Consider the following 72,089-nt stretch of genomic DNA (forward strand, 5'->3'; position numbering starts at 1 on the left):
ACAACTATTTTTCCCTCTTTGAAAATAATAGATGGTTTTGAATGTTCTCAACTATGGACAATGGGTGTTGAAAAGTTCCTCATGTCCATATAGAAAGAGACTCCAAAGTTTGATCCCATTAGACCTAAACCCTTAAAATCCTAGTTTGGGTTGAATTCTCAAATTAAATTCCCCTCTTAAACCTTAGAATTTTAGCTTCTTCTCTTGGAGCAATTATAGGCCAAAATCTAGTTGTAGATATCAACCCAAGATGGCATCTTCATGTCCTAGTGCAATTAGATGCAAGTGAAAAATTGGTGAAATTTCAACTATGAATTGATTCAAAAGGTAATGCCAAAGTTTGCCAAATGTATGCTTCAAATGTTTGAAGGTAGGATGTTTCAGTAGGGATTGCCATGTCCTTAAAGCCTATTGAGGCTTCTCCACCCCAATAGACTCTCAAACCAAAGGATGATGGTTTCCAGACAATAAATAAGAGTTTAACCGACCCTGACAAATTTGATGCCTCAAATGAGATAGGGAAAACTAGCAACCAACCTAATCATCAACAAGTTGTTTTGAAATCTAATGAGGATGGGGTGCTTGTTGATGAAGCTCAATCTTGAATAGAGAACCCTAATCTATATCTAGATGCCTAAGCTAATGAAATAATATCTCCCAAGCTAAGCAAGAGGAACTCCTATATGGTAATATCTAGTTGGTTGACCTCAATCAACAACTAACCCAAAAAGATAAGATATTTCCCCAAATTTCCAAAAGAAGATATTCCAAAGTAGGCTAGATGAAAGAAATCTACTTAAACAAGATAAAGATAGTCAAAAGAAAGGAAAATCACATTAAAAATTAACCATCTTGAAATCATGTAAGATTCTATTATTTAACACTATTTGAAAACCACAAGTGTATCATTACTTAAAAACCTTAATGATGCATCCAAAGAATATACTAGGCAATTTATCAACCATTCATTCCAATAAGAGCGAAATAGCTTCCATTGGGATTAGTAATAAAATACCCCCTAATCTCAAAACGATCTTTTGACTGTAACAACAAATGGGTAGTTGTGCACTTTATATATGCAATAGGCAATGCCCAAGATAGGGATAAAATATGGAATTCCTTTTTAGTGTCCCCTTATGCTTGTAGGAGATTTTAGTATGGTAGATACCATACAAGATAGATATCTCAATCAAAAAAACATTTAATAAGTCAAGGAATTATGAAACCAATGTAAATCTCTTCATTGTTTAGTTGACATTAGTTAGAACATTGGTTAAACTTAGGCCAACAACATAAAAGGCTCTAATATTAGGGAAACTACATTGAGCGAATTTTATATATCCTTTGACTTAACCTCTACATTTCTCACTATTGCATGTAAAATGCAAGAATATACTTTTGTCTTGCCACTATCCTTTTCAGTTCTTCCTATCAAATAATGATACCACAATGAAAGCAAGTTGGTAGGCCACACAAACCTAACTCTCATTAAAATCATCCTAGTATGAGAATATTAAACATATTTGGATGAGGGCATTCTTAGAAAATATAACCTTGCCCAAGTCTAGAATATAGCCATTAAAGACATTGAGGAATTTCTTACAATAAATATACATGAGTCACTTTAGGAAGAGAATATAGTTTAGGAATTCCAAGTATACTCATTGTTTTAATTCGGAAAAAAGAATTGAGCAAAGTGAGAATCCTTTCCAAGAGGAGCTTATTAGAACTAGGATGGAGCTTCAGCTACATACTAGAGCATGATGGGCAGATAAGGTTGAGAAACAAAAGAAATGTTTGGTCTACTCAAGAAAAGGAAAGAAAGGGACATCATCCCCCCCTTCTCAAGTCAGATGGTACAAGACCTCAAGACAATCAAGATAACATAAAATTGTCAAACTCTTTCATTGCCAATAAATTTAGTTTATAGACAACCACTAGTCCTAAATGTACCTAAGCTAGAGGCCTTGTATTATCAATGATATCATGGCCTTTGAAATAATTGGCACCCTTGACTTTCTAGCAAGAGACAAAAGCCGAGGACTAGATGGGATCCCTAATGAATTTTTTAAATAATTAAAAGAATACTAAATTAACCTCTTGCTACTTATAGAAAAAGAATCTATGTGATATGATGCACTCCTTACAATATCAATTGTTGCGATATCAATTGTGGGGCAATCAAGCTTATCCATAAGAGCGAAGAAAATGATAATCTATCAAACTAGAGAATAATAACTTGCCTCACTTTTGCTTACAAAATTTTTGCCAAGGCTATGGAAGAAGGCTATGATCTCACCTTAATGGGTGGATAAGGAAAAAATAAACATGCTTTATTATCTTAACTCCATCATAGCTCTATGGGAAGGAGTAGAAACTACTCAAGAAAAGAACCAAGTCTGTGTTTTTTGGAGATAAAATTTGATAAAGCATATGAGAAAAATATTCATTAGATACATGGGTATTCTATTCGGCAATGCATCAACTAGATTAACAACAAATGGTGAATTGTCTTACCCCTTTCCCTCCATTGTTTTCCATAATTGCAGACTCACTTGGATGGTTCATCTAATTAGAAGTTGAAGTTGGTTAGCTCAAAGGGATTAAGTTACCTAATAACCAATATATGGTATTGAATTACTTTGTTGACATGGCACTATTAATGATGATCCCACTTCAATGGGCTTGCTTTTGGAGCTTTGTTCAAATATTTTGCAAGGCATTTGGCAATTTAAATTGTTAGTAGATATCTTGTATGTTTTCTTATGTGTATATCTCGTGCTTGTGAGCCCCAATTTGACTTAGATGAGGATTTTGGGAGCTTTGTCAGTCTAGTATACTATGAATGTTAGTCTTCTCCATTTCGAGCACATTAACTAGAGATTAGGATTTCTTCTCCATTCCATCCATGGATTTGATTTCATCCTATCCGCATTGCACAATAATGACTTAGTGGAGTGCATTGCTATTTTAGCCACATGGGTAGTTGGGTAGATTTGTCTTTACCTTGTGTATCTTGATTTTGGTGCTGTCTTTTGATGTTTTAGTTGATTGGCCTATTTTTGGCTCTAGTGTCTATCTAGAGGCTTTCCTAGTCAATGCCTTCATACATTTTTTGATAATCCATCATTCCATCCATAATCATTCTTGTTTCTCTTCCTCAATTAGACAGTTGTTCATCATTTCCACACCCTCACTAATGCACCTTCACAATGTCTAGGGATTGATTATGTGCATTCTTGCATTGGTGTTTTTGGACCAATGTTCCTTATGTTCTTTTGCATTTCATCTTTGTTTTTGATATTCTCTTCCTATTCCTCTTTCCTTGCACACTCTCACATGGTATTATCTCTAAGCAAAGAGCCCCCTTTTTGCAATGTTGTCCCTGACCTGCTATGTTTTTATCATCTATTGTCAAATGACTTTTTTTGGACCAATCCCTTCTCTACCTTTTGATAGTGCCAAACATTAGTTTGCAACACATAAAACATACACTCTCAACATTAAGCAATTCAATTTTCACCTCATAGCAATCCCCCAAAAGCTCAGCATCTAGTAGGCTTCAATTTGCAAGCATAGTCTTTTTGCCCCTTTTAGTTGAAGTAAGCCCTCAAAGAAGGTCATCTCATATAGTTAGGTAGCCTAAAAAGGGAGCATTTGGATCAAGTAGCAAATTATGTGCACATTTTTTCATGTTATTTTGCCTTCTTGAGGCCTTTGAAGTCAAAACACAATGCCCATCGAAATGGGATATGTTTTCTTGATTTTTTATAGGTATCTAAAGGCTACACATAGGATATCGATACAATGGTAAGATTGGATGGAGAGGGTCTCCCAAAGGGATCATGAGGAACACAAAAGCGATGGTCCAGATTGTGAAGATTGGCATTTCAATGATAGTGATTGTGAGGATCATCATGAGGACTACCAAGATTGGGAGAATCAACACAAAGACATCCATGGTTGAGTGGATCCAAATGATTGCTTTGAAGACCTCATATATTGTCACATGGATCGAGATACATCCCACTATCCCTTCATAATTCCCATCTAATTTCATCATCCACATCTTCCATTCTTTGGAAGGTCATCATGGCTGCCACCCTCAATTTAGCTGCCCATTCTTGATGAACTCTTGAAGAATGACAAGCATAATAACTTGAATTGGGCCATATGGTCATTGCATGATCGAGTGTGTCTTAGACACTTATGATCTTAGGGAGTTCATCACTCTCCCTACTTGTTGTCTCTTAGTGGATTCAATGATTAGATCCACACAAGATTTGGCATCCTTATGGGAATAGCTCAATCTCAAGCCTAATCATTCCTCTTCATGAGGTACCTAATTGTACTATCATTCATGTGTGGTGCATCTATCATGTCTCATAGGTTTGGATCCAATTGTGTTCTCTTTACTAGATCAAGACATTCACCCATAGAATAACCCTCAATATGAACTTGTGACAACTTTTGTTGCAGATTCCCCAACCATGAGGGATCACATTTTAAAGAGTAAGTGATATCCGATGGGCTTGCATCATTAAGTAAACATGTCGCTTTAGAAGAGCTTGGTTTGAATTTTTTGTCACATCTCCCATCATAGAAATACTATGTGTTACCATTCATTTCACCTCTAGAGTTCGAGATACCATCTCATGGGAAGTTCGTCCCCACGATACTTGACTAGGATGTATGATATTGGCAGATAGGATTTGAAGGAGTAAGATCTATAAGCCAAGCCTTTGTAGTTGATAGATCAACGAGGAAAGGACAAAAGAAGAAGAAGAAAGGAAAGAAGGCTAAATTATATTTCATTCTCACACTCTAATTTTGACATAGAGATATAGCATAAATGATTTCCCAATTGTCCACACTATGGGAAAACTTGATATCTTAAGGAGAAGTGCTAGAATGAGTATCCTCACATTTCTCATAGTGTGAAGGACTTCTACATCCACATCTACTATTGCCATTTAAATGTATGAGTTAGTTTTCCTTGACATCCATTAGGTGGAGGACTCTACTATAGTTACATGATATCTTAAGGAGAAGTGCTAGAAGAAGTATCCTCACCTCTCCTAGTGTGAAGAATTTCTACATCCGCATCTACTATTGCCATTTTTACAAGTTACTTTTCCTTAACATCCATTTTGGTGGAGGACTCTGCTTCAATTATCTTATCTTTAGAGAGGACTTGGATTGTGGATAATAGATCTCCATTCCCAAGAGGGTACGATCATTGTAGGTGGCATTTCATGAGACCCTATTAGAGGTATTAGCACCGTGTTGATGATGCAACTCAATCATCCATCATTGAGTTCTATATATGAGAGATCTTCCATGTTCTGGATCTCAGGTTCCATCTCCTCTTAGTCTATAACCTTAGTTTCTTTGGTACATGAATCATATTTACAAAGTAGGATATCTTTCTTAGGGATGTACTTCACAATCCATATTTTTGACAAGTCTTTAGGAGTGTGGGATTTATTGGTCATGTTCTCCTTCTTATTTTCATCAGTATCTCCCCATTGCCTCACCCCTCAAGCTACCTTCCATCCCTTAGGTACCTACCCATCCTTCACCCTTTCCTTTGGTGGTTCCCTCTCAGACCCCATATCCCATTTAGAGGGGGCCACTAGTATTGGTGATGTCACATTGAATTCCTTTGGCCTTTCTATGAGCTTCATAGGGGGATTCCCAGGATCATGAGGAGCTCTTTTAGGGAGGCACATTATCTTAGGGCCTTTATCTTGTACAACAATAGCTTCTTTCCCTCTTGTCTGAGCACACTTCCTTGTCTCTAGCATGCCCATTTTGTGTCTTTGATATTTGATTCTTTGCTTTGGTAAGAGTGCTTTAAAATACCTTCGATACATCTTAAGGCTATATCTTCTTATTACAAAAATTTAATGTAGCTCATCGTTTCATAACTAGATACCTTTAGTGTGACTCATTTGAGGCCCTTGCACTTTTGTTGGCTTTTTCATGCTAGTCCTAATAACATGTTTTCATCTAGAGAGGGGATAATGCTATTTGGTTGGACATCTACATAAATGGACAACCTTGAAGTTTACTTGGCTTTATCTTTTATTGGAGTTTTTTCTTCTCTCTCCTTTAACCACACCTAGGATTTGAGAGTGGGGTGTTAGCAGAGCATGTCATTCTTTCTCTCTTTTATGTATATCCCTTTCTTGTGAGCCTTAGTTTGAGTTAAACAAGGACTTTGGGTGTTAACCTCAATTCGAGATGGCAAAAATATGAAGCAAAGAGCGGAAAAATGACAGAAAAAGAGCAAAGGCACAGAGGTGTCCCCTAAAGTTTAAGCTGAGGCAAAAAACACAATTCTAAATGGAAGGCACCTCAAAAAACTTAAAAAACTCTTCAAAAAGAGCACCAGGCTCCCTCTTGTGCCATTTGTAAAAGAATAGATGGGTGTAGGCTTAAGGAATGAGGTGAGAAGAGGGAAATGGGAAAAAGGACCTTGCTACATGGGTGCCCATGGAATTTTAGGGTTTTGTATATAAAGTTCAAAAAGTGAATGGAAGCTCATTCTTTGATGTGTGGCTAACAAGAGTCCTCTCTTCTCCTCTTCTTCTTTTCACCTTGCTTGTGTGTGTGCTCTTGAGAGAGGGAGTGAGGGAGTGTGAGGGAGTGAGTGTGTGGGAGTGAGGGATCAAGAGGGTGAAGCTATTCACCATCTTGAGGATGATTGAGCTAGCATCTAGGATCGTGGAGCTACCGATGTGTGCAATGGAGGAGGCAACTCAATTCAACATCGAGGTAAGCTCACTACACTCGTAGGTTCAAAAATGCGTCGGCTAGGTGAGAGACAGCCATTAGAGCTCGCTTGAAACACTTGAAACAATAAGCGGTCCATGGGTCTTGGCAGTTGAGCATGAGCTCCCTCTACATTTTGGTTCCATTGCTGGGATCAAAATAGATTCAAGCTTGAGCACTTGCGCGTCTCATATTGGGCATCAAAGTAAGGGATTCATCCCCTGAAACAGAGCTTGAGATAGATAGGAAGTTTGGATTTTTTGATCTTTGATACAAGTAAGTATTTTGGTTGTTTGATGATTGGAAAAGAAGGGGAAATCATTTCGGTTATTTGCTTTCAAATCTTGTTGCATTTAGCGTAGGTTAGGATTAAGAAATCAGATTGGAAAAGCGTAGGGTTTACTGCTATAAAATAGGGAAAAACAGGGCACAAATCATGGTCAATAGGGAAAGAAGAGTGTTTGAAATGATTAATGTCGGCAAGTGAGTAATTGGGGATAGCAAGACCTTGCCCCGGAAGGGTTTTAAGGCCAGGAGACCATAGAAGAACTCATTTTTCACCCTAGCATTGAGAGAGAGAGAGAGAGAGAGAGAGAGAGAGAGAGAGAGAGAGAGAGAGAGAGAGAGAGAGAGAGAGAGAGAGAGAGAGAGAGAGAGAGAGAGAGAGAGAGAGAGAGAGAGAGAGAGAGAGAGAGAGAGAGAGAGAGAGAGAGAGAGAGAGAGAGAGAGAGAGAGAGAGAGAGAGAGAGAGAGAGAGAGAGCGAGCTTTCATTGGTGATTTGAATCGATCTTGCCATCGGGGAGTTCTTTGCATGCGTTAGGTATATCAAACCCTTCCTCCTACGTTCTTGTTGTGATCTAGAAGTTTGTGTGCCTTAGGATTGCTTGGATTGTGGCATTTAACAAAATCATCCTCGGCGTTGCCGTCGTCGAGGGCACAACTCGGCTCGTTTGAGTGGCTTGCGAGTCCCAGAATCGACCCTCGTCCCTCTTGCATTTGGCCAACTCAGCCTATCCGAATGGACAACTCGGCCAACACCTTTAAATTCGGCCCTCGGCCCTTGTGCTTTAGCCCGTTTGAACATACCATTCGGCCCTGTTTGGTTTCGCGGCCCTCGGCCAACTTGATTCGGCCATTTCCACTCGGTTCGTCCAAACGATTGACTTGGCCCACTAACTTGAGTCAGCCCTCGGACACTGCCCCCTCGGCCATCCGAGCCACAAATTCGGCCACTATTCCCATTCGGCCCTCGGCCCACAGTCCAAGTCTACTACTCGGCCCTTGCAATTTGGACAAGTTGGACCAAGGCAGACTTTTGCAAATTTTTTGGAAAATTGCACCAGACCCAGCTAGATCTCAACTGCACAAACCTTGGTGAACCATCCCGACGCGCCCAGAACTTGATTCTGGAGCAAGGAATAGGTGAATTCACGAGACATAGTCGCTTAGTAGCTTGAATAGGTTGTTGAGAGAGTCAATGCCTTAATGACAGCCAGTGGAGTCATAGACCTCGAAATGAACCTAAAATGAGTAAGATGACGTAGCAAGGAACCCTAAAACCTATCAAAACGACCAGAAATTGATCGAACAAGCCTATCAGGCCTAAGACAAAATGAGAGTGTGTAAGCCGCTTAGACACTTGTTCTTCACACTCACTTTGATTTCCAACACTTGAAGTACACCCAAGAACAACTGAAAGCGTGATTGAGCACAAGTGCATGGAAAAGAACACACACACGCACACACGTTGAGTGGAGGGAAGTTGAGGATTATATGCAATAATTAAGGAACTCACTCAAATAAAAGAACTTGAAGGAACCCACCAATAGGAGAAGATCCCAAGACATAGACAGGAAATCGGAGCCCAGCATAGGACCAAGTGAATAGCGACAGAGACGTGGATATACCCGACTTGCTTAACCTTATCAACAGCTTGGTGGAGCACGAGAATGCAACCATGTTAGAAGGGAGCTCAAACCGTAGGCAAAATGAGGAATTCAACTTAGAAGTTTTCCCAGAAGCAATCCAACAGTTGGTGAACATCTATTTTTCTCATGCTCTGTATGAGCTCTGTATGAGCACCGCGGTATAGAACGACAGAAGCCATCATAGCTGACCTAGAGGAGGAAAGGAAGCTAGCCCACAAAGCATTGCAAGGCATAGTGGAATACAACCGAGACTAGCAGACTAGGAGCTTGAGGCAGAACACAGAGATGTGAGAGATACAACGAGTGCTGAACCTAGCAGGCAAGAATCGAATTGACCATGAGAGAGCGCTAGAAGGAGACTTGATGCTGAGTGAGATTCTCATAAAGCAATTGCTAGACAACACAACAACAGAGCAGAGCACTGCAGCACTAGAAACGTCACTACTAGTAGGGTTAGGGGTAAACCAAGGCTCCAAGAACCAACCTAAGATACCAGTTGTTGCTAAGTAGCTCGATAAGTACCAGCCTCATGATGATCCATATAGCTTCATAGAGCAGTTCAAGCAGGTCTGTGAGGCTAACGGTCTCATCGACTTGACTTAGTGCTCTCAAGCATTCGGGCCTTGCTTAGGCGACAAGGATCGGACTTGGTACACGAGTCTAGATGTTGCAGAGTGAGCGAACTTCAATGACCTTAAATACCTCTTTATTAAGAGATTTTTCGAGCCCGGATACTTTAACAACTTGCTAGTACGACTTATGAATGTCAAGAAGAAAGAAAAAGAGGATATTCGCGACTATGTGACCCATGTGAGGAGTCTCTTCAAGAGAATCCCGATGGGTGAATGACCAACTGAAAGAGCGGTGTCGACGGTATTCATCAGTGGAATACGAAATGAGGAGCTTTATAAAGCCTTGGCAGGCAACTCGAGCTTGCAGCGAGATACGCTAGCTAGGGTATTTGAAGAAGCCATTCGAGTAGATGAACAACTGAAGGAGAGGAGCTCCAGGAACTCGAACTAAGAAGAGACCAACTCTAGAAGTTCGGAGAGAGCTTCAACATCTAGTGAGCAATCAGGCACAAGTGTCCAAGATAAGGGAAAGGCCACGGACACCAACCAAGGATTGGTTTACATGAAAATGGAATAGCCAAGATGTAGGAGATGCTAAAGAGGACCAATGCGCCCACACATTCAATGCGTGTACTGTGGCAGAAACCACTTACCAGCCGAGTGTCAAGACCCTTGGTCACGACCTTGTGCTAATTGCGGTAGGTTTGGTCATGACACTGCGTATTGTAGATTGCTTAGAAGAATTGTGTACTCACAACCATACGGTCAGCCTTACCTAGCAAATAGGCTGTAACAATTATTTGGAAGAGGAGCCCCATTGGCCCTTCTCGCACAAAATGACGTTAAGCTGGCTCTTCGTAGAATGGACATAAATCCTACTGGAATACCTAGACCGCATGGTCCCTATGTGACCCATCTATTGAGCAACGCTCCAATCCACTACGTAGAAGAGCCAACTGAGGAAGAGACTTACGTATACCCTTATATTGTTGAGATATCGAGCTCCACTCATGATATGCCAGGGTGATCGTTGTGCATTTATGTCACTGACTTGTCAGTTTGCAGATGCGGTTGGTACACCGCCCATGAATAATAGCTAGATGACAGCTATCCTTATTTACTCTAGTTCGTGGCTCAGTTAGTATGCCACCTTAGTTAGTTGAGTTTGGTTTGAGACCCATATATAGGGTTCTTCTATTTCTATGTACTTGAGTTCTTTTTGGCTTACACAACTAAGAAGAGGAAAACTGTTTTCAGCCTCCACCTTTGTGTGTATTCCCCCATTGTGCAAGCAAGAAAGCTACAAGTGAGACTCCTTCCTTCTCTCCCATAATCTTGACATGGTATCAGAGCCTTGTTCATGGTAAGGAGCTCAAGAAAGCAAACCAAGTTCGCGGTGTTCTGGTAAGAGGACCAGTGTTGCTTTCATTTTTCTGTTTTGGGAGCAAGTCTCTGCAGGTAGCACAGCCGGAAAGTGCAAGAGTGCATTGTCTCAGATTGAGACGCCCTTCGCGGTGTGGCAAGAGGGCAGTATATGCTACGGGATAGGGCTTTAGCCATTGGTTGCTCTGTTTTTTTGATTTGAGGCCATTTCGGGGCCTGTTTTGGAGGCGGAAGTTTTCTGCACACACTCAAGAAAAGGCCTAGTTTTATGCTGTGCAACCACTGTTCTACAGGTTGGTGAAAAGTTACTGTAGAAATTGCATCGTATGCCTGTGCGCAGAGACATTGGGAGTTACAGAATCATCCTTGTTGCCTGTTGATGCAAAATCGTCACTAGGAAGTGACTGTGTGGTCAAATACCACTTTCGTCAGTTTTGCAGATTTGCCCTTGTGAGGCTGAAGCTGTGTTCTTTGCAGTGACAGAATTTTTTGCAGTGTTCTGTAATGGCGTCTGATTCTCTTTCACAGATTGTCATTGAAAAGCTTGACAAGAACACCTTCCAAGCATGGAAGTTTAGAATGACGAATTTCCTTATGGGAAAAGGATATTGGGAATTCGTTGTAGGAAATGAAGAAGAACCAGTTCTTCCTGATGTTCCCAATCAACAGCAAATGCAGGCATTTAAAGCATGGCATGAGAGAGCCAGGAAAGTTATGTACTGGCTGTCTATCAGCATTTCAGACTCTATGATTGTGCATATTCAAGATGCAAGTACGCCAAAGGAGGCGTGGGATACTTTGTCAAAAATGTATAGCACAAATACGCAAGCCAGGAAAATGCAGCTCAAGCAAGAGTTACACAATGTGCAAAGAGAAAATATGAGCATCAATGACTACCACATGAAGGTGAAGAAGATTGCAGATGCACTTGCTTCCATTGGGTCGCCAGTGGAAGATGATGATTTAGTTTCTGTGACCTTGAATGGTCTAGGAAAGGATTATGCACAGTTCCGAACATCCATTTCCGTCCGTGAAAGATTTCCTGATTTTGAGGAGTTGATTGCTCTTCTAATTTCTGAGGAGCAGAGAAATGGTGGTGCATCTTCTTCAGGAGGAACTTCAAAAGAAGCTGTCTTCTACTCAAATGCTGGAAGAGGTAGAGGCAGAGGTAGAGGAGGCCGATCTGGAGGCCGTGGTAGAAATTAGAATATGCAGCAAACTCAAGAAAACCAGTCCTATGGAGGAGGACATGGTAACTCTAGAGGCAGGGGGAGCCGAAGAGGTCGTGGTGGATGGCAAAGAGGCCAAAATGCAAACAGTAATGTTGAATGCTACTACTGTGGTAAAATGGGTCATATGGCTAAAGACTGCTATAAAAAGTAGAGTGACATCACGAATGAAAAATTGCAACAAGGGAATTATGCATCTTCTAGTAGATAGGGTGATGACCGAAATGAGCATTTGTTTATGGTGCAGCACATGAACAATTCTGTGACAAGTGCAGAAGAACGCAACGATGTATGGTATGTTGACTCAGGTGCATCAAACCACATGACAGGTCATGCAGAATGGATGGAGGATGCAAGGAAAATGGAAAAACCAGGATTTGTGGAGACTGGTGATGATACTGCACATCCTATTGTGCAGATTGGAAAAATTCCTTTGTCTATGCAAAATGGAAAAAAGAAATACTTGTTCGATGTATTTCATGTCCCAAATATCACCAAGAATCTGGTTTCTGTTGGTCAAATGGTTGAGCAGGGCTTGCAGGTCAGATTTAATCCTCATGGATGCTTTGTTGAGGATATGAAAAATAAAGGTCACTTGATAGCAAAAGGAAAGAAGAAGGGCAGAATGTTTATGTTGGATGCAGACATGCCTGAATTGAGTGCAGCACATGGGACCGGTCTAGTTGCAGATATTGATATCTGGCATAAACGCATTGGTCATGTTAATGTACAACGACTTAAATCAATGCAGGCCCAAAATATTGTTGCAGGATTGCCTAAATTCAAGGTTGCAGAAATGCATAAGGTATGTGAAGCCTGCCAATTTGGAAAATAGGCAAGGAAAACATTTCCTAGATATGTTCAAGAGAGTAAGAAGCCATTGGAATTAATCCACTCTGATGTGTGGACTACTAAAGTTGCATCTCTTGGAGGGTGTCATTATTTTGACACTTTTATTGATGACTATAGCAGAAAAGTTTGGGTGTATTTTATGAAAAAGAAAAGTGAAGTTTTTGGGCTTTTCAAAACTCTTAAAGCTATGGTTGAAAAAGAAATAGGCCTGCAAATAAAATGCCTAAGGTCAGATGGAGGGGGAGAGTACCTCTCAAATGAGTTTGCAAGGTTCCTGCAGGAGCATGGCATAAAGCAGCAATATTCATGCAATCATATCCCACAACAAAATGGAATTGCAGAAAGGAAAAACAGGCATATTGGAGAGGTATCTCATGCCATACTCAACGAAAAAGACTTGCCAGATTTTTACTGGGCTGAAGCAGTTGCTACAACAGTCTACATAATGAACAGGACTCCCACTGCAGCAATACATGGGATGACTCCAGAGGAGAGGTATACTGGTAAGAAACCAGATATTCTCATTTGAAGATTTTTGGTTGCATTGCCTATGTTCATGTGCCAGATGAGTTGAGATCCAAGTTGGATCCAAAAGCTGAGAAGTGCATCTTTATTGGTTACTCTCTGCAGGGAGAAATGGTATAGATACTATAACCCTTCTACTCGTAAGTTTACAGTGAGCAGAGATGTTGTTTTTGATGAGATGAGTAGCTGGTATAAACCAGTAAATGTGATTGATGATGTAGATGCACAAAATGGTAATGCTGCACAGAATTCACAGCAGCAGAGTCACAAAATATTAGTGGACCTGGAGTGCTCTCTAGCAGTGGTTCACATTCTTCACCATGGACAGGCAGATTGAGATTAGGAGAATCTTCTCAAAGCAATGCAGATAGTGGTATGTAGGTATCACGAAAAGGAAAAGAGAAGGTACATTAGCCCATGTTTGATGTGAATGCAGGTCACTCTTATGTGGATGGTGAATCCAGTGGCTTAGAACAGAGCATTGATGATGAGTTGGGTATTCCTTCTATTGTTACACCTAGAGTAAGGAAGACCAGGGATGTTTTGAGAGCACCTGGGAGTGAACCCACTTTGCGTAGGTCTACCAGAGTTAGGTATCCTGTGGATAGGCTGAAATATGATGGATTTACAGCCATTCACTATGCATATATGGTCAAGGTGATACAGGAACCAGAACCCACTTCTTTTGAGCAAGCCATGGGAAAAGAAAAATGGGAGAAAGCCATGGATGAAGAAATGGATGCCTTGGAAGTAAATGCTACATGGGAATTGGTACCTTTGCCTAAAGGTAAGAATGCAATTGGCTGTAAGTGGGTTTATAAGGTGAAGCACAATACAGATGGTTCTGTGAACAGATACAAGGCAAGATTAGTAGTCAAGGGGTATGCACAAACATATGGCATTGATTATGAAGAAACACTCAGTTCTGTTGCAAGGATGACAACCGTAAGAGCAATCATTGCTATGGGTGCATCAAAGGAATGGTATTTACATTAGATGGATGTAAAGAATGCCTTCTTGCATGGTGATTTGCAAGAAGAGGTATATATGGAGCAGTCACCAGGTTATGTGCATGCTGTTCATCCTGAGTTTGTTTGCAGGTTGAAGAAATCCTTGTATGGCTTGGCATGGTATGACAAGATAGGACAGTATCTTGTCACTATTCGCTTTCAGATTTCCAAGGCACATTTCTCACTTTATGTGAGAAAAACAGAGAAAGGTATTATGCTACTTGTCATTTATGTTGATAATTTGATTATGACAGGTGGCAGTGATGAAGATATCCTTCATGTGAAAATGCTATTGAAGCAGAAGTTTGAGATGAAGGATTTGGGAGAGCTGCGTTATTTCTTGGGCATTCAGGTGATTAGATCACCAAGTGGGATACGGCTCTTGCAGAGGCAGTATGGATAGGACATGCTGTGCAAATATGGGATGACAGGCTGTAAGCCTATTTCAGTTCCTTTGGAGTAGAATGTGAAGCTGAGCGCAGATGCAGGTGAGCTTCTGGAAGATCCTACTATGTACAGACGCATAGTAGGAAGTTTGATTTATATGACTATTACCAGGCCAGATTTGAGCTATGCTGTTGGATTGGTAAGTCAGTTTATGCAGGCTCCAAGGAAACCGCATTTGGATGCGGCTAGACACATACTCAGGTATGTGAAGTTCACGTTGCAGTATGGACTACTTTATGAGACTGGGGTTCAGATACAGTTGCATGGATACACTGATGCTGATTGGGCTGGTAGTATTTCTGATAGAAGATCTACCAGTGGTGGATATGTGTTCTCTTTTGGGAGTGCTGCAGTCACTTGGAGCAGCAAGAAACAGCCTACAGTTGCCTTGTCGAGCACAGAGGCTGAGTACAGGGGCGCAGTAATGGCTGCATGTGAGGTAGATTGGTTGCACAAGCTACTTTATGATATGCATCAGCCTACTTGGGCCAGTTGTCATTTATTGTGACAACATGAGTAGTATACACTTGGCAAATAACCCAATCTATCATCGCACAATGATGAGGGCAACACAGTCCTTATGGAATATTGACCAGTACTGGTGATGGCGTTAGGTAGGGGATGAGGTAGAGGCCTAGGAGGGTAGACCCAATAACCAATCATGTGTTGGAATTGCAGTTACCCAGGACACGTCTCATCACACTATCCTAAAAGCGAGCAACAAAATAGAGACAAGACTAACCTAAGGTGCCCTGAGTGCGGAATCACTCATCTCTTCATTGACTATCCAGAGCGAAGACCATCCTCGAGTTTAGCTAACATGCCATCCGTCCCATTGGGGCTGTTCGGTGTTGAGAATCATGATGGGGAGGCTACACTTATCCCATTGCATATCATGACCCGTGCACAAATGAAGCAAGACTGCATATCACTGCTAGGTCCTAGCAATCTTGATGCAACCTTGATAGGAAAGAAGAGCTGTAGGCGAAGGAAGAAGAGACCCAAAGCTAAAGTCATGCTCAAAATTGAGAGTGGCATAACTGTACTTGCTAGAAAGAAAGTCATTGATGCTGAGGCAGAGACATTAGCCCCAAAGACGGCTAAAAAGGAAAGTGTTAAGGTCGGGGAGTACCCCAACCCAAAGCGCCAAATAGAGGCCATCGAGAAGGTGAAGGAGTGGGTAAAGGAGGCCCAAGAACACCTAAAAGATACTAAGCCCATCTTAGAGGATGAGATCGAGGATCTCTCTAGCATAAGCATGCCAATCTCACCCCTCGACCAAAATCGAGAGATGCGACACAAGGCAGTACCGCTTAGGCAATGCCTTAATGCTATGGGCTAGCAAATCAGTCTCACGGCCATTGGCCAGAACAATTCAGAATAGGAGAGAGATGAGCAACCAACAACTTCCTCACCACTCTAGTGACCACCCCGGTGACAGTAAGCCTGGGAGATTTGCTTAGGCATCATTCGAACCTATGGCAAGACTTGAAGCAGTGGGTTGAAGGATCACGAGAGCAAGCTACTATAGACCTACAAGAACATGTGGAGATACCAAGTTTGACGTTGCCTAAGTCCTTACATGTTAATACTTTTTGGGAAGGCACCGAGATGCATGCGGTCTTATCAGTCTTAGCTCTAGGTGACACGACAAGGAAAGAGATTGTAGACATAGGGGTGGGAGTTAGTGTACTGAGCCACGCAATGCTCTAGACTTGGGGCAACCCATTGATTGAGAGTGCTATGTTCAATGTCACATTAGCTAATGGAATGAAAGTGAAGCCAGTCGCGGTGTTTAAAAACCGGCCAGTGAAAATTGCAGGAGTCCAATTCTCAGTTGACTTTATAGTCATGAAGGGAGTGGACTACGATATCCTATTGGGCCGACCCTGGATGCAAAATGCCAGAGTGATCGAAGATTGGGGGAATGGTCTCATTTTCCTAGGCAATAGAATAGAAGCCGCAAGGGTAGAAATGGACTCTTGGAAGAGTACACCAGTCGACCTCGATGCCATTTTCGCAATGCTTAAGGGTGATGCTCAGATCAAGAAATCCTATGGACCCTTGACTAAGTATATCCCATGTCCTGAAGATGAGCGAGATTGGATGCATGTCCTTGCTACCATCGACTTGTCGTTCTTGGACAATGAGGAGTATGAACATGCCATTAAAATGATCAGCAAGCCCAAGGGTACACCCTTGGTGCCAGTCTGCATGATGGCAGGAAATCTTCGCAAAAGACCCAACCCTGTCACTTTCAAAGTGCCAAACAACAAGAGGGAACTCCAGGAGATTTTAGATTATTTGATCGGCAAGCTAGCTAGCAATCCAACAACAAATTTCAAGCCACTCCAAGATCTCTTAGATGAACCAAGGTGGCAATGGAACAGGGTGCATGACATACACCTCATGTACAATTGGGCCTTAGTCCCTGATCAAAGACACGAGACATACCAAGACCTAGGAGACAACAAAGGTCAGACGAAAATGCTTCTGATGATGAATAAGAAGACTACTACTCCTTTAGTGCTGAGAGTGAGGGTAAGATAGATACCATAGAATACGACACTGAAGGACAAGAGATAGAACAGATACAAGTAGACTCCAAGCCACAAAGAAAGAACACCTTCAGGATAGAGAGAGGGGTCATGTGCGTGGATTATGACCGTGCTTGGTTGGAATATATAGGAGCCATAGACTTTGAACAAGTAGGCCTAACCCAACCAGGTACCATGCCAATGCTTAGAATAGAGTCACCCTCTGAGCTACCACTAAGAGAGACTACCTCTTCTAGCGAATATCGGGAGTTTGATTCTGAGTCGAAAGTGAGTTCGGAGAGTGACCCAAAAATACCTAGGCCTCCCAAGACTAGACGTACCAAGGGGGACCTACCCGTTCACCTAAGGCATGGACAGTTAAAGGAAGAAAGGGAAAAAAAACTTAAGGATGCTCAAGCAGATGAATAACAAAAACCACATGACCTCTCTAAGAGATTTACGAATTTCAAGAAGGGTGATAGGGTAGTGATCTTGTTGGGTGCCAAACGTCAAGGGCAAGCACGTGAACCCATTGAGGGACTTGCCAAAGTCAAGTAGGTGAACCTAGCCCAGGAAGGGAAGACACCCTCGCTTGGTCCTTAGAAGAGCTTAAAAGGGCAGATCTGAGTGTAGTAACTCATAACATACCCATGATGCTAGACGCAACGTCGGTCAAGCAGCGACCGTACCCTATGAATCTAAAACACGCTCATGCGGTCAAGGAAGAGATTGCCAAGCTGATGAGAGTAGGATTCATCTACAAAATTGAGCACACAGATTGGGTGTCACCCATAGTCATTGCAATGAAGAAAAATGGAAAGATTAGAGTGTGCATCAATTACAAGAATGTGAACATTGCCACTAAGAGGGACAACTATCCATTGCCATACATGGAGCACATGCTCAAGAGAGTGGTGGGCAAAGAGACCTACAATTTTCTAGACGGCTTCTCTGGATACAATCAGCTGCAGGTGCATCTTGACGATAGGCATAAGACTACATTCACCACTAAGTGGGGTGTCTTTGCCTACATAGTCATGCCCTTCGAGTTGACTAACATGCCAGCCACCTTTCAATGCCTTATGTGCACTATATTTAAGGATATGCTCAGGAAAGAGTTAGAAGTCTTCGTAGACGATGTGTGTTCACTCGACCTAGAGAGAACACTTTGACAAACTCCGAGCAGTCTTTGAACGGTGTTGCCTATATCGTCTCTCTCTGAATCCCTTGAAGTGCTAGTTCTGGGTAAAGTACGGATGCATCCTAGGGCACGTGGTGTCAAAAAACAGCATTGCCACAGACTTTTCAAAAGTCAAGGTCATTGTTGATCTTCCATCCCCAACCAACTATAAGGGAGTTCAATGCTTCTTAGGCCATATGGGGTATTATCCGTGGTTTGTGCTGAATTATGCATTGATTGCTAGACCTCTATACAAACTGTTGATTATATTTGAATGGACTTAAGAATGCCATACGAGGAATTGAAAAAGGCTCTGACCACAACACAGATTCTACGAGTCCTAGACTGGACCATTACCTTCCACGTGCATATTGATGCTTCGAAATTCATTGTGGGGGCAATGTTGTGCCAATCTGGCAAACACAATCTCGACTATCCAGTGAGCTTTGCTAGCAGACAACTCACTGAGATTGAGATGAACTACTCGACGACAGAAAGAGAAGGTCAGGCCATGGTATTTGCCGTGAAGAAATTTCAACATTATTTATTAGCCATGCCTTTCACATTCTTTGTGGACCATCAAGCCTTGCTGTATTTAGTAAACAAACCTTGTGCTACAAGACTCATAGCTCGATGGCTCCTTCTGCTTTTAGAATTCTAATTCTCCATGGTTGTATGAAAGGGAAAGCAACACTACATGGCCGACCACATGTCATGCATTCCCACGGGAGAGGCCCTTGGATAAGGCATCACCAAATGAGTTGTCAAACGTGCACTTGTTTAACCTATCCAGTGTGAGAGATTTATTTCAAGCCGACTTGACGCCATATTGAGCAGACGACATAGTCCAAGTGCTTGAGTATGGACTACCTGAAAGACCGATAGAGAAAGCCTGACTTAGGCGACTTATCCTCAAGATCCAACCCTATCAATTGATAGCAAGCTAGCTATATGGGCTAGGAAAGACAGATTATTGCATAGATGCATATGTGAGCATGAGAAGCACGATACACTCTCAGAGGCACACAACGGAATTGCTGGAGGACACTATAGCGGAGATAAGCCCGCAATGTGCTACAGTCTCAACTATGGTGGCCCACGCTTTTTCATGATGTGGCATGATTTGTTAAGCACTATGATAAGTGTCAGCAGACAAGGGTTCCGATTCGCAAGGATCAGATGGAGCTAACCCCAATAATTGCACGTCAACCCTTTGAAAAATGGAGAATTGACTTCATAGGACCCATTAGTCTTGCGGCACAATACTCGCAAGCCAAGTACATAATTGTAGCCACCACTGACTATCTAATGAAATGGGCAGAAGCAAGAGCTACGAGAAAAAATGATGCTAGAATGACTGCCAAGTTCCAATGGGAGTAGGTAATCTCACGATTCGACTGCCCCATCGAACTGGTTAGCGACCAGGGCACACACTTCATTAATGAAGTGATTGCGCACTTTCTATCCATCTTTCTAATTATCCATCGAAAATCCTCGCCATACTACCCTCAGGCAAACGGCCAGGTGGAATCCACGAATAAAATTCTAGTAAATGTCTTGACGAAGGTGGTCTCTGCTTTGCGTAGTGACTGTGATAACAAGTTGATGACAACCTTGTGGGCTTACCGCACAGCCTATAAAATGGTTGTAGGCCAAACGCCTTTTAGGTTGACCTATGGAATTGAAGAAATTCTACTTGTAGAGTTATTTGTTCCTAGCTTGAGGATCGCACTTCACGAACAATGGGAAGGGAAGGAGGCATGGATGAAACGTCCAGTTGAACTTGAACGCCTCTCGAAAACTCGACTTCTAGCTACCCATGCACTCATATATGAGAAAGCACGACACAAAAGATGGTTTGATAAGCATGTCAAGCAGAACGACTTTGAAGAGGGAGACTTAGTGCTCTTGTACTCCATTAAGGGGCATAAATAGAAAATGAAGCTTAAAGGTTTAGGGACTTTCAAGGTTTGTGCCATCAACCGAGCTGGTAATGTTGAACTCGAGACTCTGGAAGGCGAGGGCATAGGCTTCTTCAATGGTAGTCGCATCAAGAAGTACTACCCTCCCACGCATCCTTTGCGTGAACCACCAATGTTAGAACCCCCTGTCAAGGTACGAGTCCATTAAAGGGCATAAACAAAAAATGAAGTTTAAAGGTTTAGGGACTTTCAAGGTTTGTGCTCGTAATGTCTAACTCGAGACTCTGGAAGGCGAGGGCATAGGCTTCTTCAATGGTAGTTGCATTAAGAAGTACTACCCTCCCACACATCTTCTGCATGAACCACCAATGTTAGAACTCCCTGTCAAGGTATAAGTAGCCACAATCACAGAGATTGATGATGAAGATGAGAAAGCCATAGAACTTGCTTACCTCCGCATCATGGTCATTGCCAAGCAGACATGCACTTTCAATGCCTTGATTGATGAGGGAGAAGACTTCAATGTCTTAACCCACGATCATTGGACCCACATTGGCAAACCACAATTACAACCCACTACTGTCAATCTAAGCCCATATGGGGGCCGATCATATGCTTTCCTAGGAAACTGCAGGGCAGTAGTTTCTATCGAGTTTGAGAGCAAACCAATAATCTTTTATGTGTTGCGGAACACTAAAGATGCAAGCATGGAGTCGCTGCTAGGTTAAATCTTTAAAAAGCAAGCTCACTACAATGTTGATTACGAGTTGTAGCGTATCCGCCTAGTCATTGGCAATGTCTGCATAGTAGCAGCTTTCAGCAAAAGGACTACGTGACTCCTATACGAGATCCACAAAGCCACCAATAGAAATGCCTACAACCAAGTCTAAGGAGGGGGGTTGTGACTTGTTACAACCCGCCAAGCCTCTATGTCAACGACCCACTAAGGCCAAAGCCAATGCCCATGAACCCTAGTTCAGATGGGTATCTAAATATCAGAGCCTGCCACCAAGGAGAAATTGGCCATGCCTTCACAAGGCTAAGAACGCAACCTCAAAACCTAGGAGGCCAAGACACAGCTACAGACAACGATGTACATTCAAGCCGCGATGGGTTCCTAAGACCCTATTACAAGTGCAAGGTTATTATGAGGGCAATGCCTAGATATGGATCCCTAAGGCTAAAATAGCCAAAGGCACTGATCAAATGCCACCCTCACGCTTAACCCCCAGTCATACAACGTGTTAAGGCCTAAAGCCGCATAAGCCTCAAGACACCAAGCCCATAGACTCACAACTGATTATGCCCGTGAAGATTGACCAAGTCTATCGGCCCAAATCTTAGCCTGCTACTCCCAAACCAGTACCACGTAACTCTACCAAGACTCAGGACCTGCAACCATCTGCTGCCAAACTCTCTATTCTGTCAAACCCCAACCACCCACAGGCCTTAGACCTCCTATGAGCGGAAATAATTCTTGACACCGGCCATAGATCTAGCCGAAGACACAGAGGATGATGTGATTGCTTGCCTTAGACACTTAGATGCCACATTCATGTCGCTGGCTTTGAGCTATGACTGCTTGGACTTGGACCTATTGCAAGATCCCTTAGCGATCAAAGTTCGTACAATGCCTTGTTCATGGGACACATTCGAGTTCACATTTGTCAAAGCACCCCACTCAGCTATAGAGTTGCTCAGCATTGAGATATCTAGAGAGCAAGCCATCACAAACAATGTCTCATTACGTCATATGATAAGCAAGCTGCTTTTGCTATCACTGACCAAGAAATCAAGGAGTTGAAATAGCTTGTTGAAACCGAATCCCTATTCTTATGGATTTGGTACGCTCTTCGATTTTGATGGGAACTCAAAGGATGCCAAATAATGACTAACACTGAGCAGTGATGTGCAATCAAGACATCGGAGTATGACCCAACTTATGTCGCTCCAACTTTGTATAGGGTGTTAACAACTATTTGTGGCCGACCATGGAAGAGCACATCAAAGGACACCCTTACCTTGATCGTCTCCTGATAGAGGAAGAGTTACATATTGCTAGTCGTATCGATTACGGTGACTTCCTAACAGATGTCCTTACTTACATCACACACGTAGGTAGCTGACCCTTCGATTTGGACCGCAAAGCTCAGTTGGAGTACAATCTAGACTTCTATGCTTGGCTCATGCGAAAGTAAACACTTGACCCATACAATGAATGCCCTTGGCCTGCTAGCCTTCAATCCTAGGAAGGATTCTTCTCAAATCCAGAAGGGGAGGGGGTAAGGTGAGTCAAATCAGAACCAATCAAAATCAAGAAAATGCATAAACACATTAAAAAAAACACACTGCTGTGAAAAGATCAGTCTACAGTTAAATACAGAAATGAAAGAAACATGTTAACTTGCGATTGAGGAAAAATGTCACAAAAATTTTGAAATAAAGGGTGAAAAGTCTGAAAGAAAAGTTTATGTTGGAGCTTAAATGTTTTCATTCAACAAACATGAAGTCTTTGTTTTCAGCAAATAACTGTTTTGGAAGCACTAATGGGAGTGATGGTTCATGACAGGAACGAAAGATGTCACAACAAGATTGTACTCACCAACTCCCTTTCACGTAGGAGGAGAGGATGCAGTACAATATCAGCTTAGAAAATTGTGCTTATAATCAACTAAAATTCTGACGTATCCACAACCTCGAGAAGGTGGTAGTCAAGGAGGAGGTTGCAAGGAGAGTGGAGGAACAATGTAACCTCTCAAAGTACCTAGAGAAGTTTGTGTAGGATCCTGACCACACAAAGTGTGTGGAATTTCTGAGAACATACAACCTTGATCAAGAATATGGAATGATGACTGTGGGAAGAGGGAAGAATGCCAAACATGTGCAGGTGCCATTGAACCACGCCTTAGTGGAGAAGGCACTGGTGTTTGAATCTAAGGTGGAGAAGAAACATAAGAGAGATGTGTATGCTATGCTAAAGATGAAGAGGGAGGATGTTTTGACAAATGACGGCATCAGCATATAGGATATCCCGAATGCTAAGGCCCATATGCATGCAAAATTGGTGCCGTCACTCTTCTCTAGCTAGCGTTATAACTTCCTCATGCACCAAATCAGTGTGCTTGTGCTGGAGAATGTGGCAACCTACACCTTGGATGAGGTAGACTGGAATGGCTACATGCGCAAGACTATAGACCAAGCAGCCAAAGCACTAGCCATGGGCAACATGGAGGCAGGCGGAGAGTCCCCAGCCTCTAAAAGTACCGAGAGGAAGAAACTTTCCTCGAAAGCCTCTTTCATTGGATATGGAAGTGTGTTGACAGCAATCATCTAAGAGGCTGTAAAAGAAGCTCAGCAAGGAGAAGAAGGAGTGGATGAGACTCCAGATAGGCCATTGATCGACTAGGAGAAAAAGCCATCGAGCGACATGATAGAAACTGAGATAGAGAAGGAGGATCAGGAGGCTCAATCCAAAAGGAAAAAAGCAAAGAAGCCCAAGCTGAAAGAGGAAGCCAGAAAAGCCAAGAAGGAGTCAAAAAAAGAGGCTGAAGAGAGGAAGAAGAAAGAGAAGGAAGAAGCTAAAAATCTAGTAGAAGAATCAAGGAAAACAGAGGAAGAGAGAGAGAGAGAAGAGCTACGGAAAAGGAGGAGTTGAGGAGAAAGGAGGAGGAATACATGGTCGAAGCAATTCGCTGGTCCATAGAATAGCAAAGCCGACTTGATGACCTAAGGGCTTTAAGTCCGCTTAGGGATGAGATACCTGGCTCAAGCACTCATGTACCCGAAGTCACATTGCCTGTAGTCATTGGAGGCAAGGGCAAGGTTCCCATCCATCCCATCCCACCCCTCTTGGTGGCCACCAGCGAGGCAACCATTCTCACTCCAAGCATCCTTGCCAGCACCAGCAGCAAACCATGATGAATATGTTGTTGAACTACTCTCTTAGCTAGAGAAGGCAAAGGAGGAAAGAAAGATAGCGATGGCCGAGTTGGAAGCGGAAAAGGGGTCGACGGCAACCTTCTAGCTTGAAAAGACAAGGCAAATAACTATACAACAAAAGGAGATCTTTGATCTAAAACAGGAACTAAAGGCCAAAGATGACAAGGAGGAAAGCTGGTGGCAACGGCTCTCGAAGATGAAAATCAAGAGCTAGTGAAAATGCAAAGAGAATATAAACTTTTAATCATGAAACATGAGGAGTTGGCAGCAAAAATAGATCAGATTGAGCAAGACATGGAAGAGCTTGCCGCAAGGGAAGAAGAAATGAAGCAAGACGAGGAGTAGCACCACCACAGAGAGATGGAAACCATGACCGAAAAGTTGAGCATTGAAAGAAAAGTGCAGGAGAGAATGAGCAAGGAATTGGAAGACCAAGAGCAGAGACTCATGGCCCTGGTACAAAGATAAGGAGAAAGTATGGAGGAGATGAAAAAGAGAGCCAAAGAGTAGGCAAGCCAAAATGAACGAAGAGTGAAGACCTTGGTGCATCGCTTGGCTCTCATGGAAAAAGAGAAAGTCCTAGCAGAAAGTAGAGCAGAGGCAGCCCAAGTGGGCTTCAATACTCCACAACGATCTTTCTTGAATATTTGTAGAGGAGGTACAACAAGAAGATTGCCAAAGGGGTGTAGCTGAACTACAATTTGACATGGGCAGATTTGAAGGAGTAGTGATCCCACAACCCCCTTCACCCCACTTTGAAGAACAACAAAAATTAATAGACACATCCGCGGGAAGAAAAACCGCCCTTAGGGAAAAGAGAAAGAAAATGGTGGAAGAAGCCAGATAGAGATTGAGGGCCAAGCCTATGGCACAGCCGTCTGCACCTCTTTCACCATGCCCAGGTGACTTGTTGGCCAGCTTCCATGTAGAACTCATAGTCTGGGAGAGACAAGAAAAAGAGAAGCATCCCTTTAACTTTAGCTTCCTCCTCCTCAACGGCCTGCGCATAGTCCTTCCCCTTAAAGTAGTGGAAGAGGTGATTGGCGTTGGAAGCTGGCTTGGCCAACAATGGTTGGAAGAAAGAGAGAAGAATCCCACCCTTTGGGGCACCAAGGATGCCGAGTATTGGCAAAATAAGGTTTTTGAAGTGCCTCGGTTTGTGCCTGGATACGAGTGCTAGTCATTGTGGCGGAGACGCATTTTTGATGACAATGTGTTCTCCTGGATGGATTTTTGTAATACCCTCCCCTTTGAGTGAAACAACCCCACCTTCATGGCATATCCTTGTAGGGTAGGAGTAGATTTGGATACAAACATCCATGGTCGCTCCAACTTCCCCATCATATATAATCCCCGTACTACTACCTTAGCACAAGCCCTCACTTTCACATCTCGGACAGCCTAGATGCTACCATGACCTGCTTCATTTTTGACTTATCCTCATGTCTCTATCCCATCTTCATTACCACATGCAACTACCTTAGGCTATTAAAACTCTTAAGTAGGATTCCACCCCGGCAAAACGTGGTCTCCCCCTACTCTTTTTTGATTCTAATGTCATAGATAGTTGTGTAATGACCCACCTAATGATGCGAGCTAGCCTTCTAGCTTCCTTCTGCCCTGCTATTCTCGAGGATATGAGTGACATCCAATTCACACGCTGTAACCGCCCATTGCTCTCCACCACCTCTCTCCATGTATGCTTGAACCTTAAGGGTTACATGCAGAGCTGGAAATTTTTGAGTCACTCCATTAAATCCCCTTCCCCACCACGTTCTGATGATAATAACTAGCAATTAGCTCCTGCACCAATCATGTAACCCAGCAAGCAAGCACAAAGAGAAAGAAGCAAAGAAAAGAAAAGAGAAGGCCAAACACAAAGACAACAAACAAATAATAATAAAAGGAGCACACAACACATCCAAACACAATTTGCAGCACATAGCTCATAGTCACTGCACCTAGGGGTCCTCAAGTTAGGCACGTGTGGTAGACACGGTCATCGGCTCCGTTCCTAACCCCCTAGCCCTTTTTGACTCCCCACTTCATGCTTAGGGAACCTCAAGGGTAGGACATACGTAGGGAGGTAACACTTGCCTATGGTTAGACTTGTCACCCTAAGCTACAACCATCGCACCTCCCTTTGCACAAATGGGATCCTCAAGTGTGGGACATCACCCAGGCTTGCCAGTGGTTAGACCTAGCCCCCTGTTCCACTAGCACAAGCACAGAGCACTAAACAATGAGGTGGACACTCCCCTTAGGTAGAGCACCTTCTCCTTTCAGGTACAACAAGATGCTGCAAACCACCAACTTCGGAGCCCCCCCATCATCCACTCGACATGCCTTGGGTTCTCCATCCAAATCATTATCCAAGCTTCCCAATCAATGGAGTCCACATGTGGCCCTATCATCACCCCACCAGCCATTTGCCCAGAGCCTACCCTTCCACAACAGAGAGCTTGAACTGCCATGGGAATGGCACCCATCTCGGAGGGGGGTAATGTTAACCTCAATTTGAGATGGCAGAAATATGAAGCAAAGAGCGGAAAAAGGACAGAAAAAGAGCAAAGGCAGCCCCTAAAGTTTAAGCTAAGGCAAAAAGTGCAATTTTAAATGAAAGGCACCTAAAAAAACTCTAAAAACTTTAAAAAAGAGTGCTAGGCTCCCTCCTGTGCCATTTGTAAAAGAATATGTGGGTGTAGGCTTAAGGAATGAGGCAAGAAGAGGGAAATGAAAAAAAGGACCTTGCCACAACAGCCGGTCATGTAAAAATGGATAGGTGTCCATGGGATTTTAGGGTTTTGTATATAAAGTTCAAAAAATGAATGGAAGCTCATTCTTTGGCGTGTGGCTAACAAGAGTCCTCTCTTCTCCTCTTCTTCTCTTCACCTTGCTTGTATGTGTGCTCTTGAGAGAGGGGGTGAGGGAGTGAGTGCGTGGGAGTGAGGGATCAAGAGGGTGAAGCTCTTCACCATATTCTCTTCTCTTCTTCTCTTCTTCTCTTCTCTTTTCTTTTATTGCACGTGCATGGCTATGGTGGATGGAGCTTGATGGAGGAGGCTTGAGGATGCTTGAGCTAGCATTTAGGATTGTGGAGCTATCGGTGTCTGCAAGGGAGGAGGCAACTCACTTTGGCATCAAGGTAAGCTCACTACACTCGTAGGTTTGAAGGTGCATCGACTAGGTGAGAGATAGCCATTAGAGCTCGCTTGAAACACTTGAAACAATAAGTGGTTCGTGGGTCTTGGCAGTTGAGTGTGAGCTCCCTCTACATTGGGAGTTGTGCCATGGTCTCACTCTATCACTTTACCTCGTGTATTAATGTTCTTCATTTAGGAACACATTCGAGGTGTTGTGGTGCTGCACGTTCACTCATGAAAAACCCGAGAGGATCATCGTTCCACATGATTTTAGCGTTCTTAAGCAATGCTATGTTAATATTAATATTTTTAGTGTTCTTAAGTAATGCTATAATTTCAGTGTTCTTAAGCAATGCTATATTAATATTTTGTTTTGCCATTCTTCCATTCCTGTAAGTATTCGTTTCCAAGTCATGATATTAAAAGACTTGATGTATGTGAGTGTGACTCAAGATAGTGCAAGTAATAGTGTCCAGTAGGGTCAAAAGTAGAAGAATAGTTTTGAAGTCAAGTTATAGTGTGAAAGGGGATGAGTTTGTGGACTGCCCATGGTCATGCAAATGAGGAATATCTAATGTCCAATGGGACAAGCTCAAAAGCTATCCAAAACATGGACTAAGGATAAAAGTAAGTGGGTAAAAAGGGAGACTTTTGTGGGAGAAAAAAATGTGGGAAGCAAAGGGATAAGATCATAAATAAACTCTCTATCAAAGGGAGACTATTGGGTAGTGAACATTGAAGAGGAGGAGGGCATCAAATCAAGTGTAAATAAGAGGTTTAATAGGCTAAAACATAGCATGCCTCTTTGTTAAAACATGCAATTTCGGCATTTGTATTTCTCTATTTATTTTATCAAGATTCATGAAGCTTTGGGTTGGAAGGCACTCCTAGATACACCCCTATTCATAGCGTAGCACTTGAGAATTCAAGGGAAGGACTTGATGGATGTTTTGGGGCTAGAATTGGTTGTCAAAATAGGATATACAACAAGATATATAGTATTGTAATAAAAAATTCAGCATACTATTTGCATGTGGATGCTACAGATAAAGACTTATGCTTGTTTATAGGAGATAGAGGCATGAAATATTTGAAGGACTTGCTTTGGATGGAATTGGACAGCAAGAATTGAGTTTGTTGAGATGTTTATGGGCTGCATTTGACAGGGAATAACAAACATGGTAGCATGCTGTCCATGAAGTTCAAGAGCTCCAAACTTGCTTCTAAAGGCATCTATTGATGGAATCTTACTCTTTCACACTAGAGAGTCTGAGTACCATCAAAACTCAAGTGTAATATCCCTCCCGTACCTCCCCCCCATGAGAACCCCCCCTTTTTTTCAAATTTTTTTAATTTTTTTACCTCTCTCTCTCCTCCTGCCGACAGCATGGCGGGAGAGAGAGAGAGAGAGAGAGAGAGAGAGAGAGAGAGAGAGAGAGAGAGAGAGAGAGAGAGAGAGAGAGAGAGAGAGAGAGAGAGAGAGAGAGAGAGAGAGAGAGAGAGAGAGAGAGAGAGAGAGAGAGAGGGAGTAAAGAGAGGGAAAGGGGGGCATGCACCCCCCCCAGGTGGAGGGGTGGCGGTCGTTGAACAACCGTCTCCCCCCCCATAAACCACCCCCCTCCTCACTATAAAAGGGGAGCCCCCCCTCATGGTAGGAGGCGCTGCCCCCCTGCCCCGCGATTTCAGCACCAACAACCCCCCCTCCTTAGTGCTTTGCCAGCACCTTCCCCAGGCTACCAAGGCCGTCGTCACCATCACCATCATCATTTCGACGCTGTCAGGCCCCCCCTGTGTCAGAAAAAAAATTAAAGAAGCTTCCAAAAAAAAAAAGCTTCCTAGGGGGTGTTTCACTCGTAGACCACGGGAGGATGCAATTCGTCTACGAAGGGAGTTCCCTTGTAGGAGGGAAGGACTGCCAGTTTGCAGAGAATTTTAGCACACCATCCACCTGCCCGACTTATTCGAGCCTCGATTGCGATGGCCCCAAAGCGCCACACGAGAGGAGCACACGCGAGAGTAAGATGGGCACATGTAGGAGTCTCGACCCGAAGTGCGAGAGCCGATAATACCCCTCCTGTGGAAGTTCAGGTTCCATCGAATTCACCTTTTTGTTTCCGCATGATATGGGTGCATTAAGTATAAATTCACATAGGAAAAACCTAATTGCATTACTAGAACGCTTCGTTTTGAAAAGATCATAGGAATGTTGGAAGAGTTTTAAATTGCATGACAAGGTATTTATATTCCTCGCATCATCATGATGAAAGGTTGTCGCATTTTTTGAATATATGGTTCATGTGTTAAAAGATTCACTTATGCAATAATGTCCTAGTTGCATTGCGCACATAGGTTAAATATATACTGCGATGCTCTTGTGCATTGGAAGGTTTGCATTGGGTAACTTACGTTGGCAAGAATGAGTTATGTTGTACATAATGCATTTTTGCAATAAAAAAATCCCTTGTGATGATCGTAAACAGGTTGATTCGTAGAAGGATGTTTAATTAAAGAATAGGTAGTTGCTATGGAGAGGAATAAAAGGGTTATGTTTCCACATAAGCATCTGCATTCTATTTTGCATGACTTGCATGGGAAAGGAAAAGATTATGCTTTTATTTCAATATCATTGTATCTGTACATAGCATAACGTGCATGCGTAAGCAACTTGCATGCATAAGTAAATGTATGAAAAGGAAAAGGGTTATATTTCATTTGATGAAAAGCATATAATACGCATGAAATGACAGTTACATTCAATATGAAAGATAGGTTAAGTTAAGTTAAAATGTTGCTTAGTATTGCACTTGCAGAGTTAATCTAGCATTCTCGTACTTAGATCGTTCTATGTTGCGAGCAAGAGAGGGTACCAGGCCTTAGGACATGAATACTGTAATATCGACAAACAAAGGGATGTAATTCCTCAAGATAGGCACTGCTACCTATCTCGTGCAACTAGTCTGCAGGGTCAGATGCTATTGCAACTAAACCATAAGATGCTACTACTACATCTTAGGCCAAGGGAGGCGAGATCTAATTACAAGTTAGAAGTCGAGTAGTCGCCCTACTACAACTCTCTCTCTTGGGGACCAATTCGTCAAACTTAGGGAAATTGTGAATTGCCAATAAGCAAATTGACCAACCAAGGACAACGGGGTTGTCCAAGATCTATTTGACTATAGTACAAGGAGACCTAAGGTAATGATAATTGGAGTCGGTAGGGTATAAACCCTAAACCAAAGAAAAAGGGTAAACAAGCAACCTAGCTTGCCAAGCCCTTGGAAACTCAAACGATCCAGGATCGAATGCTGGGAGTATTCGGGAAAAAGGAATCACACCTTAGCAGTTGGTCGTACGAACGACCACAGAAATGATCATGATAGTACACTTAGGTACATTGCTTGAACTTCTTTGCTCAAGGAACTAATTCAAGGCCAAATAATTAATGCTTCACGTTAATAGCCTAGAGGGAGAGGCAGGTTTAGTTACCTCTGACTGCCTGCCTGGCCCTATCCAAGGGGGTTGTTAGCCGCACCGGGCACATGGACCGAACCCGGTGAGAGGTCTTTCCGTGGGTGCTGCTTGGAGCTTGGGTGCCAGGAGAGGCTCTGGCCGTAAATTCCTTGCCTCTGGATCCCGCACAAGAGACGGACGTGACTTGAGATGGGATCTTGAGGCCCGTGTACTAGTCTATGGGCAAAAACTTGGAGTAGCAATCCTGATGATTTCGGGCATGATACTTGATGTATTCCAAGACTATGATAAATAAAGATAAGATATTTGAAAAAGGAACTTGCTTGACATTTTTTTTAATGTCAGTGCCTAAGTTGCGTGAAGAAACTTGTGTTTAAATTGATTAATTAAGGAAGCTTCTTTTGCATGTCAAACATAACGTGGTAGGTAATTAGATAACTAAGAAACTCGAGGAAAGTGCGGTGGATGTGACTTGGGTCCATCCTACGAAAGGGTGGTCCCGATGAGCTAGGAACTTTTCTCAAGAGACGTGATAACTAGACTACGAAGACCTAGAGTCAGTGGAGTTAGAATCTCGATTTATGTTGTTTTAGGGGAGCGGAATGGGACTATGCTTTATGGGCAGAAAGGTTGAGCTTCGCATCCCTCTCTTTTCCCATTCTCCATGAACCAAGTGCAGCATAAATCCACTTCGACTTTGTTGTTCCTATGCAAAGTGGTTCATATGGAGCTCGACGCTAGCCACTTCCTAGAGACTTGGCTGATAGGAAAGAAACCCTGACTTCAGGTCGGTCCTTAGTGGGAGCTGTAGGATACTTTTGCTTCGGGGCAAACTCGGGAAGACCTAGATTGCAAACCCTGTGACATTCCTTGTGAGTGCCAGGTGGCGCTTTCTAGACTCCCCTCCTGATGGGCTGCTAAGACGTGTCCCACAAGTGGTCAAGTGGACACGTTACATCAAGTTTTGAATGGATTTGGATCAGCAAAGAGCTCTTTTTATGCTATTGTAATAAACTGCTATAGCATGTGTGGGAGCTTTCGCTCGACCGCCAAGACCCATGGACTGCTTATTGTTTCAAGCGTTCCAAGCCGAGCACTAATGGCCATGTTGAGAAGAAGTACACGTGAAGGTGTAGGAGACATCCTTTGCATTGTGACTGCATGACGTAGCATAATTAAACACAGGGACTTGCTTGATGAGGACGGTGTACTTTTCATGGCCATTCGTGCGGTGCTTACCACAATTGATTGCAATGGTATTAAGGTAGAGTGCAAGAGGGAATCGTGCGAATGGGTCAAGGTGACAGGTCTAACCATAGGCGAGACAAGCTCCCTAGGTATGTCCTGCCCTTGATGTGCCCTGAACAATTGTGGGTGATGCTAAAGGGCTAGGGGACTAGGGATGGAGCCAGCCAACCAAGGTCACTGGACGTACCTAATTTGAGGACCCCTAGGTACCTAATTGTGGGTGCTCCGTATCTTTTCATTTTTTTCCTTTTCTTTTCTTTTCTTTTTTCCTTTTCTGTTTTCTTTTTCGTTTCCTTTTCTTGTTCTTTTTTCTTTATTTTTTTCTTTTTTTTTTGGACTTGCCTGCGTATAATCATTGCAATATGTTGAGGCTATCAGCCTTTCAATGGGTTGGGAAATGTCAAGCTTCGAAGGCCCAGGAAATGGATATTACAGTGATGATTGTGGCCTAGCCTCGTTGTTAGAGAAGCAGTCATTGAGATGGGGAGATACACTTGAGATATTGCAACCCTCTTTGGAACGTGCAATGTTGGTACAATTGGGGTAATAGCTGCCGTGAGTGCCCGGTGTAGAGTGTAACCTAGAAAGAGGAAGTGGTTAAGATTATGCTTTGGGCCATGCGATGTGGGCACTCGCACGGGTGATTTTTGCTTTTGGCAGCGTGTCTTTGTCGCGGCTCTTTGTGGGGTAGGTGGTCTTGCGGTGACTTGGGCACTGAACACTTTCGCACAAAGACATGCGTCATCCTGCATCCACTTGTCACTTCATGAGAGTACATGCACGGCATATGCCGCAACTATAATAAACTAGTGCAACGCAAGGAAACATCACATTTGAATTCCATGGTGTTGGCTTAGATACTTATCACCTGCACTTGATTAGCTTTTTCTTTTGCTAAAGACGTGAAATATATTAAACATAAATATGAAAAGTTTGTACAATTGGGGAACATGTCAACACTTAACCATTTAAAGGTAAAAAGTCATGGCCAGGTAGCATTTGATAAGCCTTTTACACAACATGGGGCTACTCTATTTGTACGAGGCGAGGCTATGCTGGTGAGGGGCTCCTGTGAGGCTGGGTGGGGAAAATGTCGACCGAGACCTGAATAGTGTGGTCCCTGGCCGCAACTGTTTTCAGAATGCTTTTAAACAATGTGTCAAATTCCTGCTTGTCTCGAGCTACCCTCTCCTCTTTTGAGCACCTGGTGCCCAAGCGTCTGGTGGGAGCCTGCATGACCGGTGTTGCCATGCCCCATGTGCTCCCTTGAGCTTCTATTCCCTTGGCCTGGGGACCAGGGCGGTGTTGCTTGGGGCCTCGTTTCTTTGCATACCTTTGAAGGGTAGGTACGTACTGTTCCGGAAGAGGAGCTTGTGCTACATGCTACGGCGGATAACATCCTTGCAAGCTAGCTGCACTGGGTGCTCCATGTCGGCTACCGTAGGGGGACCTGCAAAATGCAAACCAAGGATTAGGCCTTCAGCCAGGATAAAACTATTCGCATGGAAGGGATTATACAGTGGGTTATCAAGTGCATATGATGAGGAGGGGAGAGGTGAGGCATGCAGTGTTTGTTGTAGAGGGATGGCCCCCATGATGATGTTCGTTTTGCCTCCAGCCATTAGCAGATCTTGGCTTATGCTAAGTTGCGTGAACTGGTTGTCATGGAGTGGAACAGGGCTCATCCTTGGAAGGATAGACCGAAAAAGGGAAAAGGTGTATAGAAAGGGATGGTGCCCCATCTACACCATGAGAGATGTTGGTCAGAGCTTCGTATGGCGATAATGAGGGTTGCATGCCCTCCTCCAGGAGGCAGGAATGGTCACACGACTTCTCAACGTGTGGTGAGAGGAGGACATGAGGAGCTCAGCCTGTCAAACCCAACTCTTCTCCCTGCACTTGACTATCATTGCTTGTGTGTGTTGATCTTATCTATACAAGGTCACAAAATTCATTGTTTATTTATATACATATTTACGAATCCATGTCACTTCACGAGGATAAAAACCAATTTTAGAACTTGGGATTGTACTATAGTGTGACACATGCATCCAGTACTCGTGGTAGCCTTCTTAATAACATCATGTATTTTGCAATGTCAAGTATCATGGTACCTTGTTCGAGTCTACTTGCAACATGTAGCTCCTCCTCAGTGAGAACCTTATCATCCATAGAGTTCTCTTGGCTAGTTCCAACTAAGTCCGTACCCCGAATGGCAGTCAGCACACTCGAAATGAAGTTGGTGCCACATAGGTTGGGTCTCTTTGAGACCGCCATTTGGCCAATCGCTCCTTTGAGACTGTCATAATCTGGGCTCCTAGTTCTGCCATTGCAATGCGGCTTTCAAACCAACATTTTTCAAATTGACTTCAACCCTTTGATTGTCGCTTTAGCTGCTCTATCTCTAGGAGATTTGGTTGGTAGAGCACATCATTGAATGTTACAGTTAAGCCTAGTTCATCGTCTTCCTCGTCGTCAGAGGTGAGTCGTATGCGTTCATGCAGGAGCCTGTCATAGTGCTCGTTAAGATGTTATTGCTCTTCCCAGGATAGGGAAAATGGCAAGTATTCTCCAAGCTGCTCCTTAGGGAATGCGCCCATGTCTGCAAGGATGTAGACACGTGCGAACACCTTGAGCTTAGCATCCAACTCAGTTAAGCATTCTGCGACACTTCTATGTTCAATGAGGGCTTACTCGGTTGCTATCTCATGCAAGGTTCTAGGAGTTTTCCTAGGCTTTAGCATAGTTGGGGACTCAAGCCTAGATGAGAAAGATTGGTGAATGCTAGGATTGCTTATGCTCTTAGGGATGTGCATTTTTCCTGATATTTTGCTGCTATTTTGTCATGGCTCTCCTCGGATGTGACTGATATAGATTTGTCACCCTGTTGTGAAAGTGTTGAACCACTCTTGATTGGTCAATGTGAGTTCTGTTGTCAGTGGATTGAGTGTTGCAAGCAACCATTGATGGTAATGACTGCTTTGATTTTTTAGAACACATGGACGTGTCTGAGGTTTCACTGCTATTAGGAGAGATATCAATGGGTCCCCTGGTGGATGGACTTGATGCTTTATTCCTTAGCTCTCCATCGCTCTTGGTCTCAATGTTCTTGGGGTCCACAACCAATTGCAACTGCCATTGTTGTTTTTGATATTTTCTCTTCTTTTTCTTAGGCAATTGAGGTGTATCCCTTGAAGACTCGGGACCTTGAACTAGGCCAATCGTCGATGTGCTTGGTTGGGCCTCAGGATTCTCTTTCTCTAGTGTGTCCTCATGGGACATAGCTGCGGCCTGCCGAATAGCCTCGCCAGGTTGTGAGATACAACTATCTCTCTTTTTGGAGAGTCTAGCTCTTAAGCCAATTCCCTTCTGTTTAACTCCTCCAGCCTAGGCTTTAGGCGCTTTGGAAGTGCTGGAGTTGTCAAGGAAGTTGGTTGCAACACCTCCTCCACAGGTGAACTACTAAGGACACGTTTCGCAAGGGGCATTGTCATGGCCAACGGCTGTGACTGCTGTGATCTATGATTGGAAGTAGTAGTAGCTAGTTCAGTGGACTGGCCACGTTTGGTGGGTTGCAGTGTCAAGTTCTTAGACTGATTAAAAGTGGTCATGTCTTTTGTTGCCCTTTGAGAATTCACTTATGTAGATCGAGCATGAGTTGATCTAGTCACATTAGGTTGCACATGTATATCCTTGGGCCGAGAGCTACGGATGGTGCCATGTCCCAACCCTTGGACATTTGGAAGCTTAGCTGGAGATAGAGATTGGGATTGAGTAGCTTCCCTTGATGACTACTATTGTGCTTCCTATGTCCGTTTGGAAAAAGAGAGTGTAGGAGATCTAGGACTCTTAGGTGGACTTGGCACTAGCTGAATGATTTGCTCGAGGCTATTAGACGATTGTGCCACTTACTTTGTTGAGCAATCAGCCTTCTCACGAGCAACGTTGTGCCTATAATGCTCATTATCTTCTCGGGGAATCAAAGGATCCTTGGGCACTAGTGGCTTCTCGGGGAATCAAAGGATCCTTGGGCACTAGTGGCTTTTGTGTATCCTCAACGATTACATCTGATATCTGCTTGTCAAGCACACTAGGTTGAGGATCTACCCTCCGATTAGTCCCATTTGGTTTCTTGTTTTCGACTATGAGGGGCTTGATCACTTTAATGTTTTTGAATTGAGACTTGTTTTTTGTTTAGATCTCCTCCTACGCTTCTTTGCTCTTGATACGATCTATCATTCAGTTAACAAAGGAGGGTTAGCAAGGGGTTTTGGCACCCAAATCCATTGGTTATCTGCGTAATACCCTTGAGCACGTAGCAACGCTTTGGATATCCATCGCGGCGTTGTGCTGACCCTCCATCGATGCCTTCGTCTATAAGGCTTGGGCTTCTTTTGGGGTCTTCTACGGTATTTGTAAGTCCAAAGCCCGTCCTTTGCATTGTCTCCTGATCTTATTGTTTCAGACATGGCCTCACTCACTGGTTTTCATTGTTCGACCTATGCTTGTATCAACTCTTCAAACAAGTCCTTGCCCTCGTTAGTAGGCTTGAGTGTTATGTCAGCACCTTCCTTGCCTTTCCCTCGAGGTTTGATGAGGTTACCCTTGCTAAAGGTTGTGACTATCCTCACACCCGGTAGTGTCAGCTGTATCCTCTGTGCTACATAGTCGGCCTCACACTTGGTCATCCTTTTGAAGGGTCTTCCTAGGAGGGTTTCCTTCCCGTAATTAGCACTATTTGGAGGAACATGAAATAGGATAGGCAAGCTTTCAATTTCAATTGTCGCAAGGATTTTGCACTTCCCTATGAGTGCTTGTGGGTGTCCCCCGTAAGGGCTAAGAGTTGCATTAGTCGGTGTGAGCTCTACTTGGCCTAGTAGGGTCCATGATTCATAGGTCAAGATATTAAAATCTGCTCCTTCATCAATCAGAGCATCGATAGTATGCTCTTTTTTTGCGATGAGTTTGACCCTAAGATAAGTAGGTGGTACTATGTCTTCGTCTTCCGGGTCTTCGCTTGTAAATTTAAGTCTTCTGACAAATGCCCTTGAGTCCCCAACTGCACGACCAGATGTGGATTCTCCACTGATGTCTTGTATCGTCAGTGTAGTGCTATTCAAGGAGCATCTATCGTTAGAACTATCATATCTAGTCATTCTCGCTATTGTAGCTTGATGTTGTTGCTTTCCGCTTTGACTAGATGCAGTCCGAATGCAACACGTACGTGTTTTTGTAGTGTGGCCTTTTTGCCCTTATTGGCTAGATTGGCCCATTGAGGTTCTAGGGTCTTTGTTTCTGTTCGGGTATGGGCTTTTGGTTGCTCTTTTGCAAGTGAGAATCCATGCTCATGTAGAGCCATTACTACACTAGGGTCCAATTTGGAGGACCTATCATGACGCGCGTTTTCTCTTCAACCTACTTGGGGGAGGTGCGGAGGGGGCAAATCCCCCTTTGCGGGGGTCCGGGGGGGGGGGGGGGACAGTCCCCCCCAGCCTGCAGGGCCGTTACGGTAAACACCATGCATGATTTGAAGGATCGTTTATAGCTAAATTTTGAACTACTTGCTCTAAGTTTCAGCCCCATGATCGATCTATAAAATGGTTTCGGCTCTATATGGTCTCTCAGTCAGTTTCAGTGTTTACAAGTTAAAATTTGAAAAAAATATAAATTCGGCCTAACAGGTCCGAATTGTAGGGGGTTGATGCTCGATTCGGCCCGTCCAAGGGGCAAGTAGAAAGGGCTGAATGTAACTAGTCCGATTGTCAAATTTGGCCAGCCCGAGCCTGGTTGTTTGAGGGCCAAGTGGCTGAGGGCCGAGTCAAGTGGTACGAGTTGGCAGGGCCGAGGGCCAAATTTTCGAGCAGTCCGAGGGTCCATTCTGGGACTCGGCCCAAAATCGTTGTCACTCGGACATGCCGAGCGTGGCACGTTTTTTCATCAGACTTCACAAAATTCGACGCGCTGAGCGTTGGAGGCCTTTCCACTGGTCGAGCAACTCCAGATCCAACCTACTCATGTAGGGGAAGGTGTAGAATTACCTAGGCTAAGCAAATAACTCCCGGATGGCTAGATCGAAGCGATCCACTCAACGAAGCTTTCTTTTTCTCTCCTACTCTCCTGAAACCCTGCAATGTACAATGTGGCCTTTCTTGCCACTCTTGGCCCCTTATCACCTTGTCCAGGCCTGCACTCACCTTAATCTTGCTTCCCTTACTAACATTTTACCCAAAATTTCATTTCTTGCCCTTCTTTTACCTGTTTCAGCTTGTTATACAGCAATAGAAAACCCTACTGTTGTCAAGATTGTGGGAGAGAAGGAAGGAGTCTCACTTGTAGCTTTCTTGCTTGCACAATGGGAGAAATACACACAAGGGTGGAGGCTGAAAAACAATTTTCCTCTTCTTAGTTGTGTAAGCCAAAAGAACTCTCATACAAAGAAATAGAAGAACCCTATATATGGGTCTCAAACCAAACTCAACTAACTAAGGTGGCATACTAACTGAGCCACGAACTAGAGTAGATAAGGATAGCTATCATGTAGCTATTATTCATGGGCGGTGTACCAACCGCGTCTGCAACTGACAAGTCGGTGACATAAATACACAACGGTCACCCTGGCGTATCACGAGTGGAGCTCGATATCTCAACACTCCCCCTCGAGCTCAATCCCAATTCCTGCACACTAAGCAGGTCTCTGAACTTGCGCAGCTTCTCTGCGCCCAATGCCTTCGTGAATATGTCAGCTACCTGATCCTCTGTGCTGACATAAACTAGATCAATAAGACCTAGTAAAACCCTCTCCCGCACATAGTGATAATGCACCTCAATGTGCTTTGTTCTAGCATGATAGACTGGGTTATTTGCCAAGTGTATACTGCTCATGTTGTCACAATAAATGACAACTGGTCCATCTGTAGACTGATGCATATCATAAAGTAGCTTATGCAACCAAGCTACCTCACATGCAGCCATTGCTGCACCCCTGTACTCAGCCTCTGTGCTCGACAAGGCAACTATAGGCTGTTTCTTGCTGCTCCAAGTGACTGCAGCACTCCCAAAAGAGAACACATATCCACTGGTAGAACGTCTATCAGAAATGCTACCAGCCCAATCAGCATCAGTGTATCCATGCAACTGTATCTGAACCCCAGTCTCATAAAATAGTCCATACTGCAATGTGGACTTCACATACCTGAGTATGCGTCTAGCCGCATCCAAATGCGGTTTCCTTGGAGCCTGCATAAACTGACTTACCAATCCAACAGCATAGCTCAAATCTGGCCTGGTAATAGTCATATAAATCAAGCTTCCTACTATGCGTCTGTACATAGTAGGGTCTTCCAAAAGCTCACCTGCATCTGCGCTCAGCTTCACATTCTGCTCCAAAGGAACTGAAATAGGCTTACAACCTGTCATCCCATATTTGGACAGCATGTCCAATCCATACTGCCTCTGCAAGAGTTGTATCCCACTTGGTGATCTAATCACCTCAATGCCCAAGAAATAACGCAGCTCTCCCAAATCCTTCATCTCAAACTTCTGCTTCAATAGCATTTTCACATGAAGGATATCTTCATCACTGTCACCTGTCATAATCAAATCATCAACATAAATGACAAGTAGCATAATACCTTTCTCTGTTTTTCTCACATAAAGTGAGAAATCTGCCTTGGAAATCTGAAAGCCAATAGTGACAAGATACTGTCCTATCTTGTCAGACCATGCTCTAGGTGCTTGCTTCAAGCCATACAAGGCTTTCTTCAACCTGCAAACAAACTCAGGATGAACATCATGCACATAACCTGGTGGCTGCTCCATATAGACCTCTTCTTGCAAATCACCATGCAAGAAGGCATTCTTTACATCCATCTGATGTAAAGACCATCCCTTTGATGCAGCCATAGCAATGACTCCTCTTACGGTTGCCATCCTTGCAACCAGACTGAATGTTTCTTCATAGTCAATGCCATATGTTTGTGCATACCCCTTGACTACTAATCTTGCCTTGTATCTGTTCACAGAACCATCTGCATTGTGCTTCACCTTATAAACCCACTTACAGCCAATTGCATTCTTACCTTTAGGCAAAGGTACCAATTCCCATGTAGCATTTACTTCCAAGGCATCCATTTCTTCATCCATGGCTTTCTCCCATTTTTCTTTTCCCATGGCTTGCTCAAAAGAAGTGGGTTCTGGTTCCTGTATCACCTTGACCATATATGCATAGTGAATGGCTGTAAATCCATCATATTTCAGCCTATCCACAGGATACCTAACTCTGGTAGACCTACGCAAAGTGGGTTCACTCCCAGGTGCTCTCAAAACATCCCTGGTCTTCCTTACTCTAGGTGTAACAATAGAAGGAATACCCAACTCATCATCAATGCTCTGTTCTAAGCCACTGGATTCACCATCCACATAAGAGTGACCTGCATTCACATCAAACATGGACTGATCAACCTTCTCTTTTCCTTTTCGTGATACCTGCATACCACTATCTGCATTACTTTGAGAAGATTCTCCTGATCTCAATCTGCCTGTCCATGGCGAAGAATGTGAACCACTGCTAGAGGACGCTCCAGGTCCACTAATATTTTGTGACTGCTGCTGTGAATTCTGTGCAGCATTACCATTTTGTGCATCTACATCATCAATCACATTTACTGGTTTATACCAGCTACTCATCTCATCAAAAACAACATCTCTGCTCACTGTAAACTTACGAGTAGAAGGGTTATAGCATCTATACCCTTTTTGTTGCAGAGAGTAACCAATAAAGATGCACTTCTCAGCTTTTGGATCCAACTTGGATCTCAACTCATCTGGCACATGTACATAGGCAATGCAACAAAAAATTTTCAAATGAGAAATATCTGGTTTCCTACCAGTATACCTCTCCTCTGGAGTCATTCCATGTATTGCTGCAGTGGGAGTCCTGTTCATTATGTAGACTGTTGTAGCAACTGCTTCAGCCCAATAAAAATCTGGCAAGTCTTTTTCATTGAGCATGGCACGAGATACCTCTCCAATATGCCTGTTTTTCCTTTTTGCAATTCCATTTTGTTGTGGGGTATGACTGCATGAATATTGCTGCTGTATGCCATGCTCCTGTAGGAACCTTGCAAACTCATTTGAGAGGTACTCTCCCCCTCCATCTGACCTTAGGCATTTTATCTGCAGGCCTGTTTCTTTTTCAACCATCGCTTTAAGAGTTTTGAAATGCCCAAAAACTTCACTTTTCTTTTTCATAAAATACACCCAAACTTTTCTGCTATAGTCATCAATAAAACTGACAAAATAATGATAGCCTCCAAGAGATGCAGCTTTAGTTGTCCACACATCAGAGTGGATTAATTCCAATGGCTTCTTACTCTCTTGAGCATGTCTAGGAAATGGTTTCCTTGCCTATTTTCCAAACTGACAGGCTTCACATACCTTATGCATTTCTGCAACCTTGAATTTTGGCAAACCTGCAACAATATTTTGGGCCTGCATTGATTTAAGTCGCTGTACATTAACATGACCAATGCGTTTATGCCAGATATCAATATCTGCAACTACACCGGTCCCATGTGCAAACATTGCTACACTCAATTCAGACATGTCTGCATCCAACGTAAACATTCTTCCCTTCTTCTTTCCTTTTGCTATCAAGTGACCTTTATTTTTCATATCCTCAACAAAGCATCCATGAGGATTAAATCTGACCTGCAAGCCCTGTTCAACCATTTGACCAACAGAAACCAGATTCTTGGTGATATTCGGGACATGAAATACGTCGGACATGTATTTCTTTTTCCCATCCTGCATAGACAAAGGAATTTTTCCAATCTGCACAATAGGATGTGTAGTATCATCACCAGTCTCCACAAATCCTGGTTTTTCCATTTTCCTTGCATCCTCCATCCATTCTGCATGACCTGTCATGTGGTTTGATGCACCTGAGTCAACATACCATACATCGTTGCTTTCTTCTGCACTTGTCACAGAATTGTTCATGTGCTGCACCATAAACAAATGCTCATTTCGGTCATCACCCTGTCTACTAGAAGATGCATAATTCCCTTGTTGCAATTTTCCATTCATGATGTCATTCTACTTTTTATAGTAGTCTTTAGCCATATGACCCATTTTACCACAGTAGTAGCATTCAACATTACTGTTTGCATTTTGGCCTCTTTGCCATCCACCACGATCTCTTCGGCTCCCCCTGCCTCTAGAGTTACCACGTCCTCCTCCATAGGACTGGTTTTCTTGAGTTTGCTGCATATTCTAATTTCTACCACGGCCTCCAGATCGGCATCCTCTACCTCTGCCTCTACCTCTTCCAGCATTTGAGTAGAAGACAGCTTCTTTTGAAGTTCCTCCTGAAGAAGATGCACCACCATTTCTTTGCTCCTCAGAAATTAGAAGAGCAATCAACTCCTCAAAATCAAGAAATCTTTCACGGACGGAAATGGATGTTTGGAACAGTGCATAATCCTTTCCTAGACCATTCAAGGTCACAGAAACTAAATCATCATCTTCCACTGGCGACCCAATGGAAGCAAGTGCATCTGCAATCTTCTTCACCTTCATGTGGTAGTCATTGATGCTCATATTTTCTCTTTGCACATTGTGTAACTCTTGCTTGAGCTGCATTTTCCTGGCTTGCGTATTTGTGCTATACATTTTTGACAAAGTATCCCATGCCTCCTTTGGCGTACTTGCATCTTGAATATGCACAATCATAGAGTTTGAAATGCTGATAGACAGCCAGTACATAACTTTCCTGGCTCTCTCATGCCATGCTTTAAATGCCTGCATTTGCTGTTGATTGGGAACATTAGGAAGAACTGGTTCTTCTTCATTTCCTGCAACGAATTCCCAATATCCTTTTCCCATAAGGAAATTCGTCATTCTAAACTTCCATGCTTGGAAATTGTTCTTGTCAAGCTTTTCAGTGACAATCTGTGAAAGAGAATCAGACGCCATTACAGAACACTGCAAAAAATTCTGTCATTGCAAAGAACACAGCTTCAGCCTCACAAGGGCAAATCTGCAAAACTGACGAAAGTGGTATTTGACCACACAGTCACTTCCTAGTGACGATTTTGCATCAACAGGCAACAAGGATGATTCTGTAACTCCCAATGTCTCTGTGCACAGGCATACGATGCAATTTCTACAGTAACTTTTCACCGATCTGTAGAATAGTGGTCGCACAGCATAAAACTGGGCCTTTTCCTGAGTGCGTGCAGAAATCTTCCGCCTCCAAAACAGGCCCCGAAATGGCCTCAAATAAAAAAAACAAGGTCGCCGAGGGCTAAAGCCCCATCCCGCAGCATATACTGCCCTCTTACTTCACCGCGAAGGGCGTCTCAATCTGAGACAATGCACTCCTGCACTTTCCGGCTGTGCTACCTGCAGAGATCTGCTCCCAAAACAGAAAATGAAAGCAACACTGCTCCTCTTACCAGAACACCGCGAGCTTGGCTTGCTTTCTTGAGCTCCTTACCATGAACAAGGCTCTGATACCATGTCAAGATTGTGGGAGAGAAGGAAGGAGTCTCACTTGTAGCTTTCTTGCTTGCACAATGGGGGAATACACACAAGGGTGGAGGCTGAAAAATAGTTTTCCTCTTCTTAATTGTGTAAGCCAAAAGAACTCTCATACAAAGAAATAGAAGAACCCTATATATGGGTCTCAAACCAAACTCAACTAACTAAGGTGGCATACTAACTGAGCCACGAACTAGAGTAGATAAGGATAGCTATCATGTAGCTATTATTCATGGGCGGTGTACCAACCGCGTTTGCAACTGACAAGTCGGTGACATAAATACACAATGGTCACCCTGGCGTATCACGAGTGGAGCTCGATATCTCAACAACTGTTTGCTCCAACGTTTTGCTTCTATCCTTTCCAAATGCAAGAAAAAACTATAAGGAAAACAACTACACTACTCCCATCATGCTTTCCCAAGTCCAAAACAACAAAAACCTTCTTGCTAAGGAGATCGAATACCTCTTCAAACTCCTTCGCTTCCTACCCATCTACCTCAAGCACTGATTTGGGGAAAACCCTACTTCAATGCTGGATTCGAAGTGCGCAAGCGCTCAAGGCTTGAATCCGGTGGTCTCGACAACGGAACCAAAATGTGGGAGCTTTCGCTCGACTACCAAGACCCACAGACCGCTTATTGTTTCAAGCGTTCCAAGCTGAGCACTAATGGCTACCTCTCACATAACCGACATGCCATCCATATCTCCGGATGTAGTGAGCTTACCTTCATGCCGATTGAGTTACCTCCTCTCCCGCGCACTCCGGTAGCTCCATGATCCAAGTGCAAGCCTCAAGCTCCACGCCCCAAGCTCCATAGCTGCGAGCAAGAGAAGAGAAGAGAAGAGAAGAGAAGAAAAGAGAAGAGAAGAGAAGAGAAGAGAAGAGAAGAGAAGAAGAAGAAGAAGAAGAGAGGAGAAGATGGAGAGCTTCTCCTCCTCGGTCCCTCACTCTCACACACTCACTTCCTCACTCCCTCACACTCTCACACTCCCTCTCTCAAGCACAAGCTCAAGCAAGCAAGAAGAGGAAGAAGAAGAAGAAAAAGAAGAAGAAGAAGAAGAAGAGGAGACCCACTTTTGGCCACTGAGTATTGTGCCCCCAATATTGATGTTTACAGTCCTACATATTGAATGGAATTTGAGGCCGATTCTTGTGCCTTGGGCTTACTTGCCTAAGTTGATGGAGTTGTTAAATGAGAAGACCAAGATTAAAATTTTGGAGCTATCCTTAGCTCCATATTCAAATTTTTGGTTTATTGTGCCTAAGAAAAATGGAGGATTGTGGTTCATTCAAGATATGTAGTTGATCAACAAAATGACAATATGGAATGCTAGTGCAGGGCATGTAGAAGATGAATTTACAGAGGCATTTGCTAGAAGGGCTATTTATTCATTGGGGATTTGTACTCAGGTTATGATTAGTTCTAGTTGGAGGTGGAAAGTAAAGATATCACTACCATGAAGATGCCATTGGGATTAGTTTGGATGTGTATCCTTCCATAGGGGGCTATAAACTCTGTAGCCCAAATGATGAATGTGATGAATAGAGTTTTGAGAGACTATATACCTTAGCTTACTATGCCATTCCTTAATAATATGCTGATTAAGGGCTATGTAGTGGATGAAATGAATGAGGAGTTTGATGAAAATGGATGTAGATTGTTTGTTTTGCTAGCATATTGTTGATTATGAAATTTTTTTTTCTCGATTTTAGCAGAAGTTCATTTAGCTATATTAGGTCAAAAAGTCTGTATTTGCTATTAAGGAGGTATTGATTGTAGGTCACATGTGTCCTATGGCAAAAAGCCCTCATGGGCAATGTTCAATGGAATTGACAAGTTGTAGAATACTTGCTCCAGTGTGTTAAAGGTCAGTAGGTTTTTAGGTGCTTGCTTTTTTTAAATCTCATATGGATTCCTCACTTTGTGTATGTGGCTGACGATCTCTATTTTTATTGAGGTAAGGGTATAAATTTCATTGGGAAAATATGAAAAATAAAGCTATGAAGAAGTTAAATAGGTTGTTAAAGTTTTCACCGACTTTGAGGAATGCAAATTATTTGAAAGAAAGACCTATTATCCTTATAGTTGGCACAAGCTTGCTGATTGTCATTGGGTGGGTGATTGGACTAAATGATGAAGAGGGTAATAGGTATCCTATCAGATTTGATGCAAAGGTGTCGAATGAAAGACAAAGAAGATACTTGAGGTGGATGGAAGAACTCTAAGTACTAAAACTATATAGGCTGTATATTGATTTCTCATAGGTATTTTACCAATATAGATGTATTAGTAAGATTATTCGTGATTGATAGAATAGAATTCGATGTAGATGAGGCTTGCGAGTTCTTCTCATTGGTTGGGAAGCATTAACTTCAGCTTACAATTTGAAAGGTAATGGAAAGAGTGAGAGGGGACATCCACCTATCATTAAGGCATTAGTAAAGTCATGTAGAGGCAAGATAAAGGAGTGGCCACCCACAGATGTTACCATATGCATATGGGTTAACACAACAACACATAGTGTAGTGATATGTTTTATGCATGCTGAGTTGATGTATGTTTAATCACAAGCCTATTAAAACACCATATTAGAGAATTTGGAAATCACCCAAGTCCCACTTTCAAATAAGGCGTAAACATTTGGCCATGTGGTTAAATCTTAACCTATGCTTCAAAGTGCGAATTGGAAAGACAACCGATATAGTAATTAGGGTAAACTCCACTTTCAAGTAAGGGGACAAGATTTGATTATGTGGCAAAATATTAACTATATTGAGAATTCCCAAACTATATGAGAATTTCCAAATTCCCTAATATAGTGTTAAATTTATGCCAATTGAGGAGGTGGCTGTTGCATGGAATGTGTTACCTTGGCAAAAAGGATTGAGTAGAGAGGAACTACTTGCTCTACTCATCAGACTGTTGGCGAGGAGATCAAAAGATATTGAGTTGGTAGTTTTCAAGGTTGTAGGAAGAAGGCTTTAGAATAAGAAAAGGTTTGACAAGAAGCATAGTAGGCTTAAGCCAAGGACAATGTAGGAGGGTGATTGGGTGTGCTGATTTATGACAGCAGCTTAGAGAATTAGCATAACAATATTTGGAAGGTCTCTAAGCAGTGGTTTGGTCCGTATATGGTGAGACATGTACATGACAATGCTACTTATTCCCTTAGTAAGTTCTATGGGATAGCATTGAGGATACCCATTGGGGAGAAATGGATCAAGCTCTTTAAGAGACAAGAGTCTGATGCATATGAGATACAAGATCTGGAGATATGATCTACTCATGACAATGTGGAAGAGGATGACATGGAGGTGGATGATGAGGGCTTCAAACCTACATATTATTGATACTTTGACACATGCCAGAGGATGTGCAATTTTAAAGGGGATGGATGTCTTGGCATTGCATGTCCACTCATGAAGAACCCGAGAGGATCACCTTTCACAGGATTTTAGTGTGCTTAATTATTGCCACATTAATCTTTTGTTTTGCCTTTCATTCATTCTTGTAAGTGGTTTTTTCCAAGACATCATGCCAAAAGACTCAGTGTATGTGACTGTAACTCAAGATAGTGTAAGTGGTAGTATCTAGAGATTGTCTAGCAAGGTCAAGCGTAGAAGAACACGTTTAAAGACAAGTTACAATGTGAAAGGGGATCAATTGGTGGACTACCCATGATCATGCAAATGAGGAGTTTGTGTGTACTCAATTACCCTTATTCTTCATCATCTTCACTTATAGTATGAATGTGCCATGGATACATATACAAGAAGGGGTGCCTAACTAGCTGTTAGAGCCATTAGCCTTTACCCCAATAACCACCTCCTACCTAAAGGCTAATGAGCCTTAAGGGAGAAGAAATAGTCAAGATACTATCCAATGCCCATCAATGATTTATAGTGTGAAAAACACTTAGGAGAGCTTTATAAGAAAGTGTTAGAATCTTGACAAGATCAATTTGCTAGTCCTCAAAAACCTCATTGATGGAATGATACTCTCTCAATATAATTTATCTTCCATGAGATACATGATTTTGTACCAATAATTGGATGGGACTTTGAGTATCACAAATAGGCACTTCTCTTGCAATGCCAAGTTTTCCAACTAGATGATTAAGCCATATATCTTCCTTACATGCCTTAGTGGTGTAGCATATTTGGCTTCAAGGGTAGAAAAGGTCATACATGGTTGTAATTGAGAGACCCATGAACCTATACCTCTTGTGAATGTGAAAAAAAATCATAATGTAGGCTTTCCTAAGTCTACAAACCTTGTAAAACTTGTATCTGCATCACCAAGGATAGATTAATCATTCCTTCCAAAGAAAAATGCACATAACTCTTGTGCCATTCAAGAATGCCGTGGTACTCTTCACTACTTCTCAAGGCGTCTTGCTATTGTTTGCTATAAACTTGCTAACCACTCCTATTGCATATGCAATATCTAGATAAAGTGGCAATGCCCCTTAATGTGCTTTGTCTTTGTATTATGGACAGCTTGATTATTGGCCGATTGAATAGCACTCATAGAATTCGAATGCAATGTAGGGACCACATAAGTAATACCAAGGTCTGTGAACAGAAGGGCTAACCAAAGATCCTCCTTCTAAGCCTTAGTGGTTGCAACATACACTACCTTTGTAGTGGATAGGGCCATGCATTTTTGCATCCTACACTTCCAAGAAATAACACTTTCAGCAAAGGTGAAGACATACCTAGAGATGGGCTTTCTACTATCTACATGTCCTACATAATCAGAGTCAGTGTACCCAATGACTCTTGTATCCTAGCCACCATAACATATGTATATATCTGTAGTGTACTTAAGGTACCTCATGATATCCTTCACAACATCTCAATGTCGCCTCCTAGGTGTAGCCATATAGTGTGCCATAACTCCCATTGCAAATGCTATGTCAGAATAAGTGGCTATCATCATGGCATACATTGAATTGCCCACTATGGATGTATAAGTGAGGTTGGCCATCTTGGCCTTATGCTCATTAGATATTACAAACAATCAGGCTTGACTAACCTTCACATGAGAAGGTAAAGGACAATCTCAATAGGCTTAATATCCTGCATACGGAAATGCTCAAGGATCTTTCGGATGTACTCCTTTTGCACAAAAAGTGAAGGAGCCCCTTAGAACAATTACATGTGATGCACATCTCAAGAATATGCAAGGTCTATCCCATATCCTTAATCTCAAAGCTCTTCTTGAGTTGACCTTTCAAGGCATTCAACTCATCATTAGCACTCCCAGCAATCAACATATCATCAACATAGATGATCAAAATCATAAGGCTACCATCATGGGCCTTCTTTGTGTATAAACATGACTTTATATCATTGTAGGTATATGCTTGTGAATCCATGGTGGCCTTATAGGTAGGCTTGGGACATTTAAGGGTACTTTTCAACTTGTACACCCACTTGCATGGCAAAGCATGCTTTTGCTAAGTAAAGGGACCAAATCCTAGATATGATTTTTCGGTAGTTCAATAGAGGACACAAACCGATCAGGTTGATGTCTATCTCTAGTAGACTACCGAGCTATAGGACATGTACATCATATCTAACATCAGGGTCCTAGAGACCACTAAAGCATTAGTTGCTATAGGACAGCTTGCTAGATAGTAATAGGAGTCTTCTTGTGAAATATCGCCCTACGTATCTCAATGACCGGCTCAGGCTTCTTATGCATTTTCTCTTCATGGAAAACAACATCATAGTTACGAATGAACTTCCAATCATGTGGATCCCATAGATGATAGCCCATCTCATCTACATCCCCATAACTAAGAAAGATGCATTTCACTTGGAAACATGGAAAAAAGCCTCACAACCAAAGACATGCAAATGAGCATATGATAGAGATTTTCTAGACCATACATTCTCTGCAACCTAATAGTCAAGAGCAATGCATGGGGAGTGATTAATAAAATGTATGGCAACAGTAATTGTCTCAGCCCAAAAGTACTGCAATAAGCATGCCTAGCTGAGCATGCTCCAAACTCACTCTTGAACTATCATATTCACGTATTTAGATATACCAGTCTCTAGGGTGAGGTATGTGGGGTGGTCAATTGATACTTAATATCCCTCTTAGTTGTAAAATTATAGACATTTTAGCCTATACCTAGACTAGTTATTAACAAAAGCAAGCCAACACTGAAAGGTAGTCAGGACTTCCAATTTCTACTTTATGGGGTATGCCTAGACCTTATGTGAGTAATCATCAATGGAAGTAACAAAATACTCAATCATCCCACCTAACGACTTGTAGGTGTAGGTCCACAAATATTAGAATGAACAAGAGCTAGAGGCTCACCCATGTGCGTAATGCGGACTTCTTATGTGAACTACGGGTCTATCTACCATAAAGATAATGATCACAAGAATAAAAATACTTATAGTTAGGGCGGAAGATACAACAAATGGGCAAGCATTTTCATTCCCTTTAATGGCATATACCCAAGGTGAGGATGCCACAAAATACATGTGGTACTACAGCCATTGCCAAAATATGGTCGATAGACTGAGATACAAGTAAGGGATAAAGAGTGCCGGACTTGGCACCTCATGCTAGGACAAGATTCCCATACATAAGCTTCCATGGGAAATCACCAAAAGATACAACATAACATGCATAATCCAACTATCCAACTGAAAGCAGGGCTTTAGTCAAAACCAAAACATGGCGCACATCATGGAAAGTAAACATGCCTCTTGAAGGAAACTACAGTTGGATATTCCCAATACCAATAATATCCAATTCCAAGTCATTACCAAAAACGATAGATCCTCTCATGCTGTGATAGGAGCGGAACCACTTCCAATGAGGGGGGTGACATGAAATGAAGCCCCTAAATCAATAAGCCAACATTAAGCACATGTGGATAAGGCATTAGTTAATTGCACAACATCAAGAGAAGAAGCTACAAGTATATAGTCATCATCAGAATTAGTCTGCATGATATTAATCTCTTCAATCTTGATGCTGGACTTGTTAGAGACAATGTTGCAATTGTCATTTTTTCCTACACTTTGCCCTTTCTATTTTCCTTGCACTTGTCGTCATGCACTTTATGGCACTAGGGTTGAATATGACCATGCTTCCCACAATAATGATAAGTCAATGTGGACTTATGACTACGGGACTTATTATGAGACTATTTATGTGACAGAGAACGAGACTACTACTGAGAGTCTCTTCCACGGTGGTCATTATTGGTCCTCTTACCATTATTGCCTATGATTGTCAAAGCATAAGAACTATGGAAAGCATCAACATTCTTTTTTGTTAACCTCTTCATTCAAGATTGCACCCTCTACATCCTGTAATTTCAACCCATTAGTAGGCGTGCTTGCACACATAGTAGTACAAAATGTGTCCCATGACTCAGGCAAGGTAATACACAAAGAATAAGGGAGAAAGATTATCCTTAAAGTCAATCCCTTATGAAGACAAGTGGCTGAAAATAGAATGAAACTCATTTAAGTATGTAGACATGGAAGTCTCGTCCTTCCTACAAAGGTCCATGAGTTTCTTCAACCAATACATCTAAGAGGCAAAGCTCTGCTTATTATCATAGATATTACGAATCTTATTTCATAACTACTAGGTGATCTGCCCTTTATAAACAACATCATAGTGGACTCGCTTAGAGAGTGACAAAATGATTGTAGATTTACATAACTCATCCATTTTAGCCCAACCCTTTGCATCAAAGCATTTGTCCTTTACATCCTCATATTTCAATGGCTTAATTTGTAATTTTTGCACTACAATCTACCATATTTGTACCTTCCAATAGCTATAATTTGTGCCATCTAACTTGTCAATATTGAAGATAGCATTGTCATTCACCCACTAGCCATAATACAAGAGACACAATATAGCACAAATAGGCCACTATAAATTCATGCAAACAACCCAAAAATCACAAGTAAATCAAGGGCTAAGCAAGAACTACCAAAATGGTGAGTTGTCCACAAACTATAATCACGTAATGGTAAAATCCAAGTAGCTACCCTCAAATAGAATGCATGAAACTAAAAGGTTAGGCTACTAGAATAAACTACATCAATATGCCAACAACCAATTGTGAGCAACCAAGAAAGAAAGACCAGGAACAACTGGCATTGAAAGTTGTCACAACTGTAGTGTGTCAGTAACCATACATGTGGTAGGCATAGATATCATGCACATAGGAGATCTTAAGGTAAAAAAAGAGAACTACCAAATGCATAACCCATTGAGCAAAGCTCAATACGTAACTTAGAAGCATATAAATATCACTGATAGCACACTGATAGACATAAGTACCAAGTCCAAAGTAAGTGATCAATTTTTTCCACTATAGGGTAACTGCATCCAATACATATCAAGAGAGTCCTTGATTTGTTACTGAACATCTTCATTGGCCTTGGTTTTTCCCCTATTCCCTGCCATGGTTAGGTGCAATCCCGTTAGACTACATGTCACTATTCCCCGTAACTTGAGCTAGGAAGCTCCGATTGACCTACTGTTTTTGTTCAAGTCAAATCCAAGGATGCCTTCTTTGAGCTAAGCATAAGCATGCACTCCGAAGTTTTATACATAAAATTTTGTAATAGGAAAAGTATTGTTGTACTATGTAGTCCAGCACCCTGTCTACACCTATAGGATGCCTGTTTTGACCTATAAGTATCTTGTAGAGTCCAAATAGAGCTCCAAAACTGATCAAAGCCATTAGTAGGACCTATGGACACTCTGCAAGACCTGCACCTCAATTCCTGGGAATAGGTACAATTCTTTAGATGCTAGCAAATTGCTTACAACACCTTGTGGGGGTCAAGAAAGGGGTTGCAAGGGATCAACTTGTCAATGCATGACTGAAGGGTCATCCCACATGGCATAATACATTGCCTGATCATCCAAATTCACTTTTTGCAACCTTATTTTAGAATTGAGCATGTCATAAGCATCCCTTAGCATAATTTCCATTCATGGGCATGTACTTCAGTGACCTTACAAGAGAGTGTTTCTATCAATTGGCATAGTTTCTGACCAACCTTCCTGGTTTAGTGTTGAGCGTATTTCTCTTTGGAACTTTTTCATAGAAGGTTTTTCCGTCTACGAAAAAGTTGATATACTCTCATCCTGGAAGTTGTGGCTTGGGCAAGAAGGTGCATGCAATGAGTCATGTGATGTCTTTTCTAGCTGACATGGACAACCTACACTGAGGAGAACCAAGCCTGTATGGTTGATTGGGAGGAGAATTGTAGAGTAGTTTGACCCTCATTTTGAGCTCGAAGAAGATGCTATTGGTTTTATGTCTGATTATGAATCAGAAATTGATGACATAGATCCATTGTTAGCCATGTAACTTGTACAATATGTTTTGTTAGCCAAGATATTTCAAACTGACAAAATCCACCAGCATGCTTGAGCTTGGGGGCTTGTTGCTTCAGACAATTGGTAAGGATACAATATACTATCAAGCACTTATCAATCCAAATTCTTTCCTTGGTTCTGATAGAAGGAATTTTGCATGAAATTTCACATATTCTATTCTTTGTCTATTTTGTGCAAAAGTCCCTTCCAACTATGCTTTCCAACACCAAGAATTTGCCCAAACTCTTGCCAGAACTCTATCCTCCTACAAGAATGATTGAAGGAAGAGTCTCCTAGAGAGTAGGTCAAGCATTTTCACCACTGTAGTCACCAACGTAGTGCAAGCTCTCTATATAAGTTCACTAGACCAATCAAGGTCTACATAGATGAAGTCTATCTTATTTTATGAAGAAGGTCCATAATGAACACTCTGCAAGCATAGAACTTGATGTTGTTGAGGAGTCTCATGGAATGAATAATTTCAATGTATGCTTGTGCTTTAAGGGTCTTTCTATTGAATTGCAGCTTAGCTATCACTGGCTGGATTAGGCATAGGCTGAATGTGTTGAAGTTGTTGTGTTGCCAATAGTTGAGTAGCATGTGCTGCTTCTTCTGTTGTTGTATGTAAAACTGCCACAATGAAGAATTGTAGTCCCGGTTCAAAAATTGTCGGCATGAGAGTCTAGTTGAGATGATGACTACACCATTTTAGAGTGTCTATGTTTATGTTGAGCTTATTTTGTAAGTTTTTGTCTATGGAGGTGCTAGTAGTCATCACTTGGTACATCTGGAGTATACTCTTTTGATTGTAGCGATAGTTTTCACACGACATGAAGAAGAATCATTTCTTTCCATCCCATATCCTTCATTGTCGTCCGATCAAGCCGAATGCAAGCAAATGATATTTTCTTTGAAGCAAGGAATCTTTAGCTTCAGCACTAGATCTTTTACTCTTTCAATTTGGGGTAACTACAATTTCCACTATTGTTATCAACATCAGTGCTAGATTCATCTGCCCCATACATTCAGTATACACCATCCTCTATGGCTCATTGTTGCCATTGTTGACATTCCAGTCCTAGTTAGTTGATTTAAACTATGGTTGTTGATTGACATGTTGAGATAAATCATGCATTCCATGTCCTTGCCTTGATATAGTATAATATGCAACAGCCCTAAGAAGAAACTTCTAGCATGGCTAGATCACTAAGCAATCAGATCATTTTTCTTAAATGAAATTTACTTAGGCAAACTCCCATGCTTAGTCTTACAAGCTGTTGTAAGATACATGCTGTCAGTCACAAGGTGTTATAGGATGTAGGCCCAAGTTGTGACCAATGCTCAAGCTCAATAGCAACATGGGATCGTACACTTCCATTGATGTCGATTATCTTGGTTGTCTACCTTCATCTCCCAATCTTGCAGCAAAAGATGTCTCCGAATCCACATAGGTGGAGCACAATGGTTGTCATGTCCAACAAGCAATTGCCAATTCTTCACAGAGGCATCAATAAGAAATAATAGTGGTTAGGAAGTTGTCATCTGTGGCCATGTCCAGCAATCGACTCACCTTAGCCTCTAGTTAAGAAGTTGTCATCTACGACCATGTCCAGCAATCGACTCACCTCAGCCTGGTTAGCATGCACTTTTGCATTCATAGATTGAGGGGCATGCTCATGGGGTGCTTATTCTACATTAGCAATCTCAAGTTCTGCATTCGTAGCTCCAGTAGCTATTTCTTGAGTAAAATACTCTCGGGCAAGGATTGGTGGTAGAAGAAAGGAAACATTGACTGTGCTTCACCAAACGTCGCTTAGTAAGAGAGCATTGTCCGTTTCACATCTTGGTATGTCATCCTTGTGCCTTTCTCAAGTTGTTGATCAAGCCAATCTTCCTTGTGCCTTTCTCAAGCGCTGCAGATTAAGTAGGAAAGAGATGCATCAGACGAGAGAAAAACTACCATGCCTTTTCCTCCTTGTGTTCTCCTTCTTCTTCTTCTATTGATGATGACGATGATGAAGGATGATCCTTCTTGTCCTTTTGATCCTAAGAGCATATTTTCTTCAGTAGCAACGAATCTTGGAGGGAATGGGCTTATATTTGATGGATTTGAACTTAGAAACCTATAATGAGGCTGTTAGAACAGCACAAGAGGCTACACCTCTTGCAAGCTGAAAATGGCTACCATCACTCCATGAATAATAATCAAGATGGTTGTCTATTAGAAGTGTACGATGTCAAGAATGCATTTCTTGTAGTTACATCCCACAATGAGCAAGTGATCAATATAGTAGAAGGGATTTCCTCCATGAAATCTTGGAAGAAAGCTCAAAGAAGAAGAAGAAAATGCACGTTCTCAAAAGGTAGAAGGGAAAATAGTCTCCTCTAAGTCTTTTGAAGCCCTTCTTTAACCAAGAACCCTACAATTTACATCAAAGTTAGTGATGAGCTGCTAAATTTAGTCTTCTAGTCTCCAAACTTGGTCCAAGACTCCATTAATGCTCCAGACCTGCAGTCCTTGTGGTCCAAAAATCCTTAATAATTCCACTGTTGCTCCATGTCATGTCTATATGCGTGTACATATGGCTCTTAAATCTATGTGACTGAAAAAGGATAATTGAATGGAATGTTAGCCAACTGGATCAAGAACATATGGCTCTGATACTAATTGTCAAGGAGAGGATTTTGGAGAGAGAAAGAGGAGAGAGAATACTATAGAAGACAGAGAAAGAAGAGAAGTAGAAGAGAGGGAAAGAGAGTGATGAGCAGAGAGAAAGACTAGAAGAAGAGAGAGAAAGACAAAAAAGGAAGGAAGGCATGAAAGTTGGAGAGAGGGAGAGAAGATGAAGGAGACTTATTATTATAATATGATGGTCAAAAATCAAGTCCCTTAAACCTTTTATACTGGCTAGTGTAGCTAGTATTTTATCCTCATTATTTATTCCCCCTCTCTTACAAAGCTATTAATATTGCAATCTATATTCTCAATTGGAGCTAGACAAAGGCTCTTAAGAAAAAAAAATCATCATCATGAGGCCTATATTGTGGTAAGAAACCATCTGTCTCACACCTTAGAACTTTTTGATGTGAATGTTATGCACACGTTCCAAAGGATAAGAGAAACAACTTAAAACCACAGATACAAAATGTATCTTTTAAGTTATAGTGATGAATAAAAGGCTTACAAATTGTATGGCTAGAAGGCAAATAAAACCATATCAAGCCTTTGTGCAATACTAGTCCTCCCAAATATTAGTTTTATTGTTGGTATTTTGAGCAGGTTCTCAAATAAACCATGAGAAATCATGGTATCACATATAGTCTTGAAAGTTCTCTTGTGAGGAACTATGACTCAGATTGGGACGGTAATGATGACTCTAAGAAATTAGTTTTTGTATATTGTTTTTCTTTGGGTTCAAGAACCTTCTCTTGGATCAATAAAGTAACCAATAATGTCATTGTCTTCTATCAAAGAAAAGTACAATTGAACTTCATGAAAGCGCAACCCAAAAGTGATTCCTTGCCAATACCTTTTTTGTTGGGTAGTACATAAAAGATGATCGGGAAGCTCTCAGTCTCTATAGAAACCATTACTTTGCACTTTCCTAATAGGGGATAGGGTTTCCTCCCAAATGGATCGAGTATGGCATTAGTCAATTGCACTTGGGGCGGCTAATCAATGAGGGTCCAATGATCATATGTGAGGATGTTGTTCTTAGCTCCCTTGTTGATTAGTGCATCAAAAGCATGTTCCTTTTGGGCATTTACTATTATGCACAAGTAGACTGGTGCTACTGTTTCTTCATCCTCTTCCTCCATGCTTGTTGCCACTCTAATGTTCATGGGTGTGGTGTTATCATTGGAGGTTCGTGTAGTGGGTGGGATAGAGGGTAGTACTTCTTGATGTGACTGCTATTGAAAAAGTTGATACCCTCTCCTTCTAGGGTTTCAAGCTCCACATTGCCTGCTTTGCTAATGTTGTGAACTTTAAAGGGTCCCAAATCCCTCAACTTCATCTTTTGTTTGTGACCCTTTATAGAGTATAGCAACACTAAGTCTCGTTATTCAAATTCGTGTTGTTTCACATGCTTGTCAAACCAACTCTTGTGATGTGCCTTCTCACACATTAGGGCATGGATTGCAATGAGGCGGGCTTTAGATAGGCCTTTTAGTTCAACTAAGTGATTTTTCCACGATTCCTTGCCATCCCACCTCTCTTGGATCGCTATTCTCAAGCTTGGAACGAAAAACTCTAATGGTAGGATTGTTTTAGTTCCATAGGTAAGCTTGAATGGTGTTTATCCTTCAACTGTTTTATAGGCTATTCTGTAAGCCAATAATGCTACCATTAGCTTGTTGTCCTAGTCAGTGCATGAGGCAAAGACCACCTTGGTTATTAGGAAAATCACTAAGATTTTGTTTGTGGCTTCGCCCTGTTGACCATTGGCTTGAGGGTAATACAAAGAGGATTATTGATGGATTATCAAGAAAGTGGATAACAAGTGAGCAATCACTTCATTGATGAAGTGTGTACCTTGATCACTAACTAATTCTATAGGACATATAAATCGTGAAATCACTTGCTCCCAAAGAAATTTGGCAATGGTCCTAGTGTAAATTTTTTGAGTTGCCTGAGCTTTACCCCACTTGGTGAGATAGTCTATGGCTATGATTATGTACCTCGCTTATGAGTATTGTGCTATAGGGATAATTAGACCAATGAAATCAATCCCCTATTTTTCAAATGGTTGGCATGCTACTATCGGGTTCAACTCTATCTTATCCTTATGAATAGGGACCTTGGTTCATTTGGCACTCATCCAAGTGCTTCACAAACTTGGTTGCATCATGGAATACTGTAGGCTGCCATGATTGAGACTGTAGCACCTTATGTGCTATAGTGTCCCCATTGAAATGTCCTCGAGTAATCCCACCAGGAGCTTGTGCAAGCACATTATGCATCTCATGCTCAGAGATATATCTTCTCAACTTTCCATCTTGTCGTAATCGGTAGAGTTGGCTAGCAATCAACTTATAAGGTTGAATCCTCAGAATGAGGCATTTTAGCTTAGCTATCTCAATTAGACATTTAGGAAATCCCTGTTCAAGAATGTGGACTATGTCATCTGCCCAATAAGGTGTAAGATCTGCTCTAAACAAATCTATTTTGTTGGATATTCTAAATAGATGTGTGTCGTTGTTGGCAGGTAATCTACAATGCCTTGTCCAATTGCTTCTCCTAAGGTTATGCGAGACATATGGTCTACCATGTAATGTTGTTTGCCCTTGCGTACTACCACTGAGAAGTCAAATTCTACTAGCATAAGTAACCATCGAGCAATGCGTCCTGTTGCACAGGGTTTGTTCACTAGATAAAGCAATGCTTGATGATCCACGAAGAATAGCTAGAAGGTAAATTATTTCTTCACAGCAAACACCAAAGCTAGCCCTTCCCTTTCTATTATGAAGTAGTTCATTTCCATGTCAATGAGTTGTTTGCTTGCAAAGCTCACTGGGTAATCCAAGTTATGCTCTCTGGGTTGGCACAAAACTGCTCCCATGGTGAACTTCGATACATCAATGTGCACATGGAAGGTAATGCACCAATCTGGGGCTTGTAGAATAGGTGTGATTGTCAGAGCCTTTTTCAATTCTTTGTAAGCATATTGACACTCCTCATTCCACTTAAACACTATTAACAACTTATAAAGTGGTCATGCAATGAGTGTGTAATTCAATATAAACTACTGATAGTATCCCATGTGACCGAGGAAGCATTGAACTTCCTTGTAGTTGGTTGGTGGTAGTAAATCAACAATCACTCTAACTTTGGAAAAGTCAGTAGCAATGACATTTTTTGAGACCACGTGCCTTAGGATACATCCACGATTTACCCAAAACTAGCATTTAAGGGATTCAGAGAGAGACCGCATTGCCTACACTATTCAATGACTATACAGAGTTTGTCTAGGTGCTCCTCCCAACTAGAATGAACACACATATTGTCAACAAATACTCCCAGACACTTTCTAAGCATGTCTCTGAAAATAGCATATATAAGATGTTGAAAGGTGGCACACAGATTAGTTAGTCCAAATAGCATGACTATGTAGGCAAACACTCCTCATTCCTTTGTGAATGCCATTTTATGCCTATTGTCAGGGTGCACTTGCACTTGGTCATAGCCAAAGAAGCCATCTAAGAAACTTTAGGCTTCTTTCCTTGCCACTCTCTCAAGCATGTGCTTAGTGTACAGTAATGCATAATTGTCTCTCTTTATTGCTGCATTGACCTTTTTGTAATTCATGCACACTCGAATCTTCCAATTCTTCTTTAGGACAATTACTTTGGGTGATACCGAATCCATGTGCTCAATCTCATAAATGAATCCAACATTCAACATCTTTTCTATTTCCTTCTTCACCGCATGAGTATGCTTTGGATTCATTGCATACGATCTTTATTTGACTAGTGTGGCACTAGGAGTCATAGGAATGTTGTGAGTCACAATACTCAGGTTGATTTCTTTTAGCTCTTCTAAGGACCAAGTGAACACATCTACATACTCCCACAAGAGATTAATGAGATTGTGCTCCTCTTGATCAATTAAGTCATCAACTATGTACACGGTTTGAGGCCTTACCCCCTTCCCTTGCCAAGTTGACTTCTTTAACTTTAGCGGGTCCTTCAATGGGTTCACTAGCTTGTCCTACTTGTTTGGTTGCTACTAACACCACTATGTGATCGCTCTTCTTACACTTAGTGAAGAGTTTGGGTAAGTCATGTGCTTTCTTTTATTGTTCAACTTCTAAGGACTTGGATTGTTTCCTTCTCTCTTCTTTGAGCATCTTGTACCTTAGATGGATTGGAAGGTCCCCTTTGGTATGTTTGGTCCTAGGTGGTCATGGGATTTCTGGATCATAGAGGTGACTTCTGACTTAGAGTTGAACTTACAACCCTCATTGGAAGGAGTTTCCCCTAGTGGTCATAGCTCTAAGATTGATTCTACTCTAAGCAGTGGTGTAGTGCTTGATCGCACTAATCTATCTTGCTAATAGCCCACCACTTCTAGGTGCTCTAACCACATGCGATCACAATTCACCTTGAAGACTCCTCTTTGCATTCTAAATGTACTGGCCTCTTGGGGTTTGGAGTCTGATCATATCTGCTCAATCACTCATCCTTCTATGTTGTACTCCATGGTTTCAGCTTCTTCCTCACTTTCCTCATCGTTGGAACATCAATCTTCGTATTCATCATTTGAGTCCTTGTACTCAAACTGTTCATTGTTCCCCTGGCTTTCGTTCATAGGACCTTTCTCATCTACAATGAGAGTCTAGTTGTACAATAGATTTAGGTCATGTATCTTATTCCATTGCCACTCCGAATTCTCCATGAGATCCTTAAGAGATTTAGAGTTTGTAGCTATGTTACTAGCTAGCTTTCTTGTCAATTACTCGAGAATCCCGTGCAGGTCAAGTTTATTAGTTAGGGCATGGTAGATAATAGGCATTGGTCAGCTGATGGAGCTCCAAGTCATCATGCAGAGAGGCACTTATGGTGTGGTATTATTCTTGGGTAACTTAGAAGGTGTGACTTCGTTGGGTTTACTAGCTGCTTCTATAGCTTGCCCTATAGTCATCCTCATCGTCTAAGAATGAAAAGTCAATGGTTGAAAATACATGCATTGAATCATGCTCATCCTTAGGGCAAGGAATATACTTAGTTAAGGGTCCATATTCATGGTTTCTTTGTGAGTCACCCTTTAGCATTACAGAGATAGCATCAAGGTCAACTGGTGACGTTTTCCAAGTAGCCATCTCTACTTGAATAGCTTGTATTCTATTGCCCAAGAATATTAGACCATTACCCCAATCCTCTATCACTTGGGCATTTCTCATCCATGGCTTGCCTAACAAAATATCATAGTCCACTCCCTTCATAACTATGAAGCTAATCGAGAATTCGACTCCTGCTATCTTTAGAGGTCAATCTTTAAGTACTCTGAATGGTTTGACTTTCATTATGTTTGCTAGTCTAACATCAAATTGTGCAATTTCCACTAGTGGGCTTCCCCAAGCTTGCAGAACTGCATGGCTAAGCACATTGACTCCTACTCTTGTATCCATAATTCCTTTCCATGTGGCATCACCTAATGCAACAATAGGAAAGATTGGGTGCATTTTCTTGTCCTCCCAAAAGACATTCACTTGTAGATATTTAGACAATGGGTTCAGGGTTAAGCTTGGTATATGCGTCTCTGTGTCATGGTCCAGCAAGTCAGTCACTTCATGTCCATCGGGTCTTTCTACCCACTACTTCAACATCTGCCATAGTATGGGGTTTTGCCAGAAAAATTCTCCTAATGTCAAGGTCATAGGAGTTGATATCAATGCTTTGAAAAAATCACCTACCTTTTCCTTTTCCCCTAACCAAGGCTTTTGTGCCAAAGCCCTTGGGTGATTCTTCTAATTGTGGCATTTGGGTTTTGCTTCTATGGTGCTACCTGAGGTGTTGATGTGTCTCTTGATCTTAGGTGCGTAGGGGAGATTAGTGGACTCATGCTAGAGAGCTCATTAATCTCATCCTCCATGACAAGCTCTCCATCCTACATGTGCGCTCGAGCTTCTCTCACCCACTCTTTGACCTTATCCACAACTTCCAATTGGTGTTTTGAGTCGAGGTATTCTCTAACCTTGGCACTTCCCTTTTCCCCCAGTCTTAGGAGTAGATGTTTCTGTTTTTGCATCTGTGACTTGTTTCCCTTTGGTCAGTATAGTAGCACTATTGGTTTGAAGTGTTACCTCAGTGTTCGTTCTCTTCCTTCTCCTTCTTTGGCTCTTTCTTCTCTTTAATGTTGCATTCAAGTTGCTAGGTCTAGGCAATGGGATACTAACTTGCTTTGCTTGAGCTCCAGTCATGACATTTAGTGGGATTGCTGTGACTTCATCATCACAGGTGTTTCAATGCTAAAGAGTCCAAGAGGTACTAATGGCACAATTTTCGTACTAGTGAAAGGTTTCCTTCTAGGGTGGTAGCATACATGTGTAACTCTACACTTTGGACATCTCAAGTTAGCCTTATCCCTGTTTGCTTGCTCCTTTTCAAGGCAACAAGATGAAATGTGCCTAGGATGTCCATGAGTCCAACATGCTAGTGATTCTTGGTTGGAGCCCCCTCCTAGACCTCTACCTCTTCCCTTGCCTAAAGCCATAACTAGTACTGGTCTAAAGTCCATCAATATAGGATTACCCTCCTCATCATAGGAGACATAGGGGTCATATATGCTTCGTCCTTTAGTGGCTCCTCTACAAAGTGTATTGGAGCATCACTTGGTGGATAGGTCACTATGGGTCCAGGTGGCCTTGGGATTCCCGTGGGGTTGATGTCCATCCTAGGGGTAGCTGGCTTCAAGTCATTGGGCGTTGGTAGAGCTAATGGAGCTCCCTTTCCAAAGTTGGACAGCAAGATTGAGTATAGGGTTGTGGGTATGGGAGCCTTCTTGGCAATTGGTGTAGTGCAATGCATCTTGTCCAAACCTACCATAGTTAGCAAAAGACCGTGATCTAGGGTCAGGACATTCAACTAGGAGATGATTCCCACCACAATGCACACACTATAGATGGGATCGCACTAGCCTTCTTAGCATTTGTTGTAGCTTGGCCAACTCTAATTTCAAGTCAGCTATTTGTTGGTTTTGGTCCATGATTTTTCCCTTATCTTGCATGCCATGACTTGATCGCTCACTAAGGGTTATGGTTCTCTTGGTGTTTTTCAAAGTGATGTTCTCTTGTGGTGTGGCTTGAATTTCTCTCTCTCAGCAAGTCATACACATGTATTGCCTCTTCAAAGACCTCTTGTCACATGAGTGACATAGTCTCAAATTCCTCCTTGTCTTTTTGGTTGACATATATTAACCTGAGAATGAGGTTGTCTGAGTACCCAGCCTCGAAAAACCTTTTAATGAAAAGATTCGTCAAGTTATTGAAGTTATTATGCTCAACATTTTCCAGGCTAGTAAACCAAGTTCATCTCTTGTCTCCTAGTAGGTAGAGTCCAAAAGCTTATGCACATTGAGAAGGTTCCATGAGATTGTTTGCCTTGCACACCTACTCAAACTACTCAATAAAGCTATAAGGATTTTTACCTATGTGATACATGTCAAGTTGCTTTGCAACTATAGGTATCTTGGTCTAGCTTCTAGCATTTGGGGTGATCCCTAGTCCACCTAGCAGGAAGTTGCTAGGGCTCCTCCACTTTGCTCTACGGCAGTGTTATACAACAATCTCTTTGTGACAAGCTCAGTCAACGTAAGATTAGCATCTAATGCTCTCTCCCTATCGGCATTTCCTTCGGCTCTGTTTTTGCTTAGGATGGCTAGGGCTCGTTGGACCTCATTAAGCTCTATTTCTTGGTGTAGTCTTTGAGCATGTTGCTCTTGATATGTCTTAGACTCGAATGCTCGAGTGGTGGTTTTTTCTTGTTTGAATGGTCGGATCTGACTTAGATAGGGTTGCCATCTGAGTTTGAAAAATATGTTAGAGTGGACAATTTGGCCATACGAGTGTCAAAGTGGGGACTATCTGAGTGGACTTGTCCGTTCGAGTTCAAGTGGACTTGCTCGAGTTCGAGTGGGACTAAAGTAATTCGGATGTCGGAGGGCTAGTTTGGATTCGGCCATCCGAGGCCTGGGGGACGCTATTCGAGCCGTGGAAAAAACACACCGAATGACAGAAAAATGATGGCAATGATTCATTCCACTACACATATGCCTAACTATGATCCTGTCCATATTCATCAGCTCTGACAAGGAGGGTTCTAAAAATACCTGAAATCACCAAGGGCAAGGACACACAGATTTTTGCTGCTCCTTTGACATGCTACTCTCCCTGGACATGTTGCTCTCTCTCTCTCTCTCTCACACACACACACACAACTCAGATGAGCTATTTTCCCCCCTTTTTTTCCTTTTAATGCTCTCTCTCTCTTTCTTCCCTTACTAACTATTTTCCTTCCCAGATATTCACACTCTTTTTTCTATTCTTTCTTTGTTCCCATGTTTCCAAGTTGTTATTATAGAGACTTATCTTTTCCTTCTTTTTTCCTTATTTTCCAAACCTTAGTGCATCCTACTAATGAAAAATAACATATCATTGATCTAACTAATGCTCCTAAATCTTCTAACACCTAAACTATCAAGCAAAGGAGATTGAACACCCTTCGACTCCCTTGCTTCCTACCTAACCCAAAGCACCATTTTTGGGAGATGAACTCCTACTCCAATACTTGATTTGGAGTACAAAAGCACTCAAGCTTGAATCTGTTGTTCTCGACAATAGAACCAAAATATCATTGCTATCACTAGCAACCACTGAGACCCCACGAACTACTTATCAAGTCAAGCATTTTAAGCAAGTGGCTATGGCTATCTCTCACATAGTCGTGCACACCCTCACACAAGGGTATACTGAGCTAGCCTTTGAATCTGATCGTTGTAGTCATCTTTCACAAATCCTTCGATGGCTCCACGATTCAAGATGCTTGCTCAAGTAAACTCCATCTCCAAGCTTCAAGCTCCAACCTCCATAGCCGCACGTGCGAAAAAAGAGAAGAGAAGAAGGAAGAGGAGAGGAGAGAAGAAGAAGAGCTTCTCCATGGTCCCTCACACACACACACATTCACACTCTCCCTCTCTCACACTCCTTCTTTCCCTCTCTCATGCACAAGAAGAAAGCAAGAGCAAGAACAAGAAGAGAGCTAGTTTGCACAAACACCAAGAATGGGCTTCCATTTACTTTTTGACTTTTATACATGCCCTTCTCCCCTTGGGCACCCAAACATTTCCCACAACCGGCTATCCGGCCTTGGTTCTATTTTTCACTTTCTTTCCTATTCTTTTCCTCTTCACATGGCTCTTTTACATGAGTATTTTCATTTATAACTTTGCATAGGAGGGAGCCTAGCACTCTTTTACAAAGGGAAAAACTATACTTTATTTAAGGTGTGCTTTATTTCTTACATGCATTGTTTTTTATTTTTTAAACATTTTTTCCATGTTTCTTTATCTTCTTTTTCCAACAAGCCATCTTTTCATGCTCCTTCACAAGTCTCTTTGCACCTTGTTTGTTTGTTTGTTTTGTGGCTTAGTGCCTTGTGTCATTAAAAGGGTTAACACTCATCAAATGACATTTGGATTTTCTTTCATCATCAAGTGAAGAGTATATGCAAGACTTTGATAAGAATCAAGAAGACCATTGCAGACTATATGCACAAGTGAATTGTTTACAAAATCTCATTTGAGCAATCAATTGCTCCTCAAGTTCTTTGATCTTTGTCAAAAAACTATCCATGGAGTCACCTTCATCCATATGTTTGCTCTCTAATTGCTTACCCAAGTAAGTAAGACATGTCTCATTTCTTCTTAATACAAACATGCAAGAGTATCCCAAACATCCTTAGTTATCTTACATGAGTGAATATGTGAGATCGTGGTACATTTAATAGACAATGTAATCATAATATTTGCACCTTTGCCATCCCAATGAATCTTCTTAGGAGTTGGTAGTGGTGATACTTTAGCATTAATTGGAGAAGAGCTGGTACCTAAAGTATTCTTGATAGCACCTATTTCTCTTGCTTGTGTTGCACCACTTACAACTTTTGAAACACCACTAGGATATCTTTCAATTCCATGTAGAATGTTCAATAGGCCCTTTGCAACCAATACATGAAGCATCATATATGCCCATAGAGGATAGTTGGTTCCATCCAACTTATCCTCAACATCCCAACATATGGAATACATCATTATTTCCAACCATGGTCATTCACTATACTTGATGGATGAGTTTCTTGTATAGAGGAAAATATGCACAAAACCAACCTGTGCTATGCAGCACAGTATAAAGAAGATTGTAAGGGCTCTTACCTTTGCATAATCGATTGATGTCAAAAATGCTATACAAAAGGATAAATAGCTTGCATAGTATTGGTAGTACTGCAAACAAAGACCAAAATAAACTTGACTCAAATATTTGACAGCACAGAGCCCTTACACCTCCCCCTATAGTATTTTTCAACATGTGAATGATTGTCAAGCTCCCCCTATAGTATTTTTCAACATTCGAAATAAGGGCCACTTCTTGATGATTAAGAAACAAGTTACTCTCTTTTGTTACATTAGTTTCACTCCTCTTCCACTTAAGAGTTCTCGTTTTTGTGCCCACCCTATTGACCAAAGCACCATTTTCCTCCACACTTTCATTGATGGGTGGCAACATTACTTACCTTTGTGCTATGCTTTGCCAACAGTGCTCTAGCCACCTTCGATGCAATAAGTTGCATAGAGGGAGTGGTATGGCGAGGATTTGATGATGATTAGGACACACATTAACTTTCATGTGTGGGGGGTTAAAGGTCACTTTCTCATCTCCCTACTAGTAGTTCTCAATCTCCCCCCCTAAAGACTTTAAAGGCAACATTTGTGTCAAACTTGAATCCTCTTTATTGAAAGATGGCATACATCATTTATAGAAGTCAAATATAGTTGTAAAGTCTAGGAGGCAAAGTAGGGAGATATATAGAGAGGAGGCATGAGATCTTACACATGCGATTGCACACCACCAACCATAGTACCACACAATCATAGGGACACATGAATACACATCATGCATATAGGCACCTATCCACATTCATGTATGTACACCATATCTTGTATACATATACAATGTATTTGTAGGCAGTGTTTACAATCTCTTTTTATTTAGTTGATGCAATGTGCTTTTGCATGTAAAATGGAAGAGAAAGATAGTGATACACATAAGCATAAAAATTAGGAGAAAAAGCAACGAGGAAAAATTGGTTTATCGTAGGATTTGTTCCTTGTATGATAATGGTTCCAAACTAGTTCAAGCACTGATTGTGATTAAAGCGTTCAACCTTGTGCTGCAGAAGAGGAAACCGATTGATCAATATGCAAAAAGTTTGCATGTGGGAGCTATGGGCTTACGAAAATAACCAAGTCAATTTTAGCATTAAAATAAATAAAATATCAAGCAATTCTTCATCACTATCTCGAAATGTGAATTGGGTTGTAGGTCAAGTGGTTTGAGCTTGTGTGGGTGTGTACAAGGGTGAGAGAGTTAAAACCTTGGGTACACCCTTGAGGCATCTTTCAGACTTCAAGCCTTTAAAGTAAAAAAAGAAAACGACTATTGTCACCTTAGAAAAATACATGAAAGGTTGGTTTGTTGTGGTGAGCGGTGTGGGAGTTGTAGGCCCGGGTGGGAACAAGATCATATGTGGCGGCCGGTGTGAAGATGGCTTACCTTGGTGTATTATTTATAATTAAATATAAACATGCGGCTGCACTGCCGCCTTGCTTGATCCGACTCGAATTCGAGGGGACTCGGGAGGTCTGGACTCTGGAATTTTCCATCTCGTGACGAATAAATCCTGTCACCGTCCCAAATTCCAATTCACCAAACGGGCAAGGCTAAACGCAAATAAATAAAATTTGGAGTCCGGCTTTATCCCTGCCATATACTTTATTATATAATATCATAATATTGCAAAAAAGAGAGATTCCGGATAAACGTCCGAATCTCTTCGACCTTTTTGCGGGTCCTTTGGATTATTCCTTCGTAGTTGGGAAAAGCGTATATTCGGTCCTGATTCTAGAATATCCCTAGCTGCTATTACTTCTTTGCTCTCCTTGTCTTTCTTTTTATTAATTTTATCCACAGCTTGGAAATCCTTCAACATTCTTTAGGGCTGGGACACACACAAACCAAGTCATGCGAGTGATCCGCACCCTACCACACAGGGGTGTAGCTAGGCAAATCAGGCTAACCTTCACCCTGCAGTAACCCTAGAGACCCAATTCAGAGACAAGGTGTCAATGTGAGAATAGGGCTAACCTTCACCCTGCAGTAACCCTAGAGACCCAATTCAGAGACAAGGTGTCAATGTGAGAATAGGGCAATGGGACCGTAGCTTAACACCCCCTAATTAGTGACATCTCTTTATTTCGCGATCACGCAGACTTAAGACTCAATGAGATGGGATGCCCAAAAAGTGATGGCCTAGTAGTTAACACTTGCGGCTCATAATATGAGATTGTGGGTTCAAGTCTTCGTAGTTGGCATCACTTTGTTGGACACCCTATGCGCACATGGTGTGTTTGTGTAAGTCTAGGCTATTGCCAACTTGGCCACTCAATTGGTCCTCCTCCTTTGGTAGCTCACTGAGGAGGAGGGCCTTAGCTCGGATCAAGCTCCATTATTCATTTGGCTTGCAAGATGTCCTATATACACATAGAAAAAATGCCAACATGCACCTCATGGGTGTTTGGGTGTGAGTATCCTATCTCAAAAGAAAAAAAAAGATGCAATGAGATGGGTTTTGGGTGCAAATGATGTGACATGTTCCCTATTAGCTGGTACAAGCAGCTCTAAAAACTATCTAAATAATGGCTCCCCTTTGTTCTCCTATCAAAGCTCTTTGGATAGGCATCATGAGGAGAAAACATGATTGGAATCATTCTTTTTTTGTGGTGCATATTGAAGCTAGCAAGCATATATGTATAGGTGGAATAGTCATCCAACATATCTCCCTTGAGATGGAGCTAGGGGCCAATTGATGTCACAAATTTGGCCCATCTACCCTAGCAAACATATCCAATCATTCATGGAGCAAAGAAATATGAACCTTGGTGCGAAGTTTTAGTAAGATTGTTGTCACATGCAAGTTGATAGACTTGCATGTGTGGCTACAACAACAAGGCAAATGCGATGTCCAAGTACGTGCTTTAGTACCCTACTATCCTCATTTTTTAGGGTACTAAGTTGATTAGCCAAAGCCCCATCTTGAGGTCAAAGTTAACCTTACAAAAATGTTGAGATCTTAACTGCCTCCTAGCTCTAAGGGGTGGGGTAATGGAGAGCACATGTTCAACTAGGAGCTCAATAATTTCTTACTAGTGGTGGCTTGTGTTGGCAGAAGAAAGAAAGTGTACAACCCATGCAATCTAAACCACTTCATGAGTTTTGAGAGTTTGTTCACCTTGCTAAAGTATTCTCTCACACTATACATGTTATAAAGGAGCTTGTTATTCTAGGGTTACATCAATCCTATGACCTCCAACTTTTGACATGATAAAAAGAGCAAGATTGGTGGATACAGAGCCTCATGAAACTAAACGCTAAAGTAGGTAGCTTTCATGCAATGCACAAATGTAAAGGTTGCAACACCCTTCAAATGGATTTCCTAAGTTCAATCGATCAAAGAGGTTTCCTTGCACATGCAAATCAGATAGCGGTCTTCATAACAAGGACCATCACAAGTAAATTTTGTGTACCGCACTTTGAAATACTATATATTTACTTTTATTAAGAGTGCTAAGCCTCTAAAATAATCGTTGAAGATGAAATTGTATGCTAACATTGAAATTTAGGGATTGATTTTGTAAATGTGAATAAACATTGGCTTTATAATAAAAATACTCACATTGCAAACTATTTCTATAGGTGTCATCAAGAAGTCCATGATTGAGAGTCTAACATTCTAGTTGGTAAAAATACACATAATGTTGTTGTTGGAGGAGGTTCTTCATATGAAGCATTATGCACATGAAGGCCACTATTTCCCCCCCTAGTGTCAACTAGGTATACATGCATTACATGCTATTGCAATGCCTTGCATAGATAGACCAAATACAATATTTAGTTATAGTTTAATTGTTTCTAAGTTGAGATATCTTCATTATCATGGTAAAATGCTTACTTTTCTTACTAGCCAACTACAAAAGACTACAAGTTGCATGAGTGTTGTTGGTGTGTAAATATAAAAAAGGGAATCAAACTTTATTTGGTTTCAAAGTTATTGCCCACCATTCCTACAAACTACATCCTTTTCCAAGCTCAAAAGTGAAGGAAGTAGCCCACAGAAGTAGACATAGTATAAAGAGCGAATGAAATAAAATCATGAAAAAACTTATTTGCATAGTCTATCATGTGATCAGGAGTTCCCTTTTTTCCTTGAGAGAAGACATACACATTTGAATGGCTGTAAAGGTGTGTCTTCCTCAATTCAAATGAGTTATTATTGTACTTAAGGTTGACTAGGGGAAAGGCAAGAGCAAAATTTAATATATGGAAGTACATGCTTACCCTTAGATAATGGGAAATTCAAATTGAAATTTTACTGGCTTACAGATGAAGGTTGATGCCCAAGCAAATCGTGATCGTGATATGGTTTCTCTTAGATTTTCAAATTTTCTGGACAATCAAATCGAATCAATAATGATAGTAATTCCCTATTTCCACCTCAAGTGAGTGAACATGAGGATTTTTAACATTTTGTTCATCCATAGAATTGATATTTAGTTCCTAGAGTTGCAAAATTCAAAGCATCTCTAAATAGACTAGAGTAAGAAGCTCTATTTATCCTCTAGAACTAAGGCAAGTGTGCAAGCATATTACAAAACTAACGGTAATTTAAATTTCAAAGTCTTAAACTATAGATATTTAAAATTTGAAGGATTAGTCAAACTATAGACAATTAAAATTTGAAGTCTTACTCAAACTATAGATAAACTTTTTCAATCTTTCTCAGGATACTTCCTTGAAATATTCACGAAGACATCAACAAATCATAAAATGCATGGATACATCGAAGTTGAAAAATCACTTGCCAAGGGACACAAGGATGCTATGTCAAACACAGTTCCATGTAGTAATAAACCTATTTTTAAAGTCCACTTCTCTAAGATAGACAAGACAGCTTCTGTAGAAAATTCACACAATAAGGATGAGTTATCGACTCAAATTAGAGAGAAAGCTAATTAATTTTTTGGTGCCAAGTGTGGGCACAAATTCAACTAAAACAATGAAGGATAGCCATCCAATTAATTTAAGATGATCAAATTAAAGGGGATAGCTATTCAATTGTTTGATATCTATCTATTTAATTATGAAAGTAGAGGGACAAATATCTTGTTAATTCCTCCTTCTAGTGCAAAAAAGTTTGATACTCTTTAAAAACTACCAATAAATATTAAGAGAGGCACTCTAGATATTACAAGGCCAACACAAAATCTCTAGGATGAGGGAGCCAATTGCATGATGGCACTCAATAAGGTAGAACTTTTCTTAAGCCGAATAAAGTGACTAAAGAAACACCACCCGTATTTGTAAACATACAAAGTGGTGTAGGAAGCAATTCACTCTACACTTCCATGAGACATATGAACAACTATGTCTTGTTTTTTGTCTAGTTCTAGAAACTTTTTAATAAAACTTTGGGCCAAAGTAAAAGATTTATTTTGGGCAGTAGTTCGCAGTAGTATGTGCATAAGATATCATATTTCCATATTTTATTTTGTTTGAATAGATAGAATGTATGCATTAGAATATAGTGCATGCCAAGATCAAAGTTGCTAAATCATAGCTTTGACAATAATAGTATGGTAAAATATAAGAGGTTGATGCTATGGTGTTGAGTATTTGATACTAAAATTGTAGAAAATAGGAAAATCTTTGAAATTCTTTGCATGTTATTATAGAAAGTGTGTAGTTTTGGTGAACCAATTGAGCCCAAATAATAGGGTGAATTTCTTTGCAAAGTTGTTCAATACAAAGAGAGATTCTCTCTCTACACAACCCCTTCAGAATAGTGCACATCATAGTTGCCACTCCATTATTGAATGCCAAGGAAACAATAGTCTAAATTTCTACAATGGAACAACATGCTAAAGATTCACTAGGTAAAGAAACCAATAAGACAAAGATTTGAAGAAAAAGTTTTTGGATGTTAAAAAATATTTAAAAGCCAAATGCACATGCATTGTGTAAACCATTGATGAGCTACACGTACTTTGTACAATCAAATATACATACACTATCTAAGCGAAAAGGACATAAACTATCTAGACCATTTTTGAGCTACATGTACTTCTTTCAACCCTTAAAGGCTCATCACTATACATGAAGGAAGCA

The sequence above is a fragment of the Lygodium microphyllum genome, chromosome 15 (assembly GCF_053477565.2).
Source record: "Lygodium microphyllum isolate KBCC chromosome 15, Lygodium_microphyllum_v1.1.10, whole genome shotgun sequence".
NCBI classification, from domain to species: Eukaryota; Viridiplantae; Streptophyta; class Polypodiopsida; order Schizaeales; family Lygodiaceae; genus Lygodium; species Lygodium microphyllum.